Source organism: Silene latifolia, chromosome 3, assembly GCF_048544455.1.
Source record: "Silene latifolia isolate original U9 population chromosome 3, ASM4854445v1, whole genome shotgun sequence".
Lineage (NCBI taxonomy): Eukaryota > Viridiplantae > Streptophyta > Magnoliopsida > Caryophyllales > Caryophyllaceae > Silene > Silene latifolia.
In genome coordinates, this window is record NC_133528.1 from 50,713,699 (window position 1) to 50,785,787 (window position 72,089).

At 35.5% G+C, this 72,089-nt stretch overlaps 2 protein-coding genes and 1 non-coding gene across 5 annotated transcripts; 2 read left to right on the forward strand and 1 right to left on the reverse strand.

Moving 5' to 3' along the window:
* Positions 1–16,259: 16,259 nt before the first annotated feature.
* Positions 16,260–16,366, forward strand: LOC141650480 (small nucleolar RNA R71). Its single transcript, XR_012546510.1, has one exon. It is a non-coding gene; the product is annotated as a small nucleolar RNA R71 (small nucleolar RNA).
* Positions 16,367–24,526: 8,160 nt separating this feature from the next.
* Positions 24,527–39,037, forward strand: LOC141647636 (uncharacterized). 3 transcript variants are annotated; one of them, XM_074455906.1, is made up of 18 exons: positions 24,536–24,741; positions 26,620–26,737; positions 26,838–27,022; positions 27,115–27,222; positions 28,429–28,493; positions 29,746–29,851; positions 30,074–30,157; positions 30,869–31,015; positions 31,107–31,235; positions 31,995–32,062; positions 33,535–33,568; positions 33,641–33,725; positions 34,500–34,567; positions 34,654–34,767; positions 34,885–34,920; positions 35,192–35,278; positions 38,564–38,655; positions 38,751–39,037. In XM_074455906.1, the coding sequence occupies exons 1-18, from the start codon at positions 24,619–24,621 to the stop codon at positions 38,845–38,847; spliced, it is 1,746 nt and encodes a 581-aa protein (XP_074312007.1). In that variant the 5' UTR covers positions 24,536–24,618; the 3' UTR covers positions 38,848–39,037. The 3 variants fall into 3 exon arrangements, with proteins under 3 accessions (XP_074312009.1, XP_074312007.1, XP_074312008.1); XM_074455907.1 differs by lacking the exon at positions 24,536–24,741 and adding an exon at positions 26,406–26,508; XM_074455908.1 differs by lacking the exons at positions 33,641–33,725; positions 34,500–34,567; positions 34,654–34,767; ... (2 more) ...; positions 38,564–38,655; positions 38,751–39,037 and adding an exon at positions 32,251–32,329 and having other exon boundaries at positions 24,527–24,741; positions 33,535–33,557.
* A 7,224-nt stretch (positions 39,038–46,261) lies between these two features.
* Positions 46,262–56,081, reverse strand: LOC141647637 (splicing factor Cactin). The gene is made up of 8 exons (XM_074455909.1): positions 55,166–56,081; positions 53,269–53,364; positions 48,350–48,634; positions 48,109–48,238; positions 47,841–48,013; positions 47,575–47,751; positions 46,775–47,041; positions 46,262–46,686 (listed from the first exon to the last, which is right to left on the reverse strand). Exons 1-8 carry the CDS (start codon positions 55,892–55,894, stop codon positions 46,567–46,569), a joined length of 1,977 nt encoding a protein of 658 aa, XP_074312010.1. The 5' UTR covers positions 55,895–56,081; the 3' UTR covers positions 46,262–46,566.
* Positions 56,082–72,089: the final 16,008 nt, after the last annotated feature.

Consider the following 72,089-nt stretch of genomic DNA (forward strand, 5'->3'; position numbering starts at 1 on the left):
CCAGACTGAAAGATCAGCCTTTGTCTTCTGTAATTGCTTGAGCAAATGATCAGTGGAGTCATCTTCGTTATCATTTGGTGTGACAACGTTGGTTGGACCATTTTGAGTACTGCTTTGATATGGACGACCCGAACGAGTTAGGTGGTCCACATCTTGATCTTCGCCATTTTGAACTATTTCTTTGACTAGGGAGTTTTCAATGAGATACTCGTCCTCATCATCGTCGGCCCAAACTCCATTGATTGTAGCTAGTTTTCTCATTCTCATGATTTCATCTTCTAGTCGTATGATTTGGTCGACTAATTTATCTACCACTGCGACTATTTCTTGCATAGTAGCATTTTGAGAGAAGACCAGTGGCACATGCTCTTTAGGTGTCGTGTTGGGATCACAAGCAGTTGTCACCACATTTTCTAATTCCCAAACTTGCCTATCCACACCCCTTGCCTATGTGATGAAGTCGGAAATAGTAGGGGAGATGGTAGAGTAGAAACCTTCATTTTCGATTGCATAGATTTCGTTTTCGATTGGAGAAATGAGGTGTGAACAATCTAAGGTAGATTCATCACTTGTGATCACTAGAACTCCAAGAGGATTCTGAGTGTTGTTGGGTTTACCTCCCGGCGGTATTGGCAATCGACCATCTTCAATCATGTCTTGAAGCACGTTTTTCAACTTGTAGCACTTTTCTGTGTCATGTCCCTTGCCCCTATGGTATTCACAGTACGAGTTCTCGTCCCAGAACTTGGATTTCCTTTTGGGTTCGGGAGTAGGTCCAATGGGTTGGAGTTTGCCTTGCTTCATTAGCCTTTTTAGAGCGTTGGCGTAAGTGTCCCCAAGATTTGTGAATTTCCTTGGTGGGGTAGTTTTCTTGGATGGCTCGAGAAGGTTAACTTCATCTGTCTTGCTAGTAGAGCCGTATGAACGGCTTGTTGAGCCTTGATATCCTCGACCTACTGTTTTGGACAAGAGTCCTTTACGGATGTCATCTTCAATCCTTGTCCCTAGTACGGTTAAGTCCTTGAAACTTTTGATGTTTTGGTATCTCAAATGGTTGGCATAAATGGGTTTGAGATTATCCACGAACTTCTCCATAAGGGTAGCCTCATCCGGGCGTTCAACTAGTTGGGTACTAGTCTTCCTCCACCTACTTAGGAAGTCGGTGAATCCTTCTTTGTCATTTTGGGTAAGAACCTCAAGAGTGCGCTTGTTAACTTGGATCTCGGCATTATCCGCATATTGTTTAGAAAACTCGATTGCAGCATCTTCCCAAGTAGCGACCATCTTATGATCTAGAGAGTAGAACCATTGCTTTGGGATAATGTCAAGAGATGAAGGAAAGATCCTTAAGAACATCTCGGATTTGATGCCTTTGATAGACATGTAATCCTTGAAAGCACGGATGTGGTTCAAAGGGTTCTCATGACCCTTGAATTTAGGAATATCCGTCATATTGAAGTTGGTTGGTAATTTGGCATCGATGGCCTCGTACTTGTGATTATATTCTCTATAAATGTCATCCCCCTTAAGGTACATCAATTGCTCCTCTAAGTATTGGAGTCTTTTCTCAACTATAGTCATCCCCATGAGAGGATTTTCATCCCTGGATTCATTCTCGGAGTCACCTATTACTTCACTTTCATGGGGAGGCAACCTTCCCTCTACGGCATAGATCCGGCCCTCGATGGTCTCAAGGCGATCATGGACTTAGTCTTGGGTATCTTGGATACGGGCTAGCGCGGCTAGGATTCGATCATTACCATCTTGAAGTTGGTTGAGGTTCGTTTCGCTGGATCCAGGCATCTTGAAAACTGGATAAGAGATCGATGACGAATCAAAACACGATCGACCATTCTAACACGCTTGCTAAAAGAAGAAATGTTTTGACTCGTGAAGTGGGTGCGTGCCACCTGTGTTGAGTGAGTTTTGAAGAAAGACAAAGATTTTGGAAATGTGTATCCTAGTCAACTATAGTGTAGTTGTAGGAGTGGACTCGAAGTGAGGTTTTGAAATGGGCTTGTGGCCCGAATTTTGACTTGACAAACGGACGGAGTTTATTTGGATTTTGCGCTAATCAAATGGCCTATTTCGAAATTTTGATTAAGAAAAGGGGTTTTGATTTTTGAAAAATCGTCATGGTTTTGTTTAGAAAATGGTGATCATGTAATGTACAAGCATTTATACAAGCATTATAACGGGATGCTGAGTGCATTTAAGAGGGTTTTGGTTTAAAGGGTGGGTTGCCATACCGAACCATCAAACCCGAAGTCTGTGGAGAGGCTCGTACCAAACAAGAGTAAGGCCGATTCCTAGTCCATTTTCTCAAGTAGTGGAGGCCCTTGACACAAACAAGAGTAAGCATCATGGTATGGATGACGTCAATCGCTATCCATTCTTAAGCCCAAATAAGAATTAGGACCGTTTAGACGGGACGATTGGTCGAATAGGTTGGGTTGGGCCTAAGAAGGCCGAATAAAACGGTCTAGGAAGACCGAGTTATGAAAACCGACAATTGTCTTGTACAAACTATTCCCTAACCTTGTTCAAGTTTCACCCTTAGCTACACGTAAGTGTATTATCCCCAGCGGAGTCGCCAAACTGTGGACAGCGGGGGGCCCACGGGGGTGCTTGGGAGAGAAGAGAAACAAGCGTTTGCATTTTTGTTGGAGTCGCCACCAATTTTTATGGGAAATTGGAACCGTTCGAATACCTCGCGTCATGTCAAGACACAAAGTAGAGACATGAACACTAAGCAATCGTTACCCTTAGCATTCTATGTCTAGAATGACTCTCGCGGATGCCAATGAACACGGGTGTTCACGGAGATCTGGAGTAAGGGGTGAGGGTACGTATTAGGAAGCTCTTTTGATCGAACACCTAATCCCGCCCGCCTCGATAGCGGCCTCTACTAATGATTAGGGAAGTTATTCGTACTCGATATATCGTCGATTGTATGCATGCAATGCAATATCCAAGTTTTAATCCTAGCATGTGAGAATTAATACTAAGTCGGTGAACACGTAATTTAGCATACAATTGGGTCGAAGTAGGATTTAATGCTCAATTACATGTGAAAACATACAAATGATACAAGAAACACAATAATTATAAATTACAATAATGAAAATTACAATGATTACAATGGATTAGACGATTTATGTAAAAAATACCTTTAAAACGGAAAATTTGAGAAAAAAAAAAGAATAAAAGAATTACGAACCGATCAGTAGGCGATAATACGAATAATAGTTAGTTATACGTAAGCTAATTAAACTAAGTCAAGGCAGAAAACGGAGTTCAGGGACAGAATTCAACCCGGAACAGGCGCAGCAGAGCTGCGTCCTTTGGAATAGGCGCAGCAGACGCTGCGTCTGTTCCTGACCTGAATTCTGGCTGTGAAGCCGGAATTGCGCGTTGTTAATACTTGTTGGTGAATTTAACGATGGATTAAATTATTTACTCGGGTGAAAGTGATTAATAGGTTATTTACATGTGATTAATGGTCATGAAAACGATAAAACATGGATGAGACGGATGCAAATGAATTATTTACATGAACGAATGATTAATTAGCGAATTAAAACTAACTAAACAAATTAATTAGACTAAACATGATGAGTTAATGACGAACATATGACAATGAACAACAGATGCAAATATGTCAACGACGAATTCCAGAAACTCAATATGAACAAATTGAATTTCTACAACCGGATTGAATTTAATGACGAAAACCCGCAAATATTGGTTATAAGGGATTTAAGTCGGATTTAATGACGAATTAAACATGTTAATGATGATGAATAATATACATGTGAATTATTAGACTATTGTGACGAAGAATTAAAGAAAATAAACGAAACAAATAAACTTTGACGAATTACAGAGGACGAAGGAAGAAGAAAGGAAGCAGGAATTGCGGCAGCCTCACGAAGAGCGCGGCAGTGCTGCGCTCCTTCGAAGAGAGCGCAGCGATTCTTTGCGTCCTTTCTCGACGGTTAGTCTTCTGGAAATCCGTAAAAAGAGGTTTTTAAAGCACGATTTTATAAATCGGTTTTAAGAGGTATTTTCGACATAAACCTTACAATTGTGATGCAATAATTAAAATACAATAAATAAAAGAGAGATTATACACCCTCAGACTTACATGTTTGACGAAACGAGAAGGACTAAGATATCGATTAGTGATGCTCGACGCGAATGCAAAGAAAGTGCCCTCGTAAGAGGAAAACGATTAGATTAATTAAGTTGATTGATGTGTAGTTGGTCAAATTGGTCGGTCATGCAAACGAGGCTGGTACTCAGAAGGATCCGAGCTTACGTGGTCGAAAGATCAAGCACGTAGACGCCAAAAAGTAAGAACAAAAGTCTAGAATGCAAAGGGAGAAGAGAAGGGCGGACACTCGCGTGAGAAATATGAGGAGCGAAGGCTCCTATTTATACTAATCACGTGGAGGAAATAGGGTTTCGGAGACTCTTTGGAAGTGAATCTCGGAAAGATATGAAAAAAGATACGAAAAACAGGCAGAATAGGGCCTTGGAAGAGGCGCAGCAAGCACTGCGTCTCTTGGAAGAGGCGCAACACCTGTTGCGTCTGTTCCCAAGTGGTTTCCTCCTGCGGAAGAAAGATTTCCGTGTTTTAGTTATGGTAGGACGGAATAATTTGGTTTTCCTTAATATTTTATATGAATATTACGGGAAATTGTTTGCCAAAAGATTAAGATTGTGAAATATTTATAAAATATGGAATAGAAATATCCGGAACATTCCAGAACATTCCGACTCGGGATTGAACGATTATCAGAAAATGGAGACGGTTTTAGACTCGGACTTCAAATGTACTCTAATTACTGTCAAAACGACCGTATCGGCACGTAGATGACAACTAAGAGGTAGACATTAATATTTGAGCAATCACTTTGACGATAAACTTATGAATTGTCACAAATCGTTCCGCGTACCAAACATGCGGCCCAATCATCACCGGGTGGTTTACGAGAGGTGCATAAACGAGGTGTCTACAATAAGGAACATGAATCATGCGCTCAATCCCTTCAGGCGTCGTGGGTGACTGAGACTTGCTCAACAGCATCCCAGACGTCATTGGAAGGTTCCCCTTCTTGGAGTTGGTCATGCTGAACTTCTCAAGAATCTTATCCAAATAAGACTCCTGACTAAGTGATAACGTCCGTCGTGATCTATCTCGGTAGATACGGATTCCCAATATGTGTTGTGCCTCACCCAGATCTTTCATCTGGAAATGGTTCTTCAACCATTCTTTAACCGAAGATAGGAGAGGAATGTCATTCTCAATCAAGAGTATGTCATCAACATACAATATCAAGAATACAATCTTGCTCTCACTCGACTTGATATATAAGCATGGTTCTCCGACCGATCGTGTGAAACCATACTCTTTTATCACCTTGTCGAAACGATGATTCCAACTCCGAGAAGCTTGCTTAAATCCATAAATGGAGCGCTTAAGCTTGCATACTTTCTCAAGATGTTCAGGATCTATGAAACCTTCGGGTTGCACCATGTACAACTCTTCCTCCAAATAACCGTTTAAGAAGGCGGTTTTCACATCCATTTGCCAAATTTCATAGTCATGAAATGCGGCAATCGCTAAGATTATCCGAATGGAATATAGCATGACTACAGGTGCAAAAATCTCATCATAATGCAATCCGTGCACTTGAGTGAAACCTTTTGCCACTAGTCGTGCCTTATAGGTATCTGGTTGCGCGTCTACAGAACGCTTTATTTTGTAAAGCCATTTGCACTGTAGAGGTTTTACCTTATTAGGTAAATCAATAAGATCTCATACGTCATTCTCATACATGGAGTCCATCTCGGATTGCATGGCTTCGAGCCATAGCTTTGAGTCGGAACAGGCCATAGCACCTTTATAGGTAGCGGGTTCATTACTCTCTAGGAGTAAAACATCATTCTCCTCGACCATACCAATGTATCTGTGATATGGGCGGTGATGTCGTCGGGTCACATCCAATCAAACACATTTATAATACTCAACAAACAACTAGTTAGCGGTAAGTCGAGGTCGATCCATGGGACGGTGTGCTTTGGGTTCTAAGTCTATCTATCTCAATTTATGCTAGTGTCACAATTGAATGGGGTTTGTAGTTGTGTTCTAAACTAATAAAAGCACTAAATTAAAACAAGCAATAAAAGGAAGGATGTGAACAAATGATTAAAAGTGCTAGGATATCATGGGGTCATAGGGGATTCATGGTATTGATCATACAAACATGTTTACAATTATAAGCAAGCAATTAGTGTTGTGGGGGAACCGAGTTGGTTTATGTCTTACGGTTCATAGGAAGAGTTGGGTCCCGGAGCCGAATCGATTAGATTGTACAACACCTACAAGTCGACTTACTTTCCTCCTATTCAACTTCTATGCATGGTCTAACAAGACTCGAGGTTGTTTATATCTTACAAGTCAAGTTGAGTAGATAAGAGATGGTTGTAAATGTAAGGATTCATAGGCTTAGCATTTCATCAAACATAACATGTGCATAAAGTTGACATCACAACAAGCAAGCAATTTAATCATGTGAACATATTAGATTAAGCATGAATCAATTCCATGTTGGTTGCCCCTAATTACCCACTAATCCTAGGTAAAAGACTACTCACTCATTATCATGGGAAACATGTCATTAATGGTGTCAATCATCACAACAAGTATAAACATGATAATAGAATGAAGAAATGAACAATAAAGATAAAAGAGTAAAGGAATTATACCAAATTTGAGATGATCCAAATAATAAAGTAAAGAATAATAGAAGAAACTTGATTGATTGATGAAGAGTTGTCAATCCTCAAATAATAACCCAATAATCTTCAATTACCCAATAATAATAAACTTGAACAATGATTAAGGAAAGATTAATGTGTAATTTTGTGGAAAGATTGAAATTAATCTATTCTAATCTACTCCTAATCTAATCTAAGAAAGCTTGATTTAATCTAAGGAAACTTGATTATAGTCTAATAAAACTTGATGGTTTGATTATTACAAATGGGGTATATATAGTGGGGATTAGGTGTAAGAATTAGGGTTAACTAAGGGCTTAAATGACGATTAAGTCCCTTGTTGAGGAAACGCCGGTCTTTTTGGAAAGACTCCGGTCTCTAGAAAAATATGTGCATCCTTCCTTGAAGCTTGAAAAAGATGAAATGGGTCTGCCTGAGAATCCGGGCGTCTTTAGCACGGGACGGGCGGATTTGGTGATTTCTGCCCGGGCGTCTTGTGGGGAAGACGGGCGTCTTCTGGAGGTTCTGCCCGGGCGTCTTGTGGGGAAGACGGGCGTCTTCTGAGGAAGACGAGCGTCTTCAGTCTCGGGACGCGCGGATTGGCGAACAGCTTCTTTGTTTGAGCTCGGATTGTAAAACGGACGTCATTTTCTCATCCGGACTCCTATTGGAGTGATTCAAAAGCCTAGATCACTTGTTTTTTCGACGCCGTTCCATCTAGCATATTTTCAGAGCCAAAGGAGCAACCCTTGGTTCGGTTTTTGAGCGATTTCTTCTTGTAATGTCTTCCCTCTAGTCATTCTTACTTTTAACCCTTTGATCCTTCTATATACACTTTATTCCTACATCTTTGGTCATAATTCCTCCCTCCTCTTCATACTAGTCTATCTAATATCATCAATAAACTTCCAAATATGCACTAAAGACGGGAATTTCGGCCTTATTATCTCCTTTTCTACAAAACATATGAAATGCGATAGAAAAGCAAATAGGAAGGTTTTGACGGATAAAATGGCCATAGAATGTTATAATAGTATGCAAAATAGGCTCAATTAGGAGACTAAATGTGCGCAAATAATGATCACATCAATCTGTCCGGAGGATGGGAGACTCTACCCGACCTCCTAGGTTCCTCAGAAATATTAACCGTATCATCAGCTGGAGGAACAACTTCCTCCATCCGTTCCTTGGTTTTTGGTTCTGGAATCTCCGACAGCTCGAAGGTTCTATTACTTGTCTTGTTCTCGAGAAATTCTTTCTCTAAGAACGTCGCACTAGCCGCAACAAAAACTCGATGTTCGGTAGGCGAATAGAAGTAATGACCAAATGTTCCTTTTGGATAACCTATAAAGTATGTCTTGACCGATCGCGGGCCGAGCTTATCCTCGTGTCTCCACTTGACATAAGTCTCGCAGCCCCAAACTCGAATAAAGGACAAGTTAGGGACCGTTCCCTTCCACATTTCATATGGAGTCTTGTCGACAACTTTAGTCGGATTTCGGTTAAGTATAAGAGCAGCTGACAAAAGAGCAAAACCCCATAATGAATCAGGCACTACCGTGTGACTCACATCATGGATCGAACCACATCAAGTAAGGTTCGATTTCTCCGTTCGGACACACCATTTAATTGAGCTGTTCCAGGTGGAGTTAACTGTAAAACGATTCCACAGCTTTTAAGGTGTTGATCAAACTCATTTGAAAGATATTCGCCACCCCGATCTGAACGGAGAGCTTTAACCTTTCTACCCAGTTGGTTTTCAACCCTGTTCTGGTATTCCTTGAATTTCTCAAAGGACTCACTTTTATGCTTCATTAAGTAGACATATCCGTATCTACTCAAATCGTCCGTGAAAGTGATAAAAATATCTATAGCCATCTCTAGCGGTAATTGACATAGGTCCACAAACATCAGTATGTATGAGTCCTAATAGGTCACTAGCGCGCATTCCAACACCTTTGAAGGAAATTCGAGTCATTTTGCCAATGAGACATGATTCACACGTGCCATATGTAGAAAATTCGAATGCGGGAATAGTCCCATTATCGACGAGTTTCTTTACGCGTTTCTCATTTATGTGTCCCATTCGACAATGCCATAGATAGGTTTGATCTTTGTCACCAACCTTTAATTTCTTATTATTCACGTGTAATACTTCCGTGGTTTGATCTAAGATGTAAATTCCATTCATGGAAACTGTTTTGCCATAAATCATTTCATTGAAAGAGAAAATACAGCTATTATCCTTTATTGAAAATGCAAATCCGTCGTTATCGAGTACGGAAATAGAAATGATGTTCTTAGATAAACTAGGTACATAGTAATGTGATTATTTAAAAATAACTCAAACCCACTAGGGAGCTGGATTACTTATGTTCCTTTGGAGACTGCAGCAACTCGTGCTCCATTTCCAACTCGCAGGTCCACATCACCCTTTCCGAGAGGTATAATGTTCTTTAGGCCCTGCAAATGATTACACAGATGAGAACCACAACCAGTATCAAGTACCCAAGTTCCGAAACTTGCATGGTTAATCTCAATCATATGAATATAAGATGACATACCAACAGGAACGACGCAGCCTGCTTTTATGTCCTCATGGTACACGGGACAGTTCCTCCTCCAATGTCCAGTCTTGTGACAATGGTGGCACTCAATGTCACCGCCCTTGCTCTTTGCCTTGCCCTGTGAGCCACTAGTCTCACCAGGCCCACTCTTACCGTTTCCTGGCTTTTTAAACTTTGGCTTACCTACAGTTAGGTCGCCTGGAGCTTTGCCCTTACCTTTACCCTTGTTGGAAATCGTGAGAACATCCTGCTTCATGCTTCCACTCAATTTCATATCCTTCTCGGTCTGTACGAGAAGTGAGTGTAGCTCATGAGGACTTTTCTTTAAGTCATTCATGTAGTAGTTCGCCCTGAAAAGGGCAAAACCATCGTGAAGAGAATGAAGCATTCGGTCATTGACAATGCTCTCACTGATTTTGCAATCAAGTGCCTCCAATTTCTCGACATTCTCAATCATGTTAAGAATGTGTGGGCTAACCGGTTGGCCCTTTTGGAGTTTCGCATCAAAGAAGCGACAGGTATGCTCATAATTAACGATTCTCGGTGCTTTTAAGAACTCGTTAGTGAGCGTGGTGAAAATCTTGTTCGCACCTTGGGCAATGAAGCGTCTCTGCAAATTGGTTTCCATTGCAAAGATGAGTACGTTCTTTATCGCACCCGCTTCCATAACGAAATCACTATAAGCAAGTGACTCGTTAACTCCCGCATTGGGGCCTGGGTTTACCGGTATTGGCTCAGTTAAGTACTTGAGCTTACCGTCGTCGGCAATGGCGCATTCCGTAGTCTTTGCCTCCCGATCCGCAAAGTTGGACCCATCATTCTTCAGTCGCGTGTACTGATTCATGTTGTCCATAAAAACTTTCAGCCAGGACTCGCGTCCAAGTGTGGCACTTGGTATTGGGATTTTGTTATTTCCAGCCATTTGTTGTAACAGTATTAAAAAATAATCGTGTTCTACACTGCGAAAAGAAGAATAAAAATAATAAGCATGTCCATCGTTTTGTTTTTAAGTCTAATGATCTAATGTCATAACGCGAAGACTCAAGCATTTATACAATTGACCTTCCTCAAGAATTATATAAATGATCCCATGACTCAATTATCTGTAAATTGATAAGCCAACCTTTTGGCTAATTCTACTGTTAGAATTCTTAGTTGATAAATTTCTGTAAATTCTATCTTTAGTCCACATAATCACGAGAAACTCTTCGGACTATAATGTTGAGATAAACTAAGTCAACACAAACTACTTACCCAACGTAGAAGGGGTCATATTATGCCTACCGACGAAGAAGGGATTCATAGTTGTTTGCCCTTATAAAGACTAATCTCAATTTCCGTTTTAGAGGAAGATCCCATCAACTTTATTTTAATTCATTTCAAGTGAACTAATATCTAACATGCGTGAATGAATAAACTAAGGTGATGGCTTAATAAACATGTGACATCTGTATGTCTATGAAAACTAACATACAACCTATATGTGTCAATTTTCATGCATTTTAGAAGTAGGTGGTTTGGTTTTAGGCGGAAAATGATGCATAAACTATCATGTGAATGAAAGGCAATAGGAATGAAAAACGTAAAAAAAACAATAATAAAGTCCTAGTGTGGCCTATCTTATCAAAATGAACATTAAATACAAATTTGGAATCCATCCTTGGACCCGAGAAGCTTGTCTCGATGTTCCATCTTGATCCATGTAGCGGGAGTGGGCTCCAATCTCCATCTTTAGTCTTCTTTGAAATTACAATAAATAAATTACATAATAAACCTATTTATTACATTCTAATTTCAAAACCCAAAAACTAAAGAAAATAAAGGAGATTCGAGATCTCAAATTACATAAAAATTATGTTTCCTTCATTACGAAAACATAATTGACTAAGGCCAAACTAAGTATTACAAATTACAACCGATTGCAAAATACGTAAATAAAACCATTCAAACGATTCATTCAACAAAAGAAAAGCATCAACTAAAAATTAAACATACAAGACATAATTCTTTAATTATGTAGATTAAATTTATCCAAACCACCTATTTAATTGATCAAATTAAGTGACAATTCCTCAATTAATCACATTAATTTTAATCTTAATTCACATTAAACTTGTAATATGAATTTAATCCAACAATATTTTAAACTTCTTTAAAATAATTAGGTATCTTAAAATTGTTAACCGTTTCACAACAATTAATCATACATTGTAAATGTAATGTATAATTAATATTGGCCAAAAACAACAACAAAAAAACAAAAAACAAAAAAATTTCTCCAAAATTGCTCTCGGCATAACGAAAAAAACAAAAACAAAGTTTTTTTTTCTTTTTCGGCAAAACAGCAAAAAAAAACAAAAAAGGCATCCCGTTTTTTTTCTTTTAAACACGGTTTTTCTGTAAAAACCGAAACAAAACAAATTTTTTTTTTTATTTAAATCTGCCCTGCGTGAACAGTAATAGGAACGAAAAAAAAAATTCACGGTTTTAAAAAAAAACCTAATGCCCCCTTTTTTTCCTTTTGTGGCAAAAATGCCCTAAAACAAAATTCGATGAAGAAAATCGTTTACAGTTGCTATTCGAACATGATTAGCATATGAATTAATTAAAATGATTAATCTTATATGCCAAAAACTATATAGCAAAAACATTTTTTATATCATCAACATGACGATTTCATTTACGCTTTAATTTAATCCGAATTAAATCAAAGCATCTACAAATTCATTTTATTATCATCGTAACTGATTAAAACAACAATATGTATGAATCAAATGGAAATAAAAATATCAAAAACGGAAACAAATTTCGGTTGATCAGACGAGGCAGTCGGTCGACCAGGGGTAGTGGTCGATCGACCATACCGAGAAACGAAAACAGCTACGGCAAAAAAAATTTTACAGCCGAAACCCTAATTTTTCGAGACCAAATTTTTGTTTACATCCAATTTTATGAAAATCATCAAAATAAAATTCGTAACCTGTCTCTGATACCACTTGTGAGATTTATCTTTATGCATCCCTTTAACTTTAGGATTATAACGAAATTTATAATGATGAAACTAGTCATAAAATAAATTGCATAAACAAAATCGTAAAGGATTAAGAAATAACCTTCGGTCCTAGCTTTTATGGCCTATGAACAATATCGCAATGATATTCTTCTATCAGTTGCACCCAAGACGATATGAGATATGCCCTTGTTCTTTTGCTAGAATCGATCCCCCAAATTAACTGATTAACTTTAGGTTTTTTTGTGTTTTTCTTTGATGAGAGGAGGCTAGGTTAGAATAGAATTAGGTTAAGAAAATGAATCCCCTCTCCCCTTATAATTACCGAAAAATAAGAGGAGAAAATGGGAATATTTCTTTTCCCTCTTCACTCGGTTTTGACCGAGATATCCACAACAAATATGGAGAAAAATCTCCTTATATTAAGTTGTTATCTAAAATGTATAATAATGTGTATTATTATAAATTGTCATTTATATTCTTCCGTTTTAATAATTCTACATACAACACTTACGGTCGATATATTAATGTCGGTCTGTAATAATTTATAATGACAATATCGTATAATATATACTTCAATTATAAATATCGCATATTTACAATTAGCTAATTAAATATAACCGATTACATTTAATTACGAATTAACATATTAATTCGCCCAAGCTAACATTATATACATTAATTAAATATAACTTATTATATTCAATTTACGAATTGACAGTTAATTCGTCTCAGCTAATATTATTTAATCGGCATTAAATAATCGTCTCATCAACACATTGACTAACTGTTTATTCATATAAGGCATCAATGTGATTACATATCCATAACCACATCTCTCAAACACATTCTTTAGGTGTGACTTTTAGGGACCAGTTGATCACCGCCATCTGTATGATAATAACGTCAAACTTTCTAGCAAGCCAACCGTTATTAAGTAATCGTTAATCAACTGATAAAATACGAAGTATACCCTTGTGAACTTGTAAGAGATTTACAAATGTTATCACACTAGTTTGTGGAGGACACAAGCTCCAACAAAAATACCCGAAAATTTTGAAACTGCAGGGGAAGACGGGCGTCTTTCCTTCGGGGCGCTCGGATTCTGCCTATTTTGGGTTCAGGATTCTCGCCTAAAGACGGGCGTCTTTCGGCAGGGACGCTCGGATTCTTTGATTGCAGGACGGCGGATTCTGCTGAAGACGGGCGGATTCTGAGACAGCAAGCTTTCTTGTTTTACACTGGCAAAAAGACGGGCGTCTTTTTGCAAAGACGGGCGGATTTCTGATGACGAGCGTCTTCTCTACCAGGATGCTCGGATTCTTCGACAGTCCCAAAATTTCAAATTTTCAGTTAAAATGGACGGGCGGATTTTGCCAAAGACGCTCGGATTTCCTGGAGACGAGCGAATTCCCCTTGAAGACGCTCGGATTCTCCCTGGTCTACCCGGATTCAGTTCCATCCGTGCACTTGCATATCCCGTGTCATTTTCATTCTTCAAATCCCATGTTCTTCATTGTAGGGGGACTACTAAGGCATGAATAGCCTAGGCAAATGTTATCCCCACACTAAGCTAAAGTACTACACATCAATAAAATCATTAGTCCCTCCCTCACTTCTCTCAAAAATGATAATTACCTTGATCAAAGCATAAAAATCCAAAAATGACAAAAATGCAATGTAAGAATTAAAATGCAAGTTAGGGAGTTAGAAATATATACAAATGGTGGTTTAGGGAGGACTCCACCAAACTCTCATCCTTAGTGAGATGTCATGGGGGCATGTCCAAGGTGTTGTTGATGTTGCTCAACACCTTGAATAAGTAGTCAAAAGCTTGTTCATTATCATGATAAAGATATTCAATAGACCTTTGCCCTTGTTTTCCTTCATGTTGGTCTTGATCGATAGCATTACCAATATAGGGATTGAAAATCCCTTCAAACTCATCGTCCCAAAGACCACAAACTTCATCTACTTGATCACTAAAGATCTCTTGAGTTGATAGAGACAACTCTCCCACTTTCTTGTCTTGGCCAATGAGGCCATCCTCTTCATTGCTTGACTTTGGTGAGCTTTTAAAGCTCTCTTTGTTACAATTCACTTGCTCTTTGAATGGAGCATCATCAATTTTCTTCTTCCATTGGAATTCCGACTTCTTCCTATCATCCTTCCGGCTATAATGATCAACCATAAAACATGGTTCATGCAAATGGGGAGCTCTCATGGTCTTGTCAAGATTGAAAGTTATGCTCTCATCTCCCACTTCTAGAGTGAGCTCTCCATACTTCACATCAATCACCGCGCCCGCGGTGTGTAAGAAAGGACTTCCTAGAATGATTGGAATGTTGGAATCTTCTTCCATGTCAACAATGACAAAGTCCACCGGGATGAAAAATTTCTCAACTCTTAGGGGGACATCTTCCCATATTCCTAATGGTGTCTTCGTCGATCTATTGGCCATTTGGAGTGTGATATTGGTGCATTTAAGCTCTCTCATCCTTAACCTTTTACTCACGGAGTACGGCATAACACTCACACTAGCCCCTAGATCACATAAGGCTTTGTTGATCGTGGTGTCGCCAATGGTACATGGTATTGAGAAGCTTCCCGGATTTTTGAGTTTTTTAGATGAACTCCCTTGAAGGATTGCACTACTCACCTTAGTGAAGGCGATAGTCTCAAGCTTCCGGATCGACTTCTTCTTTGTGAGAATGTCTTTCATGTATTTTGCATAGGCCGGCACGTGATTGATTAATTCCGTGAAAGGAATCGAGACTTCCAAATTCTTCACAATTTCCATAAATTTTCCAAGTTGGTCATCAAATTTGGGCTTGGCTTGACGACTCGGAAAAGGAAGTCTAATCACAATGGGCTCCTTATCCTTGACTTTGTCTTCATTTTTCTTTGAAATTTCTTCTTTTGATGGTTCTCCATCCTTGGAGTTTTGCACAATTTCCTTTTTGTCACTAACTTCCACAACTTCATCCTCAACTTGCTTCTTCGGTGCTTCATACCTTGTACCACTCCTCAAGTGAATGGCACTAACCGTTTCATGTCTTGGGGGATTACTTTGAGGTGGTAATTGCCCCTTTTGTCTTTGTGAGCTTGAAGATGCTAGTTGAGTCAATTGGGTTTCCAACATTTTGGTGTGAGCTAGGATGTTGTTGATGGTGATTTCCTTTGCTTGACTATCTTTTTGCATTTGAGTGAAAAACTCTTGTTGATTCTTTTGCATTTGGAGGACCGCTTTTTGAACATCAAAACCTTGGTCATTTTGTTGATTGTATGGAGTTTGATTTTGGTAACCTTGGTTTTGGTTGTAAAAGGATCTTTGATTTTGGTTTCTCATGGGGGGTGGGGTGTATGTTGGTTGAGGGTTTTGAACATTTTGGCTTTTGTATGAGAGATTTGAATAGAATTTGGTGTTTTCATTGTAATAGTTTAAATAAGGGGCACCACTCTTGTATGCTTGGAAAACATTCACTTGTTCATTTGTTCCCCTACATTCACTTTGGTCATGTCCCAAAGTTCCACAATTCTCACATATCCCACTTGGGATTGATGAAGATGCCGTCATGGCATTAACATGATGCTTTGGTGATTTTTAGGCTTCTTCAAGTCTAGCCATAGCCTTTTCAAACTTCAAATTGATGGTATCAATGTGATTACTAAGTTGAGCACCCAATTGAGTAATGGAGTCCACTTCATGCTTTCCTCCTCTAGTAGCCTTGCGAGGTCTACTATATTATGAGTTATGGATCGTCATTTCCTCAATTTTGTTCCAAGTTTGATTGTCATCAACTTCGGTGAACATTCCATTTGATCCCATGTTGAGAATGTTTCTTGAGTCTTCATAAAGACCGTTCCAAAATTGTTGTACCAAGAACCACTCGCTAAGTCCATGATGAGGACATGAGCGGCAAATTCCCTTGAATCGCTCCCAAGCTTCATACAAAGATTCTTCATCTCTTTGCTTAAAACCCGTAATTTGAGCTCTTAGCATGTTAGTCTTTTCCGGTGGATAGAACTTTTTGTAGAAAGCTAGAGCCAACTTCTTCCAAGAATCAATTCCGAGAGTAGCCTTATCAAGGCCTTTCAACCATTGTTTCGCGGTGCCAATTAGAGAAAAAGGAAATAAGACCCATCGAATTTGGTCTTGAGTTACACCGGTTTGAGAAATCGCATCACAATAGTCACAAAAAGTCTCCATATGAGAGTGAGGGTCTTCACTAGGCATCCCCCCAAATTGGCTTCTTTCGACTAATTGGATAAGTGCAGATTTGGCAATAAAATTTCCGGTGAAGTGTTGTGGTGTGGGAGTACCATTGGGTAGGTTCTCCTCGGTGGGTACGGAATGTGATGAAAACTTAGGCATTGTGGGTTGATTTTGTGTTGGATTTTGTGTTGGGTTCTCCTCACCTTCTCTTGCAAAAGGGTTGATGAACTCAATAGTATTTGGTTGAATATCTACAACCTCACCGATACCTCTCAAAGTTCTCCTAGCAAGTCTTCTATTGGTTGTCAAAGTCCTTTCAATTTCGTGATCAAAGGGTAACAAGTTACCTTGTGATCTTCTAAACATGCAAAATATCAAACAACTCAAAAATAATTAGAACAAACCTTGATGAGTTTTACTTCTCCAAGGCAAAGGAAGACACAACTAATAACAATTTAAGAAAATCTAAATCAAGTTAACACCGTCCCCGGCAACGGCGCCATTTTTGATCGTGATCCCTCGTGAAGGTTTAGTTTTCAGTACTTGTCAATTTATAACTTCACCAACAACTCTACAATTAGTAAAGAGGCAAGTAAAGGTCGGATCCCAAGGGACGGGAATTGAGATGAGATTTTCTATTGCAACTAGTGGTGTCTAAGGGTGTCACAATTGGGGTTTGAAGTAGAAGATCACTAAACTAAATAGCAATGAAAGTAAACAAGCAAGATGAATTAAAAGGGATGTAAACAATTGATAAAAAGCACTAGGGTGTCATGGGGTCATAGGGGATTCATGGGAATTGATCATACAAACATATTCTCAAATTATAAGCAAGCAATTATTGTTGTGATGGATCGAGTTGGTTTATATCTTACAATCCTAGGAAATTTTGGGTCTCGGAGCCGAATCGATTAGATTGTACAACACCTACAAGTTGACTTAATCTTCCCTACTCAACTATATGCATGGTCTAATGAGACTCGAGTTGGTTTATGTCTTACAAGTCTCATTGAAAAGATAGGTGATGGGTAAAAAATACAAGGATTCATAGGCTCGCATTTCATCAAACATAACATGTGCATAAGTTGAGATCACAACAAGCAAGCAAATAAACTATGAAAACATATTAGATTAAGCATGAATCATTCCCCGTGTTGGTTTTCCCTAATTACCCATTAACCCTAGCTAAGGAAACTACTCACTCATTATCATGTTGAACATGATAGCAAGGTTGTCAATCATACCAACAAAGTGAAACATGATGAATAAATGAAAGTGATTAACAATAATTAAAAAGGGATTAAGAGAATTATACCTACTAATGATTCCAATAATAAAGCAAAGAATAAAAGAAGTACTTGATGCTTGATTGGAAGGTTGTCAATCTCCCAATAATAATCCAAATAATCTTCAATTACCCAAAATAAAGGATGAACAAGAGAGAGATTAAGGAAATAAAACTTGTATTAAAACTTGATTAAATGTTGATTACAAGATTAAAGAGAGATTTGATTGATATTAACTACACTAAAGATTGCTAAGAAGAACATGCTCTTCTAATTAGACTAATGGGGTATTTATAGTGGGGATTAGGTACATAAATTAGGGTTTACTAAAGGCTTAAATGACGATTAAGTCCTCGAGGAATCGCCGGTCTCTAGGGAGACTCCGGTCTCTTTTTTGCCGGTCTTAGAAAAAGATGTGCATCCTTCCTTGAAACTTGTAGAAGACGAAAGTATTGCATCCTTCCTTGAAACTTGTAGAAGACGAAAGTATTGTCTGGGAATCCGAGCGTTTTTGGCACGGGACGGGCGGATTTGGGAGCTTCTGGACGGGCGTCGAGAGGGGGAAGATGGGCGTCTTGTGGAGGTTTTGCCCGGGCGTCCAGCTGAGGAAGACGCTCGGATTGTGGGTGGTGGACGGGCGTCTTCAGGGCAATCCGCACGGATTGTCAAACAGTTTCATTCCTTCTTCTTTTCTTCCTTTTTCTTCATAAAATCCTTGAGGATTTCCTCGGGGATGCAAGGATCTTTTCTCATCATTGCCCATCTACTATAGTATGTACAAAGGCCTTCTAATCTTGTCTCTCATTGATGCTTGGTCATTGAATTCAATCAATTTAGCCTCATTTTGCCATGAAAATGCAATGTTTGCACTCATTTCCTACCAAGGACACAAAGCCTCAAAGAATATGCAAAACAAAGAACTAAAGACAATAAATGACCCAAATATGCACTAAAAAGCATGGGAACAAGGTTAATTCGGGGACTAAATATGCTCTAATTATGGTCACATCAGGTCATTTTCGGGTCAATGAATAATAGAGAAATAGCCATTTCAAGTCTTTTCGGTTCAATTAGAGTTATATTTTGTCGGGTCATTTTCGAGTTCGGCGGTTTCGGATCGGGTCATTTCGGGTCAAGAAAACCCGGGTAGGGTCGGGTCAATTCGGGTTTTCGGGTCACATTCAGGTGATGTAGTTCGGGTCACTTTGGGTCTCGGGTCAGTCTTTTCGGGTCGGGTTACTTTTGTCGGGTCTAGTTTAATGTAACACTTTTTTTGAGATGGAGTAAATAATAGGAGAAAAAGGATTGTACATCAGATGTACTACCTCATACTTAATGAGTTTTTGTGTATTTTTTTTGAGTTCTATAAAGCTTATAAATTACATTTTGGTTTTATGACGTCAAAAATCAAATTTTTCTGAATTATAGGTAATGTTTTTGAGTTATAATGTAACTTTTTGAGATTAATGTTTAAGTAAATGAACTCAAAAACTTTATAATAAAACTCAAAATCTATAAAATATAATTAAAACGCTACCCTAAAATGACTAATAAACGCCATGTAGACAAAGCTACGTAGGATCCAAAAATGCCACGTAAATGTGAGCATCAAAACTCATTGCCACGTAATTGTCTTATTTTATAGATTTAATTCATTTTTCTATAAATTAATTTAATAATTTATAATCAATATTGACATTTTAATTGAACTTTTGTAATAAAAACATGTTAATAAATGTCATAATTTATAATTAAAATTGTCATTTTAATTCAAATTTTGGTAATAAAACATGTTAATAAATTAAAACTTTTCATATTACTTAACATGCACCCACCATTTTTATTAACACTTTTTCCTATTTAATTCATCTATCTATCTATACTATATAGTTAAAAGGCAACTTAATACATTTAATTTTTTGCCATGTAGGATTATTATAATTAAATTCTATTAATTTATATTGTTAATATTAAGGCTACTTTAATAGATTTATTAAAACTCATTATAAGGTTTAGTAATATTTATTTTTGTGTGAAAACCATAAGATCATGATTTAAATTATAAAAATAAATTAAGAATTTACTCTCATCATTTAAATCATTCAATTTGTTCATCTAACTCCTCCTTAACCATAAAGATAGTAGATAAAAGGTCTTATATGTAGTAAATAAAAAATCTAATAATTTGGATTATAAAACTACTAATATCTACAAATTTATAAATATAATTAAAAGGAAAACCAAAATATCTATCATCATCAATATGTCATATTTTAATTACATATACAAGATAACTTTTTAAACGACTTTCATGCAAAGTGAGTTTGTAAGAAAAAAAAATTAATAATAATAATAATAATAATAATAATAATAATAATAATAATAATAATAATAATAATAATAATAATAATAATAATAATAATAATAATAATAATAATAATAATAATAATAATAATAATAATAATAAAAGCTGCGCGCCTCCTTTCATAAATTAAAAAAAAATAATAATAATAATAATGCAAACCTTTTACATATCATTTCTCATTTCCCCATATTTATGTTTATATTAAACTTCATAATAATGAAAAATGGATTCTCAAAAGTCATGAACTTGATCTTTATTTATTCCTATATTAAATTTGATAATAATGAAAAAATAATATTTAATAGCCATAAAACGCATCTTCAATTGTTTATATATTTTTTATGGAAGGCAAAATTTGTAAGCAAAAAATTTCTTATCTCTATCGTTAGTAGAATGGTATGTGTCCCCGATATTATTAACTAAATTTTTTTTTTTTTATGGAAGTTTCATTGGGTTATGAAGTGTTCATCGCATTTTCAACTTCGCGTATGTGTTTGTTTTGTTCTCATTTAGGGACTATCAAGATTATTTATGGTGTTAAGCTCTTCAAAGGTAAATATACTTACATCTCTACGATTTGATTATCATTCCCTCTTTTTTTCATTACTTAAGGTGAAACTAAGTTAATAACGATAATATTGCATAAAACAAATTCCACTATTATTGTGTTACTTTTTTTAATATGTATGATTTATTGAAGAAAGAAGCTTATATGGAGAAGTGAAATACTAAGATTATTGCTTAAACAACTATATTTTCCATACTAACTAAAGATTGGTGACATCAACGTGGAATCGTGGATGATTAATAATTTTTGAGCATTTATTATACTCCCTCCATACCACACCAAAGGTAACGTAGGGAAAATTGGAGTATTTAAGAAAGAGTGGAAAAAGTAAGGGTAAAGAGGGAAAAAATAGGCGGGGTATGTATTGTGGGTTTAATTGTGGGTTGGTAGGTGGGGTATGTAATGGCTTTTTGTGTAAATATCAAATGGGTATAAGGATAACTTGGTAATGTTGTGGGCCAAATAAGGAATGTTACTTTTGGTGTGGTACGTCCGTTTATAGTAAGTGTTACCTTTGGTCTGGTACGAAGGGAGTATATATTTTGAAATATATGGCTAAAAGGTGGAAAATTTGAGGAGATGACATAGCATTTTTTGTATAATATTGTTTAACAGGTGAAGTATTTGGCAATAATGATCCAATTGTTGTTCAAGTTGTTGCTGCTTTAAAATTCTTAGTTCCGCAATTTATTATTGTATTAGCTTCAATTTTATGGGGGTATGAAATGTTAGTTTTGTCATAACATTTCTAATTGTGTGTTTTATGTTATTTTCAGAATTGTTGATGAAATTTTGATATCTAATTTGTGAGGGTGCTCTATCTTTGGGGATCTTTGTTTGATAATATAGTTTTGTGTAATTTGATTTTATGAATACTTATATTATTAATTCATTTTAGCTTGCATTGAGTTACTTTAGTTTTGGTAGGGGTATCTTAGTATATCTACTGTATGACATTTTAATTTCTGATAAACTGTTGTATAAAAGACTAATTGAATTTATACAACCCTTAAAACATGAAAACCATAAATTGAATTGATCTTAGTATGTTATTGTATTAAATCACTAAATTAAAACTCAAAAACTTTATCTTAATGCTCAAAAACTATACAATCTGATGTATTACATCAGATGTATAATCCACCCACCTTACACAAGTACCATCCTTACCTAAATGAATTATAATTAGGAGTGAGAATGTAGGCTCTCGTACACCTGTTTTGTCCTTGCCTACCAATGAAGAAATCCTCACCTTACACATGTTTACCGAGATTGGGCGCTACCCAGTGGCGCTAACTCATTTTTTTATCAGTATACATCAAATATGTTCCTATGTAATGGAACACTATTGGATGAAATGACAAACATTGTTGAGAAAAAGATGGCTTTTCTCGGATAAAATGCAAATTTGATTCATTTAAGAGGGGAAATATTTCTCATTCCTTAGCTTCCTAAAATATGTGGCCATAAAAGAGGAATTAAGTGGAACAAAATTGGTTGGGTGGTAACGATCGTTTCATTAAGACCTTTAGTTACAATTCTTCAATGACAACTACACCTGGTAAACCCGACCTAAGCCCCAAAAGTGACCTGAAATTGTATGACCCGGAATATTTTAGACCGACCCGAGTCTTGATTAATTTAATGTTGTCCCGACCGAAGCCTTGATTGATCCACTGTTGAACCGACTTGAGGTGACCCGAGCAAAACCACCCGACTTGTAATTGAGTCAATCCGTAATGGCCAAAGTGACAGAATGACCCAAAATTATTAGTAGGTCTTGCTTGAGATGAGAGTAATAATTAAGGGAGTAATAGAGATAAAATGAACTAAAAAAATGGAGGGAATGGATGGGGGTTGGAGATAGAAATTGATAGAAATGGGGAAATATAGTGTAATATTCACTCCATTAAGGGAGTAATTGTTACCCACCTCCCTTTCCAAGTAATAATTACCTTCATATAGAGGTAATAATTCCCCCTCACCTCCTCTTTCCACCATCCACAACCACTACAAAGCATCAATCTCTTCTCATTTCTTCTTATTTTAGCTCTTATTACTCCCTTAATGATTACTGTCATCCCAAGCAAGCTTAAGTCATATTAATATCATATACATCAAAGCAAATGGTTCATTGGTTCCAATGCTCATAATAAATAAATAATTTTGTAAACACTCTTTGTTAGTCAAATTAATACTAATTTAAGTGTTTAAACCACTAATCCGAAAATGACTCGACCTAACCCATACCAAAAATGACCCTAACCAAAGTGACCAAAATCCGAAGTAACACGACAACTTAACATCTGTAATTCCAATTAATAGACTATACCACCAGTTGTATTATAACAGTTAGTGTAGAATCCAAACTCCATACTAAAGTTTGTAAGTTTTGTTTTACAGAATCTGAGTTAGGCTCTGTTCTTTTGGACTTAATTTCGATTCTAATCGATTCGATTGATTGATTCAGCTCCATTGATTCGATTGATTGATTGACTTTCAATTGATTGATTGATTGATTGATTGGATCGATTGATTGATTGATTGATTCAACATTACTATTATTATTCTTATTGATATTCTTATTATTATTTTTATATTAATGTGTTTACTATTTTTATTATTATTATATTATTATTTTTATATTTATTATATTACTATTATATTTATTAATAATTAATTCGTATTGTTTATATTATTATATTTATATTTAATACATTTATTATTATTATTATTATCATTATCATTATTATTATTATTATATTATATTTATTATTTTATTAATATATTTATTATTATTAATATTATTCATAACATATTTATTATTATTATTATTATATTTAATATTATTATATTAATAAGTTATTATTTAATATTTATTATTTTATTAATATACTCAATATTAATATTGTTAATCACATATTTATTATTATTATTATATTTAATATTATTATGTTAATAAGTTATTATATTAGACCTATTATTATTATTATTATTATTATATTATTTATTTTTTAGTTATTATTATTAATATATTATATTATTATTAATAATGTTATCATTATTATAACTAATATATTATTATTATTATTATTACTTTATTTATTATTATATTAATATTTTATTATTTATATATCTTATTAGATTATTATTATTAGATTATATTAATATATTATTATTAATGAATAATATTATAATAATATTTATTATTAGTATTAGTATTATTTTTATTATAATATTTATTATTATTATTATTATTATTATTATTAATAATAATATAATCTTTTTATTATTTATTTGATTGATTGATTGATTCGATCGATTCGATTGATTGATTGATTGATTCACTCCATTAAGATTGATTCGATTCGATTCGGCTCCATTCGATTGATTGATTGATTGATTGATTCAGACAATTTCAAATCAAAAAAAAGGCGCTTATATTATAAGGTATTTGAATAAATGTATAATGATTGGACAATGTTTATTATATAACTGAAGGTATAATAATATTTACCCTATAAGGCTGTAATTGACCGAAACCGAAAATGAGCCGACCCTAATAAGTGATTTAGTCACGAGGGTTGCGAGTGTAGCAGACTAAGCAGACACATGACATGAGTTGGTGGCGTTGATATTTGGTCCCACTGCGTTATGTGGAGCCTTAAACAACTTGGTTGACAAGTCAGCATGAATTGGTTATAGATGAAATCCAGTAGACGTGTAATGTTATGGGGCACTTCTTAAATTGGCGATTGCACCCCAAAAAGTTGGGTATGTTTATACCATTTGTGGTGTGTTTGGGAGATTGAAGCAAGGTATGGGAATGGGTGTGCTTCAGTTTCAGCCATGCAACCTCATCAACGGCGTCCCTCACTCTTCCTCTTTATTACTTGGTCGTCATCTTAAAATCTGCTCTCAACAATCTCCTACTAGAACCCAAGTACTCTTTCTTTTCATTTACTTGTTTTATGTGCTTCTAAATTCTAAATTCCATCAAATTGCCTTAGCTGTATTAGGGGATACTCTGGCAATTGGCTTGTCGTTGTTTGATGGGTTTAAAGTAGAATTTATGCCATTGGGAAACCCCTTTGTATTAAGACAAATACTTCCGTCTTAGGAGAGACTAACTGTGGTTCTTAACCCAAACTATTTCACAGTATGATGTTATCATATCCTGATATCCATATGAGTCGATGCTGTAGCGCATATAAAATTCTGTACATTATTTCACTAAAAAAGATAAAATTTAACAAACATGGTTTATAGAAATCAAATTGTAGTTGAAACAAAATCAATAATCTGTGGTTGAAATCATATGTTTTTGTTAGGTTGTTGCAAGCATGTATGTTAAGTACTATTTTCAGAGGACCAGTGACTCACTTTTCTCGCTAAGCTAGATGATGAAATAAAGCAAAATCATGAAATTCGCGATGCACTATAGGATTGATGCATTTTTCATCACCGGTCATCCGTAAGCACCTACGAAGTATTTATTACTCCACTCAATTCCCAATAGACTATTTACCTTTTCAGCTAGTCTCACTTGTGACGGACACTATCCGTCACTAGTGAGTAACGGGTCACCTCCCTCTCACACAAATGCAAGTGGGAGGCAAGTGGGGCGCTCCATTTTCGCCCCACTTGCCCTCCCACTTGCATTTGTGTGAGAGGGAAGTGACCTGTCACTCACTTGTGACGGATAGTGTCCGTCACAAGTGAGAATTTGTGTTACCTTTCACACACCTGCCAATGCACAACTTGCAACTCTGATATCTCAAATTTACCTGATAAAAAAATAGAGTAAATTAATAATTACACCCTTTTATAAACCACTTTTCTAAAATTACTCCCTTATGAAAACTTTTTAATAATTTATTCCAATAAAATGTTCTCAGGTTCAAAATTGCACCCAAATGGATTTTCCGGTGAAAAGTCATATTTTATGACCGTTTTGCCCCTGCCTTTTCCTTTCTTCTTTTATTTTCTTCAAACGGAGCTCTCAAAAACGCAGCAACAAGGCTCTTCATTGTCCCAAATTTCTGGGTAATTGGGGTAATATCGTTAGCTTCTGAGGTGGAAGGGTGGTTGTCAATGGGGATGGGGTTGTGGGTCCGGGTGTGAGAGGTGGTTGTCGGAGGTCAGGCAGAGGGTATGTTGGTCGGGTTTGGGTTGTTGATGAAGGTAGATGGAGATGGAGGCAGGGAGATGGGGAAGGGGTTTGTTGGGTATTGGATTTGGTAAAGAGCAGGTGGTGGTCAGGGGACGGCGGCGGCGGCATGGCAGTGAGATGTGGTAGGTTGGCTGGCTGTTGGTTGTGGTCGGATCGAGCGGTGAGGGCGGCGGATGTTGGAGGTCTGGCGAGGAGGATGTAAAAGGGTATAGAGGGGTATTTTGGTCATAAATTTAGGCGCTAAAACTGAAAATTTGAAAAGTGACGGAATAAGTCACCGGAAAGTCCATTTGGGTGCAATTTTTGACCTGAGAACATTTTATGAAAGTAAATTATTAAAAAGTTTTCATAAGGGAGTAATTTTAGAAAAATAGTTTATAAAAGGGTTTAATTATTAATTTACTCAAAAAAATATGGGGTATAAAAGTTTGATATTCTAATGTACTCGTAAAAGGATTCAAACAAAATCCTGCATAACAATATTGTTCATTAGACAACCCTTTGGCCTTTAGTCTGCTGTGGGCGGGGGATAGTGAGGTAATGTTATTATAATGGTAATATTGTTGTTGTTCAGTTGGTTTATTGTATGCATTATTTGACAATTACTCTAGTTTTCTAGTACCTTATGTTGGATTTTTTTTCGAGTAGAGGATAATGGAAAACATCTCCGTAGGAGCTGAAGTTGGTGGAGCTGGTGGAGCATATTCCTACGGTGCTTTGAAGAGGCTGGATCAATTATGGATGAATATTTGCTCTGTAGAACCAGGTTTGCTATTTTACATCGACTGTATGTTTTGACATTACCAGAACTATGTTCTTGAAGGGGCTCTGACTAAATTGCATGTACCCACAATTTGATATTGCAGTAGCCAAACCACCACAGGTAGTTACTAGAGTTCGCGGTCCCTTTAAGCATAGTGAAGAGCCCGGCAATGCAGTAGAGACATATGATGTCATAGTATGCGGAGGTACTTTGGGAATCTTTATTGCCACTGCATTGAGTGCCAAAGGCCTAAAGGTTGCAATCGTGGAAAGAAATGTACTAAAAGGGGTATGTCGTCTCATAAACTCGAGTGAGAACTTGCTTGGATGACCGTCTACTTTCTTTTAAGGACTTTATTAATGTGCTAAATTTGTGACCAGAGAGAACAAGAATGGAACATTTCGAGGAAAGAGTTGTTGGAACTTGTGAAAGTTGGCATTTTGGATGAGGGTGATATTGAACAAGCTGTATCCGCCACATTCAATCCTGTGAGTTTATATTTGCTTCTTATCTAGATAACTAGTTTTAAACCCGTGCAAAATTGCACGGGTGTGTATTTGGGCCGGTATTAATGTTTTTGGATGTATTTTTTTTTTTTTTTTTTTTTTTTTTTTGCATTTCTATTGTACTTATCTAGTTGGTCTAGATGAGCGATCTATGTTCATATGCAATGGTTTAAGAAATAAAGGATTTTTTAAAAAAAAAATTATCATACTATCTAGTTTTTAAAAATTATGCATGTAATTTATTCGCATTATATGTAATTCAATCCCGTAATTAAATGTAATTCTTTCTCGTAATTATGTAATTTTATTATTATTTTTTTTTTTTTTTAAATTATGTAATTCATTTATTTTTAATTAGTTTCATTTATTACGATTTGTAATTCATTCCGCTTATATGCCATTAATTTCATTTATTCGGAATGTATAAAATTATTTCATAGTATTTGTTCTAAGACGGAATTTGTCGCATGTTTGTATAGCCGGAATTCTGAAGAAATAAATACATTGCACACTAACGGGTCCCACCATAACATGTATTTCTAAAAAAAAAAAAAAAAAAAAAAAAACCCTGAATTAATGACGTGGCACGTTCTGGATTGCGTATTGTCTTCTGAATTAATAAAGATAAGATTAGCAATTAGTTAAATATGAAACCTAAGTGTATGACTTGAGTGAAGGTCGCTATGACATTAGATTTATCACAGATCATATATGGTGTCAGCATTAAATATTTTTTTTAATGACTAGGAGAATCGCTAAATAACAACTAGGGTAGTGTCCTTACAGGTATTGAATCTGCTGAGAATATGATAAAAGTACAGTTATTGTTGTTTCTCAACAATGTTCTTTTGTATTCGTCCTACAACTTAGTTATATACTCCCTCCGTCCAATCATATGTTTACACTTCCTTTATTTCCCCTCACAAAATAAAGGAAGTGTAAACATATCACTGGGACAGAGGGAGTATATCTTAATTGTAGGAAGTCAATATTTAGTATTTGATCTTGTTTGATATACTCCTCAAACAATTTGTCCTTTCTCTAATCAGATTGGATGCACATGACTGCATTAGAAGATACCGTGTCTGTTATTTCAAGATTTCCGTCTACGATTTTGTAATTAGAGTCGTAATCACTTGATTTTGACGTGACCTTTAAATTTGTAATTTTGTTTCCTTGGTTCTGCAGAACAGATGTGGATTTGAAGGAAAGGGTGAAATTTGGACTGAGAACATTCTAAATCTTGGCATTTCGTAAGTCTGACCTTGCCTCTTTGGCTCTTTAGTTGCATATGTGATGCATAGATAAAATTGGAAAAGCAATTACCAACGTGCTTACTTCTCATAAAAATGTAGAAAAAATGTTGCTCCTATTATGTTCTATAGGGTATTCTTTTCCGTATTAACATGCTACTATCTATTGATCTTCTCCTTCCATACTGCATTTGTAAAATCACTGTGTTGTTTTCTTGCATTTATTAATATATATTTCAAGTGTTAAGCTTCTGAAAACAGTAATTAATGGGAACTAGGTAAAGCTTGGTTTAAACCCGGGAGGATAATTATACTGCATAGTAGCATAAACAGTATAGTCATCAATGAAACTTTTAGTGTTTTTTCTTTTTTCTGTAAGAACTAAAATAATTATACTGCATAGTAGATTAGTAGCTACATTTTGTTCAAAGCCTCAAACCATATAAATCTTCCAATTTAGTTATACTATGGAAGACGTCGTGATAAGTGCTTCTAAGCAGCTTCACGCTTGCATCTTTTTAAACTTGTCTGTGTCATATATTTGTATGTGGCAGGTAATATGATGATATTTCTGCCCAGATAGACTTGAAAAGATGATTCCCTTTTCAATAGAGCCAAAGATTCATTATTATTCAACTTTGGAACCCAATGAAATAAAGTTGTGCTTCTGATGTTGTAAAGTGGCCGTCGGTCTTGACGTAAATTTCATTATGTAATCCAGGAATAGTCTCCTGTAGTTTTTAACATAGGAAGATTGTTGGGTACATTCGGCTCTTTTGGCTTTACCATAGGAGGCAGCCTTCCAGACACTGGGCTAATGTTACTGTTTTCAGTAGAAAAAGTTACGCCGTGAAGTAGATTTACTCACCATCTCTGATAATTTGCATATTGCTTCCAAACTTTAACTAGTTAAATCTGAGAAATGCTTAGTCGCAATCATAATTGTACCACTCATCATGTCTTCAGCGTATGGGTGTCCTAGTGCAAGGTCAAAGAAAGAAAGGTATTGGAATTCCAGATTGATTGGCTAAATCCGAAGTTCGACTTCAAATATTCAGTTCTTTAATCATCGTTCAGTTATTAATTCCTTACATTAACCTTTGCTTCTTTTTGATTCTTTCCATTTTTTTTATTTTTATCTTGCCTGCCATTGACACTTTCAGGTGATAATTCACGGCTCTATTGCCATTCTTGTTTTAAGAAAGTTCTTTCTCCATTTTTATTTCTCCATTGTCTTTTGTCTGTTATGTAGACCACAAAGACTTGTAGATATCGTGAAGGACAACTTCAATTCCCTTGGTGGTGTTATCTTGGAGGGTTGTGGGGTTTCTACCGTATCTGTTTATGATAATGCAGCGGTAAGCTCACTAGATCTCAGCATAATCTAACATGTGGAGCTACCGTTTCATCGTCTGAGTGTTGACCTTCTGCACGCTATGCTATTTTATTTTAAAACTGAATAATTGAAGAGTTGAGATGCAAGTATGTCAACTTGAAACATTAGCACCTTCTTATTCACATGTTCAAGTTGGCTACTCGCTTATTTACTCGACTTTGTTGATGACTGATCTCCATTGCAGGTTCTGGAACTATCTGATGGAAAAACTCTATCATCAGATCTGATCATTGATGCTATGGGAAATTTTTCTCCTATTGTAAGACAGGTCAGTCTTTTTACCTGTCTTTTTTAGGGTACGATGGGTCAGTCTTAACTCTTAACATACAGATGCTTTTATGTAGCCTGGCGATGGTTGTATCGATGATATCTATATCTCAAATGGACAAATGCATCAATTTATGAATACGAGGTTTTCCGTATTGTTTAAAAGCTGTCATATATCTCAAATAGACAAAAGCATCAATTTTGTAGTTCTATTTTTAGCTAGAATAAAAGTGAACCTTTGGCTCCATAAGAAGTGGATGGAGTAGTCTACCACTTGGCTTTATAGCTAGTTGCCTAGTTGAACTTTCCCTACTTTCAGAAGGCCTTGCTGGAGAGCGGTCCTATATTTTTCTCATACACACTGGTCTGTCTTTCTGAGGAATACAATCGACGACGTTACCTAACTGCCTCAAGAGCTCCCGCAAGCTTACCCCCTGTGAGACCATTTCTAGATGACCCATAATGAAATTACTTTTAGAATTGCATCAGCCTACGGCAACTTAACTATAAAAATCAGTGCGACCTATTTCGTAAGCCATTTTACTTTATTTCATCATAATCAAGAATCAAAGAACAGTGAGTTTTTGGCTTCATTCAAAATGGAAAACTATCCCAGAAATGGACAAAACTAATATTTTGATATCTCATGGAGCTGCTTTATTGATTGAATTTTGCCAGTTTGATAAATTCCTTGTGGTATTTTGATTTACAGGTAAGAGATGGACGAAAGCCTGATGGCGTTTGCGTAGTTGTTGGTTCCTGCGCACGTGGATTTAGGAACAATATTACAAGTGATGTAATCTATAGTAGTTCAGCGGTCAAGCATATTGGTCAGTCAGATGTACAACTATTTTGGGAGGTAAAGCACTTTCAAGTTCATTATATCGGTCTGGTGATAATCTGGTATATACAAATGTTCATCTCTCAATCTTGATCCACACATTTTGCAGGCGTTCCCTGCAGGTTCTGGTCCCTCTGATAGAACGACTTACATGTTCACTTATGTTGATCCTCAGCCAGGATGTCCTACCTTAGAGGAGCTCTTAGAAAGTTACTGGGAGTTAATGCCAAACTATCAGGTTAACTGAATATATTTGAAGCCATGCGTGTAGTAATTGAGATTCTTAACAATTTTGTCTTTAGCTAGTGTTCTCTTTTCGATCGATCTTTTTCACGCTGGATCTTGAATTTGACCTAAATACTGATTTCTCACCGACGTGAGTGCTGGGCATTGTCATTAGTCTTTTATGCCAATATTTAAAGTCGTTTATATAGGTGTCCTTTGAAAACTCATCTGTAACGGCCTCTATTCAAAATTCTTCAAAAGATGGCCTGGCTTGAATCTTCAAGTAAAAACATTAGAGCACCTCCAATGGGTCCCTCATAGGAACTGCATGAGAAAATATGTTAGAAATTTACTCCACGGCTATGTGTTTTGGTCGTCGATAAGCAGAGGGAGCGATCGTCTGGACAAGGAGTTGACGAGTGAGGGTTTGTGAGTTGAATTTACCGCACACCTCCTCTTCTTGCTATACTTCTGGCAAGTTGTCAAGTACAAAATATATTCCTTTTTGAGCATGAATGTTCTTTTCTGATGATTTCCAGCTGTTAAAAACTTCGACGATTATTTCACGAGCTCTTTTTTGAAAACATCCATTTCGAAGATAGAGGAGTAGAAATTGAATTGACTATATCTGTGTGTTAATACCTGTCATAGAGACACTTCTTTGGCTCTGTGAATTATTTTTCTTCCTCATTTTTGCTGTACCTTGATCTGACTGCAATTTTCTACTCGATGACATGACTCTAAATGGTGTATTCTAATCCCTGTTCGATAGGGAGTTTCTCTGGATGATTTGAAGATTATGAGAGTTGTGTATGGCATATTCCCTACATATTGCGACAGGTAAAGTTAGTTTAGACTGGCTATTTATTAAGCTCAGAGCTCGCTTTAAGTATATGTTGTGCTATTTAGTGAACAAATTCCAATTGCTGGTATGGTCTCTTACGGGAACATGTACATAATGATCTACTTCCTCCATCCTTGTAATATCTTCTAAACTTTAGTGTTGGGTTTGTGCCTTGATTCTTTAGGCGCCACTTCGAACAACTATGCGGGGGTCTCGGTATCTGTATCTGTTATTGGGCTAGGGTCTGTCTTGGGCCTTATTAGGTAATTCTGTTTTAGGTCTTAGAGAGTATTATATAAACTCTTCAAGCCTCTCCCTAGCAGTCATGCTTATCATACGTCTGAATCTGTAATCTGAAAACTCCTCACATATCAATAAAACTCTCTCCCTTGTGCCCTGTGGACGTAGCAGCTAAACCACGTAAATCTGTGCGTTACTTTCTTTATTGTTTTTATTTATCTTTCTTGCTTCTGTTATAACTTTACTTTTACTCATAAACCAGCATATACAATAATCTATTGAACAATAAAGTAAAGCGGACAAATTTTAGAGAGTAGACAGTAGCGACAAGTTTGTACCATAAACTGATGGCATTTTCAGTAAATAGTGCACAATGGACAATTTTGGGGAAGAACAACTTAGCAAGAAAAATAGTAGGAAGACTAAACAATGAAACCTCAAAAAAGAAAGAAGATAAATCAGGGAGTCGGGAGGAGATCTTGTTCTTTCCTGATGCCCATGGCGGTGAAAGTCATATCTGAGTTGTTTTCTTCTATGTTACTTTGACTCTTCAATTTTAGGAGTGTACTGTGTCAACATGATACGAGATGGATATGGGTATTGATTTCGTATCCTAACACTTGTTAATCCGACCCTTCTCCTAGAGCTAAACTATTAAGGCTTGTTCCACAAAAGTAAAGGAAGAGAGTCATTAGTGTTAAATTTAATGATTTTTAAGTTTTATTTGTCAAACTTCTGTCCATTATACTTGAAATTTCTTTTGAAATGTTTCAAATTTAGAAATTTATTTTCTTCTTTGAAGGTGTGCCCCACATCCATATCCTCATATTAGGACAGAGTTCTCGTGTCAAAAATATTTAGTAATGCTGAGATATGTACCGATACTTGTACAGTTGTACCCAAATAATAGTAGCATAGATTATCTAACATTGGGCTGTTAGTACGTGCCGTACATTTGCATTGAAGTGTCTCTTGCTGATACGTTAGTAAATTTGTTTAGATTTACTACGTTAAAACTTTTCCTGTATCTTTGGCGACTTTATGTAATTTAATTTTGATTTTCTGATGGAATTATATCCTTGAAAAGAGTATCCTATACAAAGTACCCTCTTTCCATATTAGTCTACTATGATTTGTAATTGGTATTGCTTTGTGATGCCAATTCTTACATCAACTGATGTAAATTCACTAGTTCTAATACTTCTGTCTTTGTAATGCAATATGACAGTCCACTGCCGGCTGCATTTGACCGTATTCTGCAGGTGGTCTACATCCTAACCCTGAACTCTCTCATGGATTGTGGTGGCAAGAGTTATTAAATTTGTGTCCTGCAGTTCGGTGATGCTAGTGGCATTCAATCTCCGGTTTCATTTGGTGGTTTTGGTAGCTTGACCAGGCACCTTGAGAGATTGTCTTCTGGTATATATTTTATGCAATTTACTCTAGTTTAGAATAGGATGCTAAGTTGGTACGTGCTATAATAACTAACATTTAGACACAGGGACCATATCCTGAATGAGGATATGGGTGCTGGAAAACGCCCCAGAAAAACAAAAAGTACAAATTTGAAATATTTGAAGTTCTAAAATGATAATGAGATACTTTTCGACAAGTAAGGCTTGAAATTGTTAATAATCCGTTACATACTAAGTGTTGCAGTGGTAAGCATTGGATAGGGATTAATAGGAATAATAGTTGGGCCTCAACCATCACCTTAAGGTTAAGGTTTTGGTTGAGATGGTTCATCTATCATGGTATCAGAGCCATCGTGACCTTTGGTCACGGGTTCGAATCCTGGCAACCTCAAAACTCCTCAAAAATCCTCGAAGTGGAATTCCAGCACACGGTACGGGGGAGCCGGTGCACAACTAACCACTCTTCAAGCCCAATGGGCATTTGAGTGATGGAGCGTAATAGGAATAATTATAATAGTTGGGCCTCAGCCATCACCTTAAGGTTTTGGTTGAGATAGTTCATCTATCAGGGATTCCATCCATATTATTGAGTGTTGTGTTGGACACTGATACGGCCTTAAAGTGAAAGAGCTGAAAATACATATGATAACACATATATATCTAGTTGCATACACTCCAATGTTGTTTTAAATTTATTTAAAATATGGCTACTTTCTGGAGGAGGGTTTCGGGATTCAGGAGACAATTTTTCTCATAAGATTCTGATCTGTGGAACCAGGAATCTACGAAGCAATGAAGGGAAGCTTTACTGACTCATACAGCTTATCTTTGCTGAATCCATATTTGGTGAGTGTTACCCTAGCATTATGCAATATATTCTGATTGGTTTCCTTTGTGTCTTTAAGCAAAATATGTATACGTAATACGTGCAGCCGAATCTGAGCGCATCATGGCTATTTCAAAGAGCAATGTGTGCAAAGCAACAGCCTGATGTCTCACCTTCTTTCATAAATGATCTTCTTCATGTCAATTTTCAGAGTATGGAGGTAATGAAGTAAATTTAACTATCTATTTTCTTTTCGGATTGATAAAGTTTAAATTTCCAAGTTTTGTTTAAAACCAGTCTTCTTTTCTGATATATTGACATTGTATGAATCCTGCAGAAGCTTGGTGATCCTGTGTTGAGGCCATTCCTTCAGGTAAAGTCTTCCATGATATTTACCTCTATTCCACTTTCTATTGCCTATTTGTCTCCCATTTCGACGCTAAATCTCTCCATATATATAGTTGAACATAAAGTTTATCATAACAATAATTTTGATTCTATCGTACAAAAAGCTGTAATTTCTGTATATTGTGAAATTTTTTGAACAACAAAGTCAAATAGGGGACTGAAAATTTGAGATGGAAGGAGTATTGTTTATCGCATGTATTGTGGTCACTAACTGGAAATGGAATCTTGTTCGGCAGGATGTAATTCAGTTCGGACCTCTTGTGAAAACGTTGGGACTAGTCATGCTTAATAAACCGCAGATAATTCCTTCTATATTTAAGCAGGCAAGTTATTGATAATCCATTAATCCCTATTGTTTGCAACTCTTTGATGACCATATGTCCATATTCTTGTAAAATGGCACGGTATAGTTATGCTCGGAGTATATGTGACTAGTTAGGCCGCATTTTTTCGCTTTTTTTTGAATCGAATCGAATCGAATGGAGAATCAATCAATCGAATCGAATGAATCGAATCAATGGAATCTGAATCAATGAATCAATCGAATCGAATCGAATCGAATCGAATCGAATCAATCGAATCAATCAATCAATCAATCAATCAATCAATCGAATCAATCGATCGAATCGAATCAATAGAATCAATCAATCAAATAATCATATTAATAATAATAATAATAATAATAATAATAATAATAATAATAATAATAATAATAATAATAATAATAATAATAATAATAATAATAATATTTAATATTATTGTTATTATCAACTATAATAATAATAATAATAATAATAATAATAATAATAATAATAATAATAATAATAATAATAATAATAATAATAATAATAATAATAATAATAATAATAATAATAATAATAATAATAATAATAATAATAATAATAATAATAATAATAATAATAATAATAATAATAATAATAATAATAATAATAATAATAATAATAATAATAATAATAATAATAATAATAATAATAATAATAATAATAATAATAATAATAATAATAATAATAATAATAATAATAATAATAATAATAATAATAATAATAATAATAATAATAATAATAATAATAATAATAATAATAATAATAATAATAATAATAATAATAATAATAATAATAATAATAATAATAATAATAATAATAATAATAATAATAATAATAATAATAATAATAATAATAATAATAATAATAATAATAATAATAATAATAATAATAATAATAATAATAATAATAATAATAATAATAATAATAATAATAATAATAATAATAATAATAATAATAATAATAATAATAATAATAATAATAATAATAATAATAATAATAATAATAATAATAATAATAATAATAATAATAATAATAATAATAATAATAATAATAATAATAATAATAATAATAATAATAATAATAATAATAATAATAATAATAATAATAATAATAATATTTATACTAAAATTAATATTTTTAAGAAAATAATTATAATATTATACTCCCTCTGTCCCGGTAATTTGTTGTCCTATTCCATTTTGGGGTGTCTCATTCAATTATTGTCCTTTCTATTTTAAGAATGAACTTGATGAACAATTTGATCATTCACACTCAATTTGGTCCGCTTGTCATTTTATAATTGGTCACTCCTCTTTCCTTGGTCTTTGTGCCAAAACCAAAGGACAACAATTGACCGGGATAGAGGAAGGAGTATATGAATAATCATAAATTATAATAATGAAAAAATAGTAATTTTTTACTAATAATATTCCTAATAACAATAATAAATAACAATGTCAATATTAATTGTTCCGGGTGTAATTCCAGAGCAGTTATTAGGTACCACCCGTGCTTGTAGAATGACGTCTTCGATTGAATCCTCCTTTCGGTCTCCTGAAACAATGAACAAACTGAGGGCTCGGCTTTGGACCGAGCGAACTCACTCCGACGCTCAAGTCAGTAAACTTAAAGGGATAAGTTGTTGTTACTTGGCGAAGTATGTATTGTAGAGAAATAAGGAAGATATTACCAGATGAATAGTGATTCTTAGGTTAAATTGTGGATCCCCCCTCAATGAGAGTTGAGGAGTATTTATAGACTTTCACCTTTTGTCACGTAGTGGCCAAGTGGCTAGCAGGTGGAAAGACTGATCTACCCTCGGCCGAGGGACCCATGTCAGGCCGGCGGGCCCTGTTGACTCCCCGCCAAGGGGTCTTGGATATGAGTTCGCGGATATGTGCCCCGACTGGCTAGTTGCCGTGGCCGAGACCCAAGAGACAGGCCGACAGGCTGCGTCGGTGAGGCTGTCTAAGTCGTTGACTTGCTGTGGATATCTTTGACCTTGCTCAATATGTTGACTTGGTCAGCGGGTGCAGAATATGCCCCATCATTAATAATGATATTAGTAAAAATAATTGTTTCGAATAAAAACACTCAAGTAAGCGTTGCTCGAATCCTGGTCGGGTCAACGCGCTCCTCTCAAACGATGGCACCTCGAACCTATGCTTGCTCTCTCCGGATGGATCTTTCACGCGTAACAAATAGGGCCTCAGAGGGTTCGCAATAGGTCCTTCTCTGATGCCTTACAGATCTTGTTGGATAGTTGGGACCTTGCTTGAAGCTAAGGTTTTCGTGCCCTCTCATAGTAGCTCGAATAGTCTTACTTCTAGAGAGAGGAAGTTGTTGGTGAGAAGTATTTTACCATTGATGGGTGAATAATGAGGTATTTATAGATTTCTATGTGTACCTCAAATGATGGCTGACAAGCATAGTTACCATATTCGCTATGAATACGCCTTATCGATTCGCGATTCGCTTATAGAAAATGTGTTATATGTATTTTCAGTAATCAGTTGATAGAATTCGCTTTTAACAATTCGTGATTCGTAGAGTATCAAGCGAATCCGTAACCATGTTGGCAAGCGTGTTGACTTGTATGACCCCGTATTGGCTACTAGGTCAAGTCGGTTGGGCGTGCCCCATCAATAATATTAATAATAAATGTTATTAATTTTAATAATAATAATACCAATAATTATAACAACAACAACAATACTACTAATAATAATAATAATAATAACAACAATAATAATAAATAATAATATTATTATTAACATTATTAACATTATTATTCATTTTAACAACAACAACAACAACAATATTATTCATTTTAATAATAATATTCATAATAATAATAATAATAAATAAATTATTAATAACATTATTATTAACACTATTATTAAATATAATAATAATAATAATAATAATAATAATAATAATAATAATAATAATAATAATAATAATAATAAAGAATAATATTAAAAAAATAGTATTATTGATAACAAAATTAATAATAACTATTAAATTTAAGATGAGTAAAAATTTGAAATGAGTGAACTTAATGGAGTGTTTTAATCGAATCGAATGAATGGAGCCGAATCGAATCGAAATTTGAATCGAATCGAAATTTGAATCGAATCAAGTAAAGGTGAAAATAAGCCAGAAAGAACAGGGCCTTACTGGTGTAGTGTATAAGTGTGTATATATATTCTTATGGCGAGAGCATGCTCATTTTAACATTTTCTGAGTTGCTTCTTCATTCAGGTTGGAATTCCAGTGTTGCTTGACTGGTCAGGTCATTTTTTCATGCTCGGCTATTACACATTCCTTTCGGCCTACGTAGATCCACTTATAAGGTAAGTTTTTACTCTGCCTCTTGTTCGTTTTGTGACGGTGGATATCCTTTTTCTGTGATGTATTAGTATTTCATGGGTGTGTTATCACTTATCAGGCCTTCAGTTGACAAATTCCCATCTAAAATGAAGTTCCAATGGAAATGCTATATGGATGCCTGGAAATATGGAGCTGGATTGGACTACAGACTATGAAATTACGACCGGAATATCACCCAGCAATTTTCATGCATGTCCTATAGAGAATTATATGCCTGAAACACAACTGTATTAAAAACTCGATATCTAATTTCACTTCTGCTTCTCGGTTTCAATTGGGTCAGTATGATCACAAATTCACAAGGAAAATAATCTGATTCTTTAATGTAGAGAGCCACGTTGAATATGATGCTAGTGATTGGAGACTCCTGTTTTCCTAGAGGGCTGTAAAACGTCGTCGACGTTTTATAACAAATCGTCGACGCATTTCATAAAAAAGACGTCTCATACCCTTACTCTTCCTCTCTCTACCCAATTCTCTCCCAAGTCAAAAAAAAAAAAAAAAAAAAAAAAAAAAAAAAAAAAAAAACCCGACAATTTACTCGACATCAACAAACAACACGAAAAATCGACATCAACAAAATAACACAACGATTCAATGTCAAACAACGAGCAATCCACTTCAAATGCTAACAACGAATCTGAGGTACGTAATTACACAATCTATTTTCATTTCAATCGATTTAGTATGATAATTGAATTAGATTTAGTTGATATAATTGAATTACATGTCGATTTAGTAACAAACAATTAGGACTAGGATGAATGAAACACGCCCAAACCCGTCAATTAGGACGTAGAAAATCAAAGTCCCTCATGGAGAGGGACGTGTACATTCAACGTCCCCCATGGATTGGGACGTGTGAACTCAATGTCCGTCATGGACAGGGACGTGGACATTCAAAGTCCGTCATGGACAGGGACTTTGAATATCAACGTCCTACCATGGAGAGACTTTGAAACTCAAAGTCCATGCATGGTTTGGACGTGTACTATTCACGTCCATGCATGGGTGGGACGTGTACTATTCACGTCTCCCATGGTGAGGGACTTTGAGTTTCAAAGTCCGCTACTGGTTCAGACTATGAAATTGTTTTTTCTTCGTTTTTATTATTTTTTTTCGTAAGTTTACTAATTTTATCATATTTTAGCATGTAATCATTATTAATTTTGTGTTTTAACAGGATTCATTTGAGGAATTTGGTGGAAACGATGTTAATTACAACCGCCTATTTGAGACGGTTACATGTTTTGCGAGTCGGGATGAGGCGTTTGAGTGGGCTCAAAAAATAGCTTTTGATAACGGGTTTGCCTTAATAAAAGCATCAAATGGGGCCAAAAATCGTAAACAACCCGAGTTGCTAGGCTCTTACTTTCGTTGTTCAAGGTACGGCCGAACTAGAAAGAAGATCGATCCCGATATTCCCGAGAAGCCTAAGAAGAAAGGGACACCTAAGTGTGAGTGTTTGTTTCGGGTTCGAGCGTTCGTAACTTAGGGCTAATGATATAAATGGAAAGGAGTTGATTGTTTGGAACATTTTGACCTCAGAGAAAGGTGGATATCACAACCACGAAGTAACAAAGTACAAAGACGGTCATAGGCATTTTCTTTGGTTTGAATGCCGAAGAGAAAGAGTTCGTGAGGCAACAAGTCCGGGCGTCGATTCCCCCGAAAGATATTAAAAATGGTCTTCATCAAAGAACTCCCGATAAACCCCAACCTACAAGCACCCAAATTTATAGTGCGGTTAACAAGTTTCGGCGTGAAGTTAGAGGAACACGCAATACCGCTCGACAAATGTTGGCTGTAGCCGTTGCTTCTAATTATGTGGAATGGCACAAAACAGATCCCGAGACAAAGGAGCTTACTCATGTATTTATGGCTCATCCGGAAGCGGTTAAACTGTTCCGTGCTTATCCACATGTGGTTCTTATTGACTCGACATACAAGACAAATAAATACAAAATTGCTCTTGTTGAGGTTGTTGGTGTAACACCGTGTGGTTCTTCCTTCTTAATTGCTACGGTGCTCCTTCCGTCAGAGTCGGAAGACGATTATGGGTGGATGTTGTTGAGATTAGGGGAGCTACTAAATGGTACGGGTTCATCTATTTCTGCCTTTGTCACTGAGGTTGTTGAGGTTGTTGGTGTAACACCCCTAAGGCCCACAGCCCATGTGACGAGGCCATATGGTGTTTTGTGGATCGTTAATTACCATCTCCATTGGATGAGATTGCATTGTCGAGTACCAGAGACAGATGCACCGATGCCCCCGATCGATCCTTTCTGGCTAGGGTCAAGAGACCCTTTGGTTGCACCATATGCTGATTTGTACGAGACAAACATCGAGAAATGGCATACGTTGATGGGAACTACACCTAAAGTTTATGGCAGAAGACGGCGTTCCACACCAACTGACGAAGAAACTGCAAGGAAATTAAACTTTGATAATGCATTTAAAGTTTGATTATGTAATAATTTAAAATACTACTGTTATAACAATCATATTACTAATTATGAAATTACTGGAATTCAAAATAACCGTTAGAAGAGCCTATAACCGTTATAATTCAAAAATGTCCGTTACAATTCAAAATAACCGTTATAATTCAAAATTACCGTTATAATTCAAAATTACCGTTATAATTCAAAATTACCGTTATAATTCAAAATTACCGTTATAATTCAAAAATGTCCGTTACAATTCAAAATAACCGTTATAATTCAAATATTACCGTTATAATTCAAAATTACCGTTATAATTCAAAAATGTCCGTTACAATTCAAAATAACCGTTATAATTCAAATATTACCGTTACAATAAAAAAAATAGCCGTTACAATTAATAGCTTATAAATAGGCCATTCTATGTGCCACTACAATCACAACATCCTCAATCACAACATCCAATCCTATTCACTCACTACAATAATAAAATGGATCTCACAAATGCTCAAAAAACCAGAGTTTATCAAATAAGAATCGATCTAATTGTTCAAAATTTACCAATTCTAATTGAGCGTCTTGAATCAGTGGTTCCCAGTGCCACTGTATGGCACATGCTTGAAGAGCCTCCCATTGGTAGCCTTTGTATAATTTTACAAGGAAACCGAGAAGATGTGCTAACTCCAGCAGTTAGAGATGAGGTTGTCTCTGATGAAGTATTAACCGAGAAGATGTGGGAGTTTCGCAGGTTAAGAAGCGATGTCTTTACATATTTTGAGCGTATCCTCACCGTGATCGATTACCCAAGACTATCAGACTTATGTCTTTGGTAGAGTCGGGGCAAGGAATTCTTTATCTCTACTTGAATGATTTGTTGACTGAATATATGTCTACCCAACCGGAAGAAATTGAGGTTCATGATCATGACGAAGATAAGGAATCGTCGTCTTCATCATCGGAAGATAATTAAGTTCGATAGTTATTTAATTATGTTATGTTTTAAATAATAATCGTTTATGACATGGGTTTGGGTTTGGGGTTTGGGGTTTGGGGTTTGGGGTTTAGGGTTTGGGGTTTGGGTTTAGGGTTTGGGTTTTAGAGTTTGGGGTTTGGGGTTTAGGGTTTGGGGTTTGGGGTTTAGGGTTTAGGGTTTGGGGTTTGGGGTTTGGGTTTAGGGTTTGGGTTTTAGGGTTTAGGGTTTGGGGTTTGGGGTTTAGGGTTTAGGGTTTTAATTATGTTTTACCTTATTAAGTGTTGTGTCATGTCTGTTAAATTGTATCGTGTTTTAATCAAGTGTTGGATTGTGTTTTAATTAAAGTTGTATTTTAATTAAGTTTTAAGTACTTTCGTTCATTTCAATGCATAACAATAAAAACACTAAAAATGTTCACACAATGAAAATATTCATACATAACGAAAGAGAATAAAAATATCCATACGCAACACAAATAAAAATATCCGTACATAAACATAAAAATCTACACTACGGGGTAAGCTCATCATCATCATCATCATCCCCAGCATCATCCTCGGCATGGTCCTCGGCTCTGAAGAACGGCTCCATCTCATCCACCAATCTCCGCGCATATTGCCACTTCCTCTCCTTGGTAGGCTGTCTATAAATCTGTGAGAAATGACGACTAAGAGCTCGGGATACCTCGGGCTCCTCGCTCATAGGAAGAGAGCGAAACGGAGTACGGCGTGCAGGGGGGTAGAAGTGCGGGTGAGAAATCTTCCTATACCAAGACATGTATCGCGTATCACACTGAAAAGGCATCAAAGCCCGGTCAAACCGCTCTCTCAAAACTATCTCGACATCACTCAAACCCCACTCCAAATCAGGAGAATCACCATAAGACAACCTATAGCCCAAGGCGGCTTAGCCGACGATGGTCAACGATCGGGAACCGCATAGAGCTCGGGATAACTGAACATACCCGTCTCGACGGAGACACCTATCAGTGGTACGGCTCTACTATATCCAAAAACCTAATCAACCCCGAGTAGAGAGAAATACCGCAAGTCCCGTGAGGACTAACGCCATAAGGGAGCCACGTCACCGCTCCGCCCTAAGCCCGTCCAACCCTCGCTCGTGCTCCTCTAACAACCGAACATCTCCCTAAACCTAGGAAGCCGTGACCAAGCCTCGACAAGTGGTCTCCCCTCGACATAATATCCGGAGTGTGGTCGGAACATGGGAAAGTACTCATATATCCAAGCTTGAAGCAACGGTAGACAACCGCTAACACCCTGACCCTCCCTACGCGAAGCCATCCCCAACTGTCGATACAAGTAGGCCAATGTCGCGGCCCCCAAGCATACGTGCCGATATCACTCAACTGATCAAACAACGGCAACATACGGGCAATAACCCTATCACTAGACTTGTCCGTAAACAAAGTCTGTCCTACCAATACCATCATGTAAGCCCTCGTCGAGTCATGCTGGTTACCCGTCTCCGCAAGCTCTATCAACTTCTTAACCGTCAGTCCACCACCCTTGTACAACGGTGGTTTCACCTCTTCGGAGGCAATCCAAATAAAGTGGCCACCTTCCCCTTCAAACCGATCTCCTCCCTCGTAGTACCGTCCTCCATAACCCTCGTGCCATCCACCCGTATCCCAAGGATCTTCTCAACATCATGCAACAAGATAGTAATCTCACCAAACGGCATATGAAAAGTGTTGGTGTCGGGGCCGCCACCTCTCTACAAAAGCGCTAATGAGGTTCTCGTCCAAACCGGTCATCAAAGAATGCCTCAAATGACCAAGGCCACTCCTACTAACTCTCTCCATAACACCGTCACGGACCTTTATCTTACTTAACTTCTCTAAAGCACCCGGTCTCTCGTAACACGTGATCCACGATCTCATTCCCTGACCGGTCCAACTACCATAAGCTACGTGGCCACCAAAGCTACGTAGGACGCTAAGGACACTCGGACCACCCTCAACCGGACCCGTAAGACGCCAAGAATTATCCTGAGTCTTTGTCTTCTTCCTCCCCGTGCTACTAGATGAACCGTCACCAAGCGGCACATATCGACCTCTACCATCCCGTACCACCTTCTTGGGTGGTAGTCCGGCGGCCTCCTCGTCAAGAAAACGAGAGTCATCGTCCTCCTCTTCCTCCTCCTCCTCCTCCTCTTCCTCCTCCTCATCATCATCATCTTGCTCAACCACATGGTCAAAATGCTCTTCCTCCTCAACATCAGAATCGCCTAATGGCTGCCTATAAAACGCACTCGGAAAATCCATCTCGGTCATAACGGGCTCGGGAATAGCGTCGGGAGTAGGGTCAACAGAAGGGCGTATTTCGATGCCCTTACCCCTGCCCCTACCCCGACCACGACGAGGAGCTAACGGTAAAGGGATACGCCGCTTAGAGCTCGTTACTCTTCGATCTTTCGTACGACCTAGTGAAGTCATAATGTAATCTTCGCTGTTCGACATCTGCATTTACGAGATTAAAAAGTTAGTTAAATAAAATAAAAACAAGTTAAATACAAAATTAACAACTTTTAATTTAAAATAATATAAATTACACATTAAAATATAAACTTAACAACTTTTAATACAAAATAAATACAAAATAAATACAAAATAAATACAAATTAAATACAAATTACACATTTAAATACAAAATTAACAACTTTTAATTTTAAAAAATATAAATTACACATTAAAATATAAAATTAACAACTTTTAATACAAAAAAATTACAAATTAAATACAAATTAAATACAAATTACACATTTAAATACAAAATTAACAACTTTTAATTTAAAAAAAATATAAATTACACATTAAAATATAAAATTAACAACTTTTAATACAAAAAAAATACAAATTTAACCATTACAAATCAAAATAAACAACTACTAAAACAAAAAAATATAAATTACAAATTAAAATTAGAAATATACGGTTTTTTAAAAAAAAAAAGGTCAACACCATAGACGGACTTTGAATATCAACGTCCAACCATGGATCAGACGTTGATATTCAAAGTCTAACACCAGGTAAGACGTTGAATATCAACGTCCCTGCCCACGACAGACATGGACATTCAACGTCCACCCATGGTAGGACGTTGATATTCAACGTCCCTCCTCCATTCCAACGTTGAACATCAACGTCTGTACCCCTTTCAGACGTTGAAATTCAACGTCCATCCCCAACTTAGACGTTGAATTTCAACGTCCCCTTCCTTCCCAGACGTGCATCTCCCCATCATCGACAACAACAACAAATCGACAACAACAACAAAGAAGAAACAACAACAAGAAACGACAACAACAACAAACAGCAACAACAAACAACCAACAGCAACAACAAACAACAAAACACAAACAAGAAACAACAACTACATCGACAACAACAACAAAATTGAAAACGAGAAATTTAAACAAAGACAAACAAAGACAAACATTACTAGCTTATATGTCGTGGGGGAGTTGAAACAAGGATGAATTTAATCAAATTAAACAACTAAAACTAAACTAATTGAAAAAAAAAACGACTTACTTGATTAAAAACCCGGTTGCTATGTCGGTTCTGGTGTTCCTGCGGTGGTGGTGGAGGTGTTGCGGTGGTGATGGAGGTGTTGCGGTGGTGATGCAACGGGGACGTGGTCGTGTGGTGGTGGTGTGGTGGGCGGTGGAGTCGGGTTGAAGGAGGTGTTTGAATTAAAGAGTTAATGTGAGGAATGGGTGAGAGAGAGAGAGAGATGCATAAGGGTAAGAGTCGTCTTTTTTTTAAAAACCGTCGACGATTTGTTACAAAACGTCGGCGACGTTTTGCAACCGGGTTTTCCTATGTAGAGGGATTTTAATTTGAGGAAAAGAATTCTTTTTTTTTTTCCCTTTTTCTATCTCCAGTTATCCGTAACCACCCAATTTACAGGTTAAACAGAGGAAATTATCTTGTCCTTTTATCTGCAATCTTTCGGCATCAATTGAACAACTGATTCTTCTTTTTCTCCATTGTCAAAAAAACAAAAATTGAATAACTGATAACACTGGCACATTCCTCTACCTGAATATCGTATTAAAATTAATCACGGTGTTCATCATGGCAATTTGCTTGGTTCTTCATCTGCAATTTGAGAATGGTTTCATTAAGTAAATAGCAGACTTTCAACTAAACTTCCAAATTGCTGCAATTCAGTACGTATCATACAACTACACTACACCATTAATGTCCTTGCTGGAAATAAGTACGTTGATATCTACAAAATGTACCAACATTTGGGTCCTCGATATGACGGCTCTAAACAACTGAAACCCACAAGTATCTCAGATATTTGTGAAAATAAAATGATGTAAGAATACAAAATTCATAAATACAGTTCAAGGCCTCAGATAACTTCAGGTGCAGAAACGCCAGCGATACACGGGTGTAAACAGGCATCAACAAACTGCGTACCATTTCACCGCCTGTAACGATATCGCTTGAAGTTAAAATACAGGTGCAGTATTCCTCTTTCAAACGTGCATTTGTAACCTTTTTTGTGCGAGTATTCCCATTCTTTGTTCACAATCCGGAAGGCCTGCAAGAGATTGAACATCAGTAACAAAAACTTTTCAAGACTATACTTCAGAACTAAGTACGAACAAATATGAAATCAAGAAACGTACAATGTCTTCATAAGGAGGGCCAGCATGGAATCTAATAATACAGGTCTCGTCACTATCCCCGTCTTTCTCAGTAACATACGTGGGCGCCATCTGTTTATCGACAAGATCCGGATAGAAAATGTTAAACTTGTACCCTTGAACTACCTTTGGAGGCGGATTATCATGATCATAATGTGTTTGGTTGTATTTATTCCATTCGTAACCCGTATGAACACGGTTGAAATATTTCGGTTTCCTTGGCCGATACTTATCATGCCACCAGTATACCTGTACACATACCCATATATTAGGATCATTGTTCAAACAATAAACAATATGCTGCGTGTAAGACTCCGTATCAAACTGGTTCACACACTTAAAACTCTTAAAGAACAGAGAAGGTTTATTTCCAAATGAGTAGGCTGTCAATGAATTGATTTCGGATTCGTCTATATTTATCCAAGTTTGAAAGTTCCCAAGCCAAGAGGATCCATATTCATAATATTTATCCCCATATGGAAATTCCCAACCCCGAGTCGAAACCAATCCATGATATTTTAATGTAAACCAAAATTCGCATTCACCCAAATTTTTCCCTTAAATCTTTATTTGTCGCTCATCAAAGTTCATAAAGTCTATAAATTTATAAACATCAAGCTTGTTTTGGGTATAAAATGGACTGGAAATGGATACAGTTAAGCTTTCTAAAATATTGGGTTTACACACACACACACACACACACACACAAGTCACACATAATAAGTTGTATTTAACGCAGTTGCTATATTGAACATGAACCATACATGCATCTAGTAATATACCTGGGAATCAAGATTTATTTCTGCTCTGGAGTCAAGTATTGCATCATCATCGTCCAAGGGTCCCATAACTTTCTTAGCCCTGATCTCAAAATCATCCTCTGGTTCAGCACGTTTAGAAGTCATCGCCTCTTTCATTCGCCTTTGTTGATCCTTCAATACAGCCAAACGCTTCTTCTCCTGTAAAAGCACAGCCAGAGTGAACACACAAAAGCGATACAAGTGAGTTAAAAGAATGTATTAGAAGTATTTAATATTATTTAGGTTACCAATATGAGCTTGTCCTCATCAGGATCAATTGCTTCTTCAGCTTCATCACCATGTAACAGCTGTGGTGAGAATGAACCTTCCTCTTCCTCTTCCTCTTCCTCTTCTCTTTCTTCTGCTTCAAGAGCTTGCGTCTCCTCAGTTGTGATAGGTTCTGGTAAAAATTCTCGAGATTCTAAACAAAGGAGGTGTGTCAGGAAACCAATAAGATAAATGATCCTTTTATAAAAGAATTAAAGATGACAACACTGAGAAGAAAGTAATTCATACCTTCCATTTCAGGCTCGGTTACCACTTCAGTCTTTTCCTTCTCATATTGCAAGTTATGACCATCAAGAGGTTGTTCAAGGTGATTTAAGTGCCTCCTTAACATCTTGGCATAAATTTCTTTCAAACAAGCCTGAACATAAAAAGTGTGTGAATTTCAACTCAAACCAGCCTCTATATTACAAGCATAACTTATATGTTTACAAATTACAACTAGCTTTTCAAACAACCCAGGTGCACATACCTTTGCCTTGTATATGTGAAGCCGTTTAAGCACAGCTTCCCAGAACTCGACCACCTTGGCTTCGCCAGAGCGCATATCTGACTCGATTTTTGCCTGTAGCTCTTCCAAATCTTTGTGTGACTTGCCCTCTAAGAAATTTCTGACATCTGTCTCAATACTCGAATGCAGCCCTCGTTCTTCAGCAAGTAACTCAGCAGGAGGTTGCTCTCCACGAACTCTAGCCCGATCTATTGCATCCTTTCTCCTAGCTTCACCCAGCTCCCACTCACAAACCACCATTAGTGCCTGTCAGATAATAAATCAGCCATGTATTTAAAAAACTATGGCAAAACAGTGAAGATTAGCAAAAACTAGGACTAATTTAATTGTCATCAAGTTTCATTTTTTTTCCCGTTAGTATGACTCTGATACAAAACTGAGAGGAGAAGGTAACGTTCTAACAATGTAGACTCACAGACGAAAGGAAGTTGAACATTCCACATTACATAATTTCTGGACAAGGTTCAATATTAATACCCTCAGCCAATTGCATGAAACAGAACCGCTTGAAAGAGATGTTCTGTGCCTATTGCATAATACTGGAGGATACCTGAGGGTTCCATGGCTTGAAACAGTGTCATGGTAAATCATGAGGGTCATCTTATTGCCTCAAACTATACTTTAATCAAAATGAGACATTCAGAAAGAGAGGAAGTCACAGCTATCAGCTTGTCTTACGGACTTGGACAGGGATACCAACACCCATTTTTCTAAAACTTGCACCATAAAAGGTCATGTTTCACGATATTTAAATTAATTCTAACATAAGTAAATCAGTAAGAGCACAGAGCACTATAATAAGCAGATAAACACCACCTCATTCATCGTACCTCAGTCCAATAAAGAGATTAAGTTGTTCTATACTTCTATATACGATTCTGAGAGAAGCTAAGAAATCTCTACGTATACAACAACAACAACAACAACAACAACATTACCCCAGTGCCTCAATGGCTCCCGCAAATTGCGGGGTAAGGGGGGTCGGATGTACGCAGCCTTACCCTTGTGTTAGAAACACAAAGAGGCTGTTTCCGAATGACCCAAGATGAAAATTGCATCGAGAACTGCATCGAAGGACTGCTACTTCACAAGAGAAAGAAGCACAACCACTTTAGTAAGCCATTTTGCTTTACTCCATCATAATTCAGAACCAAAGAGTAGTGAGTCTTTGGCTCCATTGGAAATATGGAGAAAAATTCTCTACGTATACAAATAAACAAAAAGAAAAGCAAAACTATCCTCAAAAAAAAGAGAGGGCACTGCTAACCTAATAAACCAAATCTTAAGCATACTTATGCACATGGAACTTCCTCATTTGTGATGAATTTTGGAGAGGTTGTCTTGTATGCTTCTTCTAGAAACTGGAATGGGATGAGTTTAGTGAAGGCATCTTTGACAAAGAGGATAATGTATATTTGGTTACCCAATAAAAAGGGAGCCACTAAGGATTTGAAAATTAATGATATTGAAAAATGAGAAAAAAATTACAGGTGTTCACGACCCTCATCTGTTAATGGAAGAGGACGTAACATCAATGAAAACCATGACACCAACACGGACCAACAGTCGACAAGTTAAAACGCTAATAAAAGCACAGGTCACTTCTCAAATGGATTTAATGATGAGAAAAGAAAGCGTTTTTGAGTTTCAAACATTGACATGGATTCGAGGTTAGAAAAAAATAGTAGTCTCTAGGCTTCATATAGATTATTAAGAAGGGCTACACTCACACCACAAGCCATGATGAGAGAGTCCGAGATAATTAATTTAAAACAACTCCGACACTTATATCACACAGTATTATGATCCTGATAGAACTAAAGAAATATATAATAGATAAGAGCAAGGCATACGAAAAGATAGAATTTCAAGTAACCATGAAAATGTCATGGTCATCAGCAATTGGGTATCTTATGTCATGGTCATCAGCAACTGGATATCTTAATCTTAATAATAAACTAGGTAGTATCCCTGCTTTAAAATTTTATTATTATAATTAAAGAAAAAATAACATAGTTTATATATGACCTTTAATATTTTTAATTATAAATAAAAATAAATCAATTTTTCTCAAATTTAATTTTTTTAGGTTTAAATTCAATGTTTTAAAATAAAATACATACCAATTTAATTAAAACTAATAAGTGCTAATTAATTATGCATGATCAACGTCTGTGATGCTCGGACTCTTCACTTCACCCCAAGGATCCGTGTGGACCCGACCCGGATCCGGATCCCGACTCGGATCCTTCATGGACTCTGCAATGGAGAAATGCATGGAAGCCAAGACATCTGGATTTGTTTTTGTTCTTAGAAAGAACAGAATTCACGAGGAAGAAAAAGATTAGTGGGTAGGTTTATGGGTAAATGGGATTTTTCTTGTTATTTCTTTTACTATTTTTAAATTTTAATTACTACACCTTTACTTTTACTGTCCTTTCTTCTTTTCCTATGGGGAGGTGGGACCAATGGGTAATACCGTAATACCAATACTAAATTTATGGTTTCTTCACTTTCCAACGTTGGTTTCTATTGAGTTGAAGTCTCAAAATACGAGAACTTCTCTTTAAAATTTACCAATATTTTAAGGAACCTATGACATTATTAAATTTTCTAGTAATTCAAGTCTCAAAATACGAGAACTTCTCTTTAAAATTTACCAATATTTTAAGGAACCTATAACATTATTAAATTTTCTAGTAATTCAAGAAGAATACCAGAGTCCAAATTCAAAGTTGAATCTTTCTAAAACAAGTACCTGAGTCCTTGATTTTGAGATTTCAAGGATCCGACCCTCGGATCCATACCCGTGTCGGATCCTCGTATCCAAGTCCGAGCATCATAGATCAACGTTTATAAATTATTTTGTGACTGATCAAATATCATACTTCCTCCATTCAACTCCACTCTACCTATTTGTATTTTGCACAAATATTAAGAAAAGTGGGGTTGGGTGGAAATATTGTGAATAAATAATAGGGTATAATGTAATTAAGTGGGGTATGCGTGGAAAAGGGTGGAGTTTGATGTAGAAGTAGTGGGGTATGAGTGACAAATATTGTAAATAAGTAATGGGGTATGAGGACAAAATGGTCATTTGGCATTCCTTTTTAGGAAATAGGTAGAGTGGAGTTGAATGGATGAAAAAGGAAAGATGGTAGAGTGGAGTTAAATGGAGGAAGTATTAATTAAAATAAAATTTATTCGAATAATACAACAATCAACAATAAGTTCTCAAATTATATCATTTCACTATACGTTGTGTTCCAAATCAATTAATACTTGTTCAAAATGATGTGAATATAATTTTATGTAATTTTTAATTTTTTATGTATAACGTGTGATATTTAAGTATCAAACATATAGATTTCAAACTGAACTTATTCAAATGTTTTGATTGTGTCTTACATGTGTTATGTGTCAAACATATCTATAAGAATTGCACCTTTTGTATTTTTAAACAACTATATATAAATGATGTTTAAGAGTTTACCTATAAATAAAATAGGTTAAACTTTTCTTAAATAATATTTTTTTAAGGTTTAACTTCAAAGTATTTAAAAGATAACATATCAAATATTTAGCTAGTCATAATCAATATTTATACTTGACGTATACATATTTTAATTGAAGATATTAAAGAAAAATATAACGTTTTTTCTAATTTTTCATGTCGTTTATAATACTATATTATTTAATAATCATTACTTTTGTTTTGATTATTCAAATGCACTCTCGATTATTGTGTACATACGTACTCGTTATCACACTATTTAAACCTATGAAAATCTCACATGCATTCAATTTTTCGCAATATATTTTTTTTTTCATTCCCACATAAAAACTTATCTTTTAGTAGTTTTCTTTAAGTTATGTTTTTAAGAAATACAATGCTCTTCCAAATATATTTTTCTTAGGATTTAATGGTTTAAGTTTTATAACTTTCTCAAAATGTCTTTTTACGTAAACATAAAACATTATGAGACACTCACTTTAATCATCTCTACAAATAAAAATATTTCAATAAATATAATGAAAATTATACTCAATTTTTCGCATTTTTCGCAATGAACGTAATTATTTACATTTTAGAATTTTTATCAAAATAATTTTTTAATAAATTTAGTATCAAATCACCGTAATTATTTAATATAATTTTATAATAAAATTTATTAAACTATAATTAATATTGTGCTGAGATTTATACAACATTTATTATGTTTATATTTAATACTCCCTCCATACCACACTAATGGTAACATTGAGAATCTTGGCACTATTTATGGTCGTAGGGAATCTTCGATATTATTCATAATCTATAAGACAAAATATAATCATGTGAGATCTTGTTTGATTTATCGTCATTAATTCTATAAGAATATCAAATTTTTATAATTTTTAATGATGTGTAACTAAAAATATACACGTTGCAAAACGTGTCTCGACAAGTGTGAAAATATATATATATATATATATATATATATATATATATATATATATATATATATATATATATATATATATATATATATATATATATAAGATTCGTCAGAGAGTAGGTATCTTACGACAGGTTGTTTCTATTTCAACAAAGTAACCATAAAGGTTTTCAAATACTTGGTCATTTGCAGCTCACTTGCCTTGCCGCTCTGGGATATATAGGGATGAAAAAGGTTCACTAGCTATGAATGAACAAATGGACATCTTTAATCCAGGGTTATCGGATTCGCTCGGGTACCCTACCAATCGTGAATCCTAAAAGAGTGATTTCTATCATGTCACTTACTGAAAATACATATAACACACATTCTATAATCGTTAATCTATAAAAGCGTATTCATAGCTTATCCGGTAACCATGCTTTAATCAAAGAATAATACCTGCCAGTAGGACGTATGAGTTGGTGTTTGTCTGTCCAAGTTGAGATGCAATTTGATATCATCATGAAGCTCTTCCATTTCCTTAACAGTTAGGCCCTGCACGAAATCCAGCACATACAGTTAAGTACAAAGTAACAAGCAAATCCACAGAAGTTGAAAAAAATACTAGATGTTCTCATTTTACATGGAGCATCTTTTACAGCGATTGATTATTGTAACTATGCCGGCAATCTAAAAAATAACAACAAAACGGTTATTACTTGCTCTTACTACAATATCATTCTGTGTCACATGTGTAGTACTATATTAAGCAAACATAGGTTACATTAGCCACATGTATTTGACTATTACTGTACAATCAAATTTATGAAAATTTGGTTTCACTAGTTTTCCAATTATCTATTTCTTCCATGGACTAATCGATCAACTAACAGCCTTGAAAATTACATAGCAATCAGAACTATAACCTTATCAAAGACACAACACAAAGCAGATAAAACTTATCCTTTCGTTCAACTTCCAATGCTAACTTCACATAAAAGCGTAAAATTTTAAACTATTCAAAAAATAGCACTACATCACAGCATATGTGACCAGCAAAAGAAGGGGAAATGCCGCTCATCTTCATCATATCCTATTTGTGTCTATTTAAAGACACGGACTCTTGATGTAATTAAGGGATAGCATGCTTCCTAATCATCAACTAACACTTATATCAATCATCCTCTACAAAGCCTTTTAAGAACACAGGATCAAAGCTCCAACCTAAGTTGTTTGTCACTCGCAAATCGTACTTAAACCAATTAATTCAGCCTAACAAATACAATGGGAAGGCTGTCAACCAGTCAATTACCCAACACTAAGTCAGACTATAAGTATATATCACAACTAGAAGACATCAAGCTTTTGCACGACCTCAATTACAAATATAAAGTTCATCCAACCCAACATCAGACTCATAACTTCACTACTTCATGCATAGTACTCCACATTACATTTACAAATTCAATCTAATTTAATCAGCCTCCTATAACTAATTTCACACATCACAATAACATGCCTAATAAGCAAATCATCACCAATTTCCACGACTATTATTTACCTTTCATCATAACTCTCAACAAATAGACTAAGACTAAAGGTTACCCTCATCAAATCAATAACAACAACATTACCCCAGTGCCTCAATGGCTCCCGCAAATTGCGGGGTAAGGGGGCCAGATGTACGCAGCCTTACCCTTGTGTTAGCAACACAAAGAGGTTGTTTCCGAATGACCCAAGATAAAAATTGCGTCGAGAAGTGCATCGAAGGACCGCTACTTCACAAAAGAAAGAAGCACAGCCGCTTTAGTGAGCCATTTTGATTTATTCCATTATAATCTATAACCAAAGAGTAATGAGTCTTTGGCTCCATTGGAAATATGGAAAAGTTACCCTCATCAAGTCCATCAGAAAAATCACTAACAGCGTGCTTTCAATCCCCTTGCAATGTTAAACTACCATTTTTCGGGTAAAATCGTAAATTCGGTCTACAATGTTCCATGTCACTCACAAACAAAAAAAGCACATTCACATCAACCATCACCACCATTATTTCAACCCATTACCATTTAGGTCTTACTTCTATATATATATGGCATAATCACAGCTTCATTCGAAATTATGACCGCCACAAGCAATGAATCGATCAAAAACCAATCACAACAAAACAATATCGAAACCTAGCAAATACAATCAGGCTTCCAAAAATCTACCTTAAACACCAAACAAGACCAAACAAGGCTCATTCACGAAAATTAGCATAAACATAATTCTATTATTAGAGGCTAGCTACTCGAATAATTCAACATAACAATACCGAAAGCTAGCAAAGACAATCGAGATTTCATTCATATACCTTAAAGACCATATAAGGCTCATCCAAATCCACCACATCAAATTCATCAGTCTCATCAAGATACGTGGTAAGCACGTCTATAGGCTTCATCCTACCTTCGCGAAGCCGAATCTTAGACCGCACTTTACTCTGATCAAAATGAAACTCAACTTCCTTCTTCTCAAAATCATCAGCCTCAGCCCTAGCTCTTTCCCTTTGCAACAACATCATTTCCTCTTCTCTTTGCGCTTTCTCCGCCGCCCTCTCTTCTCTCCGCTTTTTCACTTTCTCAATCTCCGCCATTCTCTCCTTCTGACGCCTCTTCTCAGCCTTCACCGTGAACTCATCCATCGGCACTCCCATTGTCACGTCCTTCTGTATCTTCTTCCCCCACACGAACTTCTCGTTCAAGTTCGCATCTCCAAACGGATTCGAGTCGTTTGAGTAGCCGGAAACTGTTGTTGTTTTGAGCTTTTTGGCGACTCGCATTGCCTTTTTCTGCGCTTTTTTCGCAAGGTATTCCTTGATTTCTTCTTCCGAAACAGCTTTTCGCCTGCTTCTTCTGTCGTCTTCGCCGTCGGACGATTCCGGCGAGGAGCTCCGGCGTCTACGGCGGCGAGAGGAGCGGTGGTCGGGGGACGAGTCTGATGCGGAGGGAGAGTCGGAATCGTCGTCGGAGTGGCGGCGGCGGTGTTTTCTGCTGGAAGATTTATCTGCTCGACTGCTGCTGGATTTTTGGATTTTCCCCATGTTTAATTGGGGTTTTACGAAGAGTTGTAGAATTCAATTGAAGAATTACTGAAGAAATGAGACGACCGGAAACCTAATTTGTTGGGTGGAACCCTAATTTTGTTGAGTTTTTGGTGCGCTTGTAATGAGAAAGAAAGCGGAAGAGAGAAAATATCTCAGGAAATTGGGAGCCGGAAAGATCAGGAACATTTATATTTTATATTTACCGTATTCTTATAACCTACCCAACTAATTTTGTAACCCATGAAATTCACGGGTTTATCTGTTTTAGTTTTGATATTTTTATCGTATTGTTAATATTTGTTCGAGTAATTAGTTGTTGATCCATTTAAAAATATATACAGTCTTGAAATATATAGAAACTTGACAACGAAACAATGACAAAGACGACTTATATATATATATATATATATATATATATATATATATATATATATATATATATATATATATATATATAGAGAGAGAGAAGTAAAGATCCAGGGTGAAAGTCACCTATATATTTGAGTCCATGAGTCCATAACACAATATCACGCACTATACAAAACAATATCACGAATTTTTTTTTTCAATTTTTTTTTTCAAATTTTTTGTTTTATTTTTTTTTTGAATTTTTTTTTTTTTTTTCAAATTTTTTTTCCGAAAAAGTTTTTTTTTTTTTTTTTTTTTTTTTTTTTTTTTTTTTAATTTGTGATATTGTTTAGTATAACGTGTGATATTGTATTACAAAATAATATCACGATTTTTTTTTTTTTCAAAAAAGTTTTTTTTTTTTTTTTTAAAAAAAAAAAAAAAAATTAATGTATCTTTGTGATATTATTTAGTATAACGTGTGATATTGTATTACAAAACAATATCACGATTTTTTTTCAATTTTTTTTTCAAAAACTTTTTATTTTGATTTTGTGATATTGTTTAGTATAACGTGTGAAGTTCGTATGTAGTTTGTGATATTGTGTAGTATAACGTGTGATATTGTATCATGGACTCACGGACTCAAAAAGATATGGTGGACTCATGTGATCCTAATTATATATATATATATATATATATATATATATATATATATATATATATATATATATATAGAGAGAGAGAGAGAGAGAGAGAGAGAGGAGGTAGGATCCAGGTGAGGCACCTCATTATGGCGAGGCGGCTAGGACTCACCAAATTGTTACATTGGTGATTTCAGTTCATTCAATTTGAAAATTTGGGGTCTTTCATAATCTTTTCATTTAGGCCAAAATACTTCCTCTCTCTAAACTAAAACACACATAGGCCCAAATTCTTTACCTTCTTCTTTAACTTACACAAATTACCAATTCTCTCACTACACAAACAAGAAAACAATTTCGCGGAAAGTTCCCCAAATTTTTCGTTTTCGGAGAATCAAAAACGATTTTCATCAAAACAAAGATCGAATTAAGCAATTTGGAAGAAGATTTCATCAAATTAAGCAATTTTAGAAGAAGATTTCATCAAATTAAGCAATTTCAGCAAAAGATTTCGAGCAATTTTGAGGTAATTTCATAATTTTTATCAAAATTGAGCATATTCATATAATTTTGTTAATTCAATAATAAATTGATAATATAAGGCTCGATTGATCGAAAAATTCAATAATAAATTGATGATATAAGGCTCGATTGATCGAAATTGAACGATTTCGTAAATATAACGTTCGAATTATTTTTCCCCAGTTTTTATTGCAAGTGCTTCACGCTTAACTTTCCGAATTATGTTTCTGAACTAATGGCCGCCTTCTCAAAATAATTATGGTTAACGAACTAATTTGCTTAATATTCAATAATGTTGGATGAATATACGAAGAAAACGTAAGAGACTTCCTCGCGCAATGTAGCTTATTTGTGTATTCAGATTTCAGAATGTAACCCTGGCCTCCAACTAATTTGCTTCTTAATATTCAATAATGTTGGATGAATATAACTGAAAATTTTGAACAGTTATGTGCTGCTATCTATAACTGAATATAACTGAAAATTTCACCAAGTACTTTACAATTTGGTTTGACACAACTTTTGGAGTAAAGAGCGGGTGTTAGTAATAGATACTCACGTGCTTGCCCTTAATTGTCTGCCAAAAATACAAGCGTAAAGAACCTTGTTAATGTCCTAAAATAGGGAAGTTAAAGAACCGCAAAAATTATGGGTGTTTGATATATCTTCGATAAGAAATGGCTGGCAGCTTCTTCATGAACTTGTCCTTTTTTTTATGTAAAAGGAGTAGCGATGCTTGGTCTTGTTCCGGTCTCAAACTTGTTGGTTGCAGACTAATTTTTTAAATTCCAACTGATACTTTGTATGTGGGATTGAAGCTTTAGTAAAATGAGATGTATTGCAGAATGGCTAAAGCTATTGGAAATGCATGTTCTTAGAGATTATGAATCTTCTGCTTGTTTTATCTACCTCATTTGACTTTTCAGATTGTAATACTTATCTACTTGCACATTGCAGTTAGTAGCTTGTCGTGTTGTTCCGTGGGCAAAGGCTAACCTTAATTATACTGCCCAAGCACTCATCATATCTGCAGGTAATAGCTGTCTAATGTCTGTTGATTATTGCTTGTAAGAGTCGTGCTCGAGATTATTGTTGTAAGGTAGATTTTCCGTATGAAACATTTGAAGGGTTGGATTGCAGCGTAATCAGTTAAATGAGACAAATATGCTTGGGTATTGCTGATAGTCGTAGCTGCTACTTGTGCCATACTATAGATGACAAATGAATAGAAATGATTACGTATTGCTTCAATCGAACTGTTGGGAAACGAAATTGCAGAAGAAATACAATATTGTAAAAATTCTTCACAAGTGGTTGAAATTACCTATTTTGCTTTTTTTTTTTTTGGTGAATCTCAGACCTTGTTTTGTGAATCTTAGAGCTTGTTTTGTGAACCTGTAAGTTAATATTCTGAAACTTGGTCGTAAATCACCTATTTTGCTATTTTCCTTATTTTGTGAATCTTAGACCTTATTTTGTGAATCTCAGAGCTTATTTTGTGAACCTAGAAGATAACTCTTTTGTCGGCAATTACATGATTCAATCAGAAATTCATGAAGTACTAGATACGAATCTTATTTTGCTCTTTTTCTTATTTTGTGAATCTTAGGCCTTATTTTGTGAATTTTACAGCTTGTTTTGTGAAACTGGAAGCCAATATTGTAAAAATTATTCACAAGTGGTTGAAATTACCTATTTTGCTTTTTTTTTTTTGGTGAATCTCAGATCTTGTTTTGTGAATCTTAGAGCTTGTTTTGTGAACCTGTAAGTTAATATTCTGAAACTTGGTCGTAAATCACCTATTTTGCTATTTTCCTTATTTTGTGAATCTTAGACCTTATTTTGTGAATCTCAGAGCTTATTTTGTGAACCTAGAAGATAACTCTTTTGTCGGCAATTACATGATTCAATCAGAAATTCATGAAGTACTACATACGAATCTTACTTTGCTCTTTTTCTTATTTTGTGAATCTTAGGCCTTATTTTGTGAATCTCAGACCTTGTTCAGTGAATCTGAGAGCTTGTTTTGTAAAACTTGGTCATCATAAGTGGTTAAAATCACCATTTTTGCTCTTTTCCTTATTTGGTGAATCTCAGACCTTATTTTGTGAATCTCATACCTTATTCAGTGAATCTTAGGGCTTGTTTTGTGAAACTTGATCATCATAAATGGTTAAAATCACCTATTTTGCTCTTTTCTTTATTCGGTGAATCTCAGACTTTGTTTTGTGAATCTCAGACCTTATTCAGTGAATCTTAGAGCTTGTTTTGTGAATCTTGGTCATCATAAGTGGTTAAAATCACCTTTTTTGCTCTTTTCCTTATTTAGTGAATCTCAAACCTTATTTTGTGAATCTCATACCTTATTCAGTGAATCTTAAGGCTTGTTTTGTGAAACTTGATCATCATAAGTGGTTAAAATCACCTATTTTGCTCTTTTCTTTATTAGGTGAATCTCAAACTTTGTTTTGTGAATCTCAGACCTTGTTCAGTGAATCTTAGAGCTTGTTTTGTGAAACTTGGTCATAAAATCACCTTTTTTGCTCTTTTCCTTATTTGGTGAATCTCAGACCTTATTTTGTGAATCTCGTACCTTATTCAGTGAATCTTAGGACTTGTTTTGTGAAACTTGATCATCATAAGTGGTTAAAATCATCTTTTTTGCTCTTTTCCTTATTTGGTGAATCTCAGACCTTATTTTGTGAATCTCATACCTTATTCAGTGAATCTTAGGGCTTGTTTTGTGAAACTTGATCATTATAAGTGGTTAAAATCACCTATTTTGCTCTTTTCTTTATTCGGTGAATCTTAGACTTTGTTTTGTTCCTCAACATGAAGGTGGAAAAAGATCAGAAGCTATATACACAACTATACTAGTACAGAGCAAAATACCAAAGTGACAACTATTTCTTTTTCAGAAAGTGATTAACCAAAAAATGGAAAGTTCCAAGGTAAGGACTAGAGCACACCTCGAGAATCAATTTCTTCAGTCGTTCCTCTAATGGCAGGGGGAGCAGAGATAAGGGAACAACTCACATGATGAAAACTAGTGGAATGATTTAATTATTTTAAAACCAATTAGCTCAAATGGCAGAGCGTTGTGTAATGCACAAGGTGTGGGTTCGACTCCCATGTTGGTTATTGACTGCTACTGTTACTTCAAAGCCTAATTGGTATTTCTCTAATGGACTTTTGGGTTTTGGCCTTTTCTGTCATGTCCAATTGCACCCAATTTAGATAATTTCTAACATTGACTTTACAAAGGACTCAAAATTGTAATCCTTTGCTCCTTTAGTGGCTCTGCACGACGTTTTGGCTTATGCACGCCGTTTGTGCACATCTAAGTTTGAGCTTCTTCTAATCATCCTCAATTTTGCACATCTGAGTACGGATTTGGCTAACTCATCCTCAATGTTATTGTATTTAAGTTTAATACACTAGATTCTTAAATTAACTAGGCTATATGAGATTCGAACTCATACCTTTGTGCAAGATTTGCACATTGCTCTCCCGTTTGAGCTAATAGCCGTTAAGATATACGAGTACATAACAAAGATTAAATAAGGGGAACCTTAAGCTAATAGTCTTTAGATATGCAACAATGAAAAGACTAACCTGCGATTGAGTGTCAATGTGATGAACAACCCTAGATTCATTAACATATGACTCCGTGATTGTAGAACGGGCATCAGGAACGAACTTCTGAAAGTCTCTCTCACATTTGCTCAAGTGAGATTCTTGTTATTTTCATTGATGACCATACAATTATTGCTCCGTCCATAAACGTCTTGTTGTTCAGTTACAGAATTTAGGCCACATGGATCGCAACCAGGAAAGTCAAAAATCACAACCAATTTCGTGAGCAACTTATACTGACTCTGCGGCTCTATATAAAATGAAATGAATTCCCTCTCAAAACAACAATAATGAAGATCGTAATCACCAAACAGTGGTTTCAGCGGTCTTTTTCTACGCCTTAATGCTAACTACGAGAGATTTCTATCTAACTTACAATGCTCCAAACTGGTCTCAACTCTCACTCTCACATGTAATATTGTACTATCTACACATAAAAAAGACGAATGTTTCTACGTAGGCTAATCCGATTATCAAAATGTTGGCGGTGGTTCAAAGACATCATCTAAAAACAGACGATCGGTCACAATGTCATCTATACGAATCGAAGCTATAACCTAAATCAAACTTCCAAAGTAAACCTTAGAAAACAAGCCACAGACCCACGTTAACCAGCTCCCTTTCTCCCATAGCAGTTTCCTCATAAACCTTACCTCCACATAAACGGTACCCTAGATGGATGCACATAATCAAACTTTAGAATGACAGAAATTGTGAAAAAAACTATTGACATACACTAACATATTCCTTTCACGACGCAAAAATCACCACTAGTTCGTACCAATATCATACCAATTCAAATTTCAGCAATATTTATTATAACTATATTCTACAAAAGGTTAAAATTACAATCTAAACAACATGAACGAGGGTAAAATTACAACTACGATTATATCCATTATAACTATATTCTACAAAAGGTTCACACACTACACCACAAAGACCTACTACCATTATCGATCATCCTTTTAACTTGAAAATTTAAGTCATAAGCAATTCTAGTGAATATCGAAAGCATAACGGTAAAGCGAAGCAATAGCCAGCATCCCATACCATACGGTGATGTATGTACTCCGCTCATATAAGATCGATCACGGTGACTGACGAAGGCCGACCAACATGCCAAAAAATTAACGCCCCCACGCCACGACCTCTGCCCCTTCCACGCCCCACAGGTCTCCCTGCCATTTACGCCAAAATAAAGACATGATTACAAAAGACAAAAAAGATGCATAAACTAATAACAAATGACTGGCACAAAGGAAGTATACGGTTTTTCAATGGTCTCGTGTAAAACAGCCTTACACAAAACTAACTGTATACGGAAACAAATACTCCCTCCCTCCACCGATAACAATTAAATTGCGATGCAGTATGGGAAATTAGTTAATCAACTAGGGGAAACACACACTCCGTCCCTCCACTGATAACAATTAAATTGCGACACAACAAAGCGGAAATTAGTTAATTAACTAGGGGCAAAATTGGATATTCACTGATTCAGACTGAGTCTAACCTTGACACAATTTAGCGACTTCAAAGCGGCCTCGTCGAAACAAATGGAAACGGTTCGACTTCAAACTCGAGATCACTATCGTCATCAGAAGGTGAAGAAGAAGGAGAAGGAGGAATCGATAGCGGATGTCGATACGCTAAATGACGCCATAGCAATTGAAGCTCAGCAGCAGACTTTATACCACTACTTGTCTTCTTCAACAAGTTTTCCCAATTTATCTTTACCGATGGATCTTTGCGCCACTTCTCGCAAAGATCGATAATATCGTCGATGCCGGACACCTATTTTTAATTCTTTAATTAATTAATAAGAAACTAAATTGAATTGTCCCAATCATTTGTAAATACTCGCTCCGTCTCAAGATTGGTACGGAGGGAGTAATAGAAAAGGTAAACAAATGATTGAGACGGAGTGATTATAAATTAGAAATGAATAAGAGAATAAGAGAAAAAAAACCGTTGGAGGAGAGAATAGGCGTCTTCTTCGGTGAATTGATTTTATGCGTTCATACTGTGCTCGATTTTGATCAATAACGATTAAAACCTGCATTAAAATAATTTAATTAGTAATGAAAGTACAGTGATAATGGCGAAAACGAGATGAATCGGAGAAGACGGAATGAAAATTACGGATGAATTGAAATGAAAACTATTGAATCGAAAGTACCTAAGTTGAGGAGGATAATGGCGGATGAAAAGCTCACTATCAATGGCGGTCGGAAGCTCGGCGTTAATGGCGAGTGACGAGATGAAGATGAAGCTGAGCTGAAGAGAGAGAAGGAGGACACCGTAAATGGCTTTGAGATGTAAAGTGTATGGGTTAGATAATATAGGGACATGTGTCATAATCTGATGAATTTACAATTTTTTAGATCCAATGGTTTAGAATGGGTACAGCTACCTCACCCTAAGAAGGGTGCCTCACATGATTCAATCTCTCTCTCTCTCTCTCTATATATATATATATATATATATATATATATATATATATGTGTGTGTGTGTTTTACTCCACAATATAATAAGGTGAGTTTTTTAAATATTAAACCATCTGTATATAATAAATTCCGTATGGAAAATCTTCAATGACGCCTTATAAGGTTGTAAACTCAATACCTCAGTATAGTCATCTCCAAATTATTTCCAGACCTCTCCATCAACCTTCCCATAGAAATATCTTTGAAGTCTTATCACCACGTACATGTTTCAAATATTATTTACATCCGAAAAACATTTATTATATCGATAGAAAAATATTAGATACGATTCAACGGTATGATCGGTATCTACTCCATGTATTACAAATTAAATTTCATTTCAATTGCTCAATAATCTAAAAAACTATATTCCCTAAATCCGAATTCCAAAAGGTTCATAAATTTTTTTAAGTTCCTTATTACTATTTCAAGAATTTGATCCATCACTTGTTATACTTATGTCCACGATCCTATATAAAAATAAAAATAGTATTAAAGACTATAGAATAATATATTCCGGTTTAAAAAAAAACACATAAACTTAAAAATATACGGATTAGAATTTAGAAACCATACTATTTAATATTTATCTGAAGGTTCACTTTCGCTTCCTTTTAGTACGCTTCCTTTTAGTACATGCCTTGATAATAGTTCATATGAAATGAAAAAGAAAAATATATGTTAAAGATGATTATACTCATGAATACAAAAATGCAAATTCAAATAGGTTGATTGGGAAAGCATAATAGTAAATTACACAACAATATACGCTTAATAACAAATTTAAAGAAATATTATAAGATCTCCAATTTGAGATCAACGATCATCTTATAATAGTTAAAAAAGCATAAACCACTTAAAAAAGTAAAGTAAATTTTATAGAAAAATAATCAAAAGGTGGGAGTTGGAGAAAACTTAAATTGGAAGAGAAAATGACATAATTAAAATGATTAATTATTGTCATGATGGTTCAAAAAGTAAATTGTGAAATTTTAAAGATTTTTCATTCAATTATTTGTACTTATTTATTTACCATTAATTATGAGAGTAGGTTTTTTTTAGGAAATTATGAGAGTAAGTTTTATGTATTATTCCTGTTTTGACAAAAAAAAAAACACATAAACTTAAAAACATACGAATTAGAATTTAGAAATCACACTATTTAATATTTACCCGAAGGTTCACTTACGCTTCCTTTTATTACATGCCTTGATAATAGTTCATATAAAATGAAAAGAAAAATATATGTTAGAGATGATTATATTCGTGAATACAAAAATACATATTCAAATAGGTTGATCGGGAAAGTATAATAGTAAAATTACACCACAATATACGTTTAATAACAAATTAAAAGAAATATTATAAGACTTTTATTTTGAGATCAACAATCATCCATTACTTATCAGTTTCTACCTTACGTTTTTTACCTTTAATTTTACCTCAGTTTTGTACCTTTTATATTTCTTCCCTCTTCAGATTACCTATGTGATGGTTTGCCTTATCTGTATTCACGTACGTTTCATGGTGCTTTAAAGTTATATAAAAAATACATTGACCAAAAGATAAAACATCAACCTTGCAAAAACTTGACAAACGAATCAAAATATTGTCACGTGTAAGTCACTTAAATTAAACCAACTGGAAAACATGAATTCAAATATAAAGCTACATTTAACTTTGTAAGTCACTTTTCAAAGTGTTTTTGGCTAAAAAACACAAATTGGCCAAACACGCTATTTTTCTAAAAGTTAAATGTAGTTTTTTAAAAGCTGAGAACCAATCTTTTTGTCCTTTAAATAGAATTAGCAATTTGATGTTTCTAGTTTTGAAAAACACTTTTAAAAAATTAAGGTTTAAAAACAAAAACTCATTTTTAATAAGTTAGGCCAAACAAGCTCTAACTCTATTAGAGACTAAATTGTTGTGTTTTTTTTTTGTTTTACTCCGTGATATCCACGTATTTTTTTGAATTCCACGTATTATCTTTTATTTTTTGAAAACATAAACTAGTTTTGTGACCTGAGAAATTCGCGGGGCGTGATTAGCATATGTGTATGAAAGACGAATTGGAAGAAAATATTATGCCTGACTTTTTTTGCATGAATAAACCAATTCTAAAATTTAATGAGAATCAGCTATGTACATTTTTAGCTTCTTTTTTCCAAACAGAGTTTATACCAAAATATTGACTAAGTAAGTTTAAGTGAGCACAAAATATTATTCTACTTGAAACAATTTCTCATAGATAACGCATTATTTTTCACAAGGATCACAACTCATATTTGATCAATGTAATACCAAACACACGATTTCTTTTACATGGTGTAGATACCCAGTATCTGTCGAATCCCCAAGAAACAGCGATGATTATCGGACTACAACATGCTTAGGAATCGCTACGTTTAATCGACAGATTGTATAACTATACGTCGGAAAACTTAAAACGATTTCAAAAACAAAACATTTTCAAAACATTTCAAAAATACCTGGAGTGTTTTATGCACAACGACGGGGTCGCAATGACACTAACTAGAGTAAAAACCGACACCGGACCAAAACAGACTTGAAATTCAAATCCCGACTCCAACAACGAGTCAAACCGAGTCAAACACGAAAAACAAACATCACAAACCTTCCATGCTAAGTATACACGGTATACTTGATGGTCAAGTACAACAATCATGACATCCAAAACCTAGGATAGAACAAACCATGATTCCAAATGCGTGATAGTGACAAGACAGCTCGAAGACCCGCGAACATGCTCGCGCCTCTTCGAGTAGCCTATACGGCCACGTCGCTCAAAATGCACACAACCACACAATCCTCTATAAATACCTCTCAAATGCCACCATTTTAAGGTACGCGAGCGTCCGCCCCCTCTTTTCTCCCTTAAAATTATAGACTCGACTTCTCAAGTCACAAATCGATACATATTTTCGACCTACTGATCGAAAATACGAGCCATGCACATTGTTTGGTACCGTCATCGTGCATTAAATCACTTGACCGACCATTTCGGCCAACTACACCATCATTAAACAAAGCAACACTCCTTACTTTACAAAAACGGTTTTAAACCGAGTTTTTCGACCTAACAAGTTTTTACACTTCCGTCGATTTCTCGTATGAGGGTGTAATTAATCCTCTTCTTTCATGTTCTTTTATCTATTTTATGACCTTAACATGCTAAAACATGCATAACATGGTCCAAAATACGGATCGAATGAGCCAAAACTGAGTTTTGACCTGAAATAGGAGCCCCTAGTCACAACTAGGTGGCTCGCGCCTATACTGGCTGCCTAGGCTAGAACTCAAATGTGTTTGAGTTAATTCTTTCCATTTTTCATTTCATTATACAATCAGTTTTTACCGTTTCAAATCATTTTTATTATAAATCTTTTTAACTGATGTGATCATTATTTGCGCACATTTAGTCCCCTAATTGAGCCTATTTTGCATACTATTATAACATTCTATGGCCATTTTATCCGTCAAAACCTTCCTATTTGCTTTTCTATCGCATTTCATATGTTTTGTAGAAAAGGAGATAATAAGGCGGAAATTCCCGTCTTTCGTGCATATTTGGAAGCTTATTGATGATATTAGATGGACTAGTATGAAGAGGAGGCAAGAATGATGACCAAGTATGTAGGAATAAAGTGTATATAGAAGGATCAAAGGGTTAAAAGCAAGGATGACGAGAAGGAAGACATTGCATGAAGAAATCGCTCAAAAACTAAACCAAGGGTTGCTACTTTGTCTCTGAAAGTATGCTAGATGAAACGGCGTCGAAAAATCAAGTGATCTAGGCTTTTGAATCACTCCAATAGGAGACCGGATGAGGAAATAACATCCGTTTTACAATCCTAGCTCAAGATACAGCTCAACCCGCTCGGGTCAAATTCAACCCACTCGGGTTGAAGCTCAGGACGCTCATATTTCGCTCGGGATGAGCGTATTCCTGGACAGGAAGCCTTCCCTTGCTACGTGAACCATAAATCCGCGCGTATTTCTTTTGAGACCAGCGTTTCCCTGCTTAAAACTCAAAAGTGTAATTACTATTTTACCCTTGCTTAACCTAATGATGCTCTACTATATATACCCCATTTGTAATAATCAAACCATCAAGTTTTCATTAGGTTAAATCAATCCTTCCTTGGATTAGATTAGGAGTAGATTAGAATAGATTATCATTTAATCTTTCCACAAATTACACATTAATCTTTCCTTTAATTATTGTTCAAGTTTATTATTAAGTAATTCAAGTTTATTATTGGGTAATTAGAAGATTATTGGGTTTATTGGGAGATTGACAACCTTCCATCAATCATCAAGTTCTTCTATTATTCTTTGCATTATTATTTTGGAATCTCCATAGGTATAATTCTCTTAATCCTTGTTTTAATTATTGTTAATCTTTCTTACTTGTTCATCATGTTTGGCTTTGTTAGTATGATTGACGACCTTATTAACATGTTAAACTTGATCATGAGTGAGTAGTTACTTAGCTAGGATTAATGGGTAATTAGGGGAAATAAACATGGGGAATGATTCATGCTTAAATTAATATGCTTTCGTAGTTTATTTGCTTGCTTGTTGTGATCTCAACTTATGCACATGTTATATTTGATGAAATGCTAAGCCTATGAATCCTTGCATTTACTACCATCACTTATCTTTTCAATGAGACTTGTAAGACATAAACCAACTCGAGTCTCATTAGACCATGCATATAGTTGAGTAGGGTGGATTAAGTCAACTTGTAGGTGTTGTACAATCTAATCGATTCGGCTCCGGGACCCAAACCTCCCTAGGATTGTAAGATATAAACCAACTCAATCCATCACAACAATAATTGCTTGCATATAGTAGGAAACATGTTTGTATGATCAACTCCCATGAATCCCTTATGAACCTATGATATCCTAGTATTTTTAATCAATTGTTTACATCTTTCCTTTTGTTGCTTGTTTATTCCTTTTATTAGATTAGAATCATCAACCCATTATAATTGTGACAACCCCAAGCACAACCATAATTAGATTGAATAATTTGAGTAACCACCGTCCCATGGATCGACCTCGACTTACCGCTAACTAGTTGTTTGTTGAGTATTATAAATGTGTTTGATTGGATGTGACCCGACGACATCACCCATCAAAATGGCGCCGTTGCCGGGGACGGTATTGTTTATTTGAATTGTTCTTTTGTCTAGTTTTAGTTGTGCTTCTTTTTCTTGAGTTTTATTGTACTTGTTCTATTTCACATGCTCAACATGTCAACATTCACTTTTTGGCAATATGAAAATGAATAATTTGATAAATATGTTGCAAGATTTGAAGATTATATGACTCATGCTTGGCATCATGGTTTTACTCTTTCAAATTATGAAGCATGTTGTGTTGTTTATAATGGCATGAACCTTGAAACCCGCAACTTGGCATTTCACTTGAGTGGTGGTAGGATATGTGAGATGAGTTGCGAGGAATTTTGGGAATTTGTTGAATTCATGACCATCCATTGTCTTAAGCAAATTATACATGACATATTTGAGAGTGCCAAGGAAGGTATAGAAGCGATAAAAAGCACATTTCAAAAATTCATTGAGGAAAACTATGATGAAAATGAGATTTGTGAGGATGAGAAACCTTCCTATAACCTTGAGCCGACCTACTATGCCCACAAAACTACCCCACCTTGGGAAGATGGAGTGCTAGATGAGGAGAGTGATGATGAGGAGGAATACATTCTTGATTGTGAAACTAATGCTTGGATGCCGTCATCCTACTCTTCTTGTGTTTCAATGAAATCAACCTCCATGGAATTTGATGTTAATGGGCAAAGTGAGAATGATATGGATGTGAGCTTGAGTGAAAACTCACCCTTTGAGGATGACATATTTGAGGGAGACAATTGTGTTGAGCTTGGTGAGCCTTGCTATGACAACCCCTTTGATAATGAACCTTGTTGGGATGAGGAATATGATGAGGACATTTGGGAACCCCAAATAGACACCCTTAAAATCACCTTGGATGATAATGAGAGTACTTGCATTGAATGTGGTGATTTTGACTATTTGGAGGATGAGTTGAGTGAATTGCCAACCAACTACCCATTTCAGATCATGTTCCTTCCATCCATCATTTTTCTTATGATTTTTGTCATAATATTCTTGACATGCTTGTTCGGTCTTTTACTTGGGCATTTTTCAATTACATAATCTTGTGTTACTATGCATGCCTATTCATGTCCCACTCCCAAGAATTTGACCGACTTCTACGTGCTTTGAGTGCTAGTGATGATTTTCCATGAAATTGTTTATTGATAATCCTTGGTTTGATGGAGTTCCTTAATAACCATTAATTTGTATATATGCATTTAGTGTAGTTTTGCATTCATTTAATAAATTGAATGAGAGATGAAAGGGAGGGATCTCATATTTTAATTAAGCTTTTGAAGGAAATTAATGAAAATGAGAAGATGGAAAATGTCAAGAAATGAATGAAATGGAAAATTTGGGCTTATGAGTAAGTGTGTTATCAAGGAAAAGGTGTTGGGCCAAAATTTCAAAAAAGATGCGCATCCCGAGACAAATCCGAGCGGATTGGAGGACAAGAAAAGAAAGAAAAGTTCCTGCCCAAGAATCCGAGCGGATTTTAAGAAAGACGCCCGTCTTTGCTGCCAACCCGAGCGGGTTGAGTTTATCTGGAGCGGGTTCACTGCCAACCCGAGCGGGTTCATTTCATCTGGAGCGGGTTGACCCTGGAATTCCTCATTTTCACTCATTTGGCTCGTGTTATGGCTATATATGCTTCCTATCTACCATCTTCATCTCCTACAATGATTGTAAGATCCCTTTTCTCTCATGTATAGTTGCATTTATGTATTTGCCTCATGATTAAACCCCTTTTCTTCCTACATTAGCAATAGTGTTTAAAATCGGTTTGGGGAGGTTAAACCATGAAGCAACATACATATATCATATAGTTTAGGCTTGCACTTATATTATATTTCATATTGCATTTATATTAGTTAGTTCATATAGTATAATTGTATTGTATTATATCTCACACGATTCATATAGATAGTTTCATATAGATTAGAATTCATGCATTGTTACTAATGGCCAAACCTATTCATTTCTACACTAGAAATAGTGTTTAAATCGGTTTGGGGAGGTTTGATCATGGGTGACCATAGTTTACTAGAAATCATGCATCATATAGTATAGTGTAGATTTCATTCATTTGTTATATATGTTATATAGAATTGCATTTAGTTAGAGCATGCATTCATTCATATCATATCATTGCATTTGTACTTCAATTTCCATAAAATGAAAAATCCAAAAACATGTTTTCCTTTTTATTCCTACTCCTACATGTACATTGAGGACAATGTCCAAAATAAAGTGGGGGATGGGAATTTATATTCCAAAAATGCATAAAAATTGAAAAATTTCGAAAAATCACAAAAATATGTCTTTTAATTTCATTAAAACAAAAACAATAAAAATTTGAAAAAATTGAAAAATTCAAAAACATGTTCATTTCCTTTATAGTATTATTTTGTATATATTGTGTTTGTTCATCCTTGTTCACATTGATTGAATACGCCACATCCGAAACATGAGGATATTGAAGACCGCATGGTATGATCTTTCCAATCTCCTTTTTCCTCTTTATGTTAATGACTATGTGGCTTTATTTTGATTGATGCGGTATAACAATGTGAATTTAGGACTTGCATTTAGATTATATGTCATATTAGTTGGTAGAAGCATATGCATTAGGATGTTTATATGCTAGTTGCATCATGGCATGTAGTTGCATGTTAGAAAAATTTTGTGAAACCGTCTACTTGGGAAGCTTGACAAGTGTATATAAGCCCTAGTAGATGCTTTTTCTTCTTAAGACTTTGCTTGTTAAAATACTTGTAAAACACCCTAGGATGTGTCATGCTAGTATCCTTTGACCCATGGATTAAGGCCTAGTCAAGAGTACCTTGTGGTGTGATAACTCCTTGGCTACCGTTTATTCCAAGGTGACCATTGAAACCATGCAACCATCATTCGTCCATGTTCTACCATATTTTGTCATAAAAGGGAATGGGCACAAAAAGAAATCAATTTGAGTTCAATGAAATGAAAAGTGAAAGAAAGTTTGCAAAATGCATCAAATGAAAAGAGGAGCAAAAATAGAACTCCTAAAGCTTCAAATATAAGCCACCCTCACTACATATGGGGTGACTTTGAAAATGTTCAAAAGAAATGCAAAGAAAAGTGAAAAGTTGTCAAGTGTTGAAAAGCCAAAAATGAAAAAAAATGGCAAAAGAAAGTGTTCTCAAATGTTACATGCCACAAGAAATTGGGGGGAAAAACAACAACAAAAGCAAACTCCCAAAGTGAAACTCAAATATCTATTGATCCCTTTATCCATCGTATCCATTTTTGTGCATGGTAGAGAGGGGACGACCCTTCTTCTTGTCTAGGTAAGAGGGGGAATTCCGCGATCCTCCAGTGTTTCTAACACCATAGGGAGTCTATT

Bases quoted from the DNA above. Each gene is read 5' to 3' on its own strand.
- LOC141647636 (XM_074455906.1), top strand. From the start codon at position 24,619: ATGGGAATGGGTGTGCTTCAGTTTCAGCCATGCAACCTCATCAACGGC. The intron at 24,742-26,619 runs GTACTCTTTCTT...TTTTTCGAGTAG, and splicing joins AATCTCCTACTAGAACCCAA to AGGATAATGGAAAACATCTC. The intron at 31,016-31,106 runs GTAAAGCACTTT...CACATTTTGCAG, and splicing joins ATGTACAACTATTTTGGGAG to GCGTTCCCTGCAGGTTCTGG.
- LOC141647637 (XM_074455909.1), bottom strand. From the start codon at position 55,894: ATGGGGAAAATCCAAAAATCCAGCAGCAGTCGAGCAGATAAATCTTCC. The intron at 47,752-47,840 runs GTAACCTAAATA...GTGCTTTTACAG, and splicing joins ATGAGGACAAGCTCATATTG to GAGAAGAAGCGTTTGGCTGT. The intron at 47,042-47,574 runs GTATATTACTAG...GTATGTGTACAG, and splicing joins AAATAAATCTTGATTCCCAG to GTATACTGGTGGCATGATAA.